Below are 72,089 nucleotides of genomic sequence, written 5' to 3'. Positions count from 1 at the left end.
AATGTCTCCACTCTCTGGACAGGAGGAGACTGTCTCCACTCCCTGCACAGAAGGTGATTGTCTCCACATCCTGTACTGAAGGAGATTGTCTCCACTCCCTGTACAGGAGGAGATTGTCTCCACTCCCTGGACAGGAGGAGATTGTCTCCACTCCCTGGAAAGGAGGAGATTGTCTCCACTCTTTGTACATGAGGAGATTGTCTCGACTCTCTGGACATGAGGAGATTGTCTCACTCTCTAGACATGAGGTGATTGTCTCCACTCCCTGTATGTGAGGAGATTGTCTCCACTCACTGCACAGGAGGAGATTGTCTCCACACCTTGTACAGAAGGAGATTGTCTCCACACACTGTACAGGAGGAGATTGTCTCCAATCTCAGTACATGAGGAGATTGTCTCCACTCCCTGTACAGGAGGAGATTGTCTCTGCTCTCTGGACATGAGGAGATTGTCTCCACTCTCTGGACATGAGGAGATTGTCTCCACTCTCGGTACATGAAGAGATTGTCTCCACTCTCGGTACCTGAGGAGATTGTCTCCACTCTCAGTACATGAGGAGATTGTCTCCACTCTCGGTATATGAGGACATTGTCTCCACTCGCTGTACAGCAGGTGATTGTCTCCACTCCCTGTACAGGAGGAGATTGTCTCCACTCCCTGTCCATGAGAATGTCTCCACTCTCTGGACAGGAGGAGACTGTCTCCACTCCCTGCACAGAAGGTGATTGTCTCCACATCCTGTACTGAAGGAGATTGTCTCCACTCCCTCTACAGGAGGAGATTGTCTCCACTCCCTGGACAGGAGGAGATTGTCTCCACTCCCTGGAAAGGAGGAGATTGTCTCCACTCTTTGTACATGAGGAGATTGTCTCGACTCTCTGGACATGAGGAGATTGTCTCACTCTCTAGACATGAGGAGATTGTCTCCACTCACTGCACAGGAGGAGATTGTCTCCACACCTTGTACAGAAGGAGATTGTCTCCACACACTGTACAGGAGGAGATTGTCTCCAATCTCAGTACATGAGGAGATTGTCTCCACTCCCTGTACAGGAGGAGATTGTCTCTGCTCTCTGGACATGAGGAGATTGTCTCCACTCTCGGTACTTGAAGAGATTGTCTCCACTCTCGGTACCTGAGGAGATTGTCTCCACTCTCGGTACATGAGGTGATTGTCTCCACTCTCGGTACATGAGGAGACTGTCTCCACTCTCGGTACATGAGGAGATTGTCTCCACTCGCTGTACAGCAGGTGATTGTCTCCACTCCCTGTACAGGAGGAAATTGTCTCCACTCCCTGTCCATGAGAATGTCTCCACTCTCTGGACAGGAGGAGACTGTCTCCACTCCCTGCACAGAAGGTGATTGTCTCCACATCCTGTACTGAAGGAGATTGTCTCCACTCCCTGTACAGGAGGAGATTGTCTCCACTCCCTGGAAAGGAGGAGATTGTCTCCACTCTTTGTACGTGAGGAGATTGTCTCCACTCTCTGGACATGAGGAGATTGTCTCCACTCTCGGCACCTGAGGAGATTGTCTCCACTCTCGGTACATGAGGAGAACGTCTCCACTCTCGGTACATGAGGAGATTGTCTCCACTCCCTGTGCAGGAGGAGATTGTCTCAACTCTCTGGACAGGAGGAGATTGTCCCCACTCCCTGGACATGAGTAGATTGGCTCAACTCTCTGGACATGAGGAGATTGTCTCCACTCCCTGTACAGGAGGAGATTGTCACCACTCTCTGAACATGAGGAGACTGTCTCCAGTCCCTGGACATGAGATTGTAGCCACTCCCTGTACAGGAGGAGATTGTCACCATTCTCTGAACATGAGGAGATAGTCTCCACTCCCTGTAGAGGAGGAGATTGTCACCACTCTCTGAACATGAGGAGACTGACTCCACTCCCTGGACATGAGATTGTATCCACTCCCTGCACAGGAGGAGATTGTCACCACTCTCTGAACATGAGGAGATTGTCTCCACTCCCTGGACATGAGGAGATTGGCTCAACTCTCTGGACATGAGGAGATTGTCTCCACTCCCTGTACAGGAGGAGATTGTTTCACCTCTCTGGACATGAGGAGATTGTCACAACTCCCTGGACATGAAGCGATTGTCTCCACTCTCAGGACATGAGGAGGTTGTCTCCTCTCCCTGTACAGGAGGAGATTGTCACCACTCTCTGAACATGTGGGATTGTCTCCACTTTGTGGACCTGAGGAGAATGCCTCCACTCCCTGGACATGAGGAGATTGTTACAACTCACAGGACATGAGGGGATTGTCTCCACTCTGTGGACATGAGGAGATTGTCTCAAACCCTGGACATGAGGAGATTGTCTCCACTGCCTGAACAGGAGGAGATTGTCTCAACTCTCTGGACATGAGGAGATTGTCTCCACTCTCGGTACATGAAGAGATTGTCTCCACTCTCGGTACCTGAGGAGATTGTCTCAACATCTCGGTACATGAGGAGATTGTCTCCACTCTCGGTACATGAGGAGACTGTCTCCACTCTCGGTACATGAGGAGATTGTCTCCACTCGCTGTACAGCAGGTGATTGTCTCCACTCCCTCTACAGGAGGAGATTGTCTCCACTCCCTGTCCATGAGATTGTCTCCACTCCCTGTACAGGAGGAGATTGTCTCTACTCCCTGTACAGGAGGAGATTGTCTCCACTCCCTGTCCATGAGATTGTCTCCACTCCCTGTACAGGGGGTGATTTTCTCCACCTCCTGTACATGAGGAGATTGTCTCCACTCCCTGTCCATGACATTGTCTCCACTCCCTGTACAGGGGCTGATTTTCTCCACTCCCTGTACAGAAGGCGATTGTCTCCACTCTCTGTACATGTGGAGATTGTCTCCACTCCCTGCACAGGACGAGATTGTCTGCACTCCCTGTCTTGGAGGAGATTGTCTCCACTTTCTGGAAATGAGGAGATTGTCTGCACTCTTGGTACATGAAGAGATTATCTCCACTCCCTGTGCAGGAGGAGATTCTCTCCACACCCTGTGCAGAAGTAGATTGTCTCCACTCCCAGTACATGAGGTGATTGTCTCCACTCCCTGTACAGGAGGAGATTGTCTCCACTCCCTGGAAAGGAGGAGATTGTCTCCACTCTTTGTACATGAGGAGATTGTCTCCACTCTCTGGACCTGAGGAGATTGTCTCAACTCCCTGTACATGAGGGGTCTCTCTCCGCTCCCTCGACGTGATGAGATAGTCTCCACTCCCTGGACTGGAGGAGGTTGTCTCCACTCTCTGTACAGGAGGACATTGTCTTCACTTTCTGGACATGAGGAGATTGTCTGCACTCCCTGTACAGGAGGAGATTGTCTCCACTGCCTGGACGTTAGGAGATTGTCTCCATTCCCTGTACATGAGGAGTTTGTCTCCGCTCCCTCGACGTGATGAAATAGTCTCCACTCTCTGGACATGAGGAGATTGTCTCCAGTCTCTGGACATGAGGAGATTGTCTCCACTAACTGTACAAGAGGAGATTGTCACCACTCTCTGGACATGAGGAGATTGTCTCCATCCCCTGGACATTCGGAGATTGTCTCCACTCTCTGGACAGGAGGAGACTGTCTCCACTTTCTGGACATGAGGAGATTGTCTCCACTCCCTGTACAGGAGGAGATTGTCACCACTCTCTGGACATGGGAAGATTGTCTCCACCCCCTGGACATTCGGAGATTGTCTCCACTCTCTGGACATGAGGAGACTGTCTCCACTGCCTGAACATGAGGAGATTGTCTCCACTCCCTGTACGTGAGGAGATTGCATCCACTCCCTGTATGTGAGGAGATTGTCTCCACTCCCTGAACAGGAGGAGATTGTCTCCACTCTCTGGACATGAGGAGATTGTCTCCACTGCCTGAACAGGAGGAGATTGCCTCTACTCTCTGGACATGAGGAGATTGTGTCCACTCCCTCGACATGAGGAGATTGTCTCCACCGCCTGAACAGGAGGAGATTGCCTCTACTCTCTGGACATGAGGAGATTGTCTCCACTCCCTCTACAGGAGGAGATTGTATCAACTACCTGGACATGAGGCGATTGTCTCCACTCTATCTACAGGAGGAGATTGTCTCAAATCTCTGGACATGAGGAGATTGTCTCCACTCTCTGGACATGAGGAGATTGTCTCCACTCTCTGGACATGAGGAGATTGTCTCCACTCCCTGGACAGGAGGTGATTGTCTCCACTCCCTGTACAGAAGGAGATTGTCTCCACTCTCTGTCCATGAGCAGATTGTCTCCACTCCCTGCACAGGAAGAGATTGTCTCCACACCCTGTACAGAAGGAGATTGTCTCCACTCTGCACAGGAGGAGATTGTCTCCACTCCCTGTACAGGAGGTGATTGTCTCCACTCTCTGCACAGAAGGAGATTGTCTCCAATCCCTGAACATGTGGAGATTCTCTGCACTCCCTGTACGAGAGGAGATTGTATCCTGTCCCTGTACGTGAGGAGTTTGTCTCCACTCCCTGAACATGAGGAGATTGTCTCCACTCCCTGTACCTGAGGAGATTGTATCCACTCCCTGTATGTGAGGAGATTGTCTCCACTCCCTGAACAGAGGGAGATTGTCTCCACTCTCTGGACATGAGGACATTGTCTCCACTGCCTGAACTGGAGGAGATTGCCTCTACTCTCTAGACATGAGGAGATTGTCTCCACTCCCTCGACATGAGTAGATTGTCTCCACTGCCTGAACAGGAGGAGATTGTCTCCACTCCCTGGACATGAGGAGATTGTCTCCACTACCTGCACTGTAGGAGATTGTCTCAACTCCCTGTACAGAAGGAGATTGTCTCCACTCCCTGTACAGAAGGAGATTGTCTCCACTCCCTGTACAGGAGGAGATTGTCTCAACTCACTGGACATGAGGAGATTGTCTGCACTCCCTGTACAGGAGGACATTGTCTCCACTGCCTGGATGTTAGGAGATTGTCTACACTCCCTGTACATGAGGGGTTTGTCTCCGCTCCCTCGATGTGATGAGATTGGCTGCACTCCCTGGACAGGAGGAGGTTGTCTCCACTCTGTGGACATGAGGAGATTGTCTCCACACTCTGAACAGGAGGAGATTGACTCCAATCTCTGGACATGAGGAGATTGTCTCCACTCTCTGTACATGAGGAGATTGTCTCCACTCTCTGGACATGATGAGATTGTCTCCACTCCCTGGACATTAGGAGATTGTCTCCACTCTCTGGACATGAGGAGACTGTCTCCACATTCTTGACATGAGGAGATTGTCTCCACTCCCTGGACATGAGGAGATTGTCTCCACAGCCTGAACAGGAGGAGATTGTCTCAACTCGCTGGACATGAGGAGATTGTCTCCACAGCCTGAACAGGAGGAGTTTGGCTCAAATCTCTGGACATGTGGAGATTGTCTTCACCTTCTGGACATTAGGAGATTGTCTCCACTTTCTGGACATGAGGAGACTGTCTCCACTTTCTGGACATGAGGAGATTGTCTCCACTCCCTGTACAGGAGGAGATTGTCACCACTCTCTGGACATGAGGAGATTGTCTCCACCCCCTGGACATTCGGAGATTGTCGCCACTCTCTGGACATAAGGAGACTGTCTCCACTTTCTGGACATGAGGAGATTGTCTCCACTCTCTGGAAAGCAGGAGGTTGTCACCACTCTCTGGATATGAGGAGTTGTCTCCACTCTCTGGACATGAGTAGATTGACTCCACTTTCTGGACATGAGGAGATTGTCTCCACTCCCTATACAGGAGGAGATTTTCTCCACTGCCTGGACGTGAGGAGATTGTCTCCAAATCCTGAACGTGAGGAGATTGTCTCCACTCCCTGTACATGAGGAGGTTGTCTTCACCTTCTGGACATGAAGAGATTGTCTCCACTCCCGATACAGGAGGAGATTTTCTCCACTGCCTGGACGTGAGGAGATTGTCTCCACTCACTGAACGTGAGGAGATTGTCTCCACTCCCTGTACATGAGGAGATTGTCTCCACTCCCTGTACAGGAGGACATTGCCACCACTTTCTGGACATGAGGAGGTTGTCTGCACTCCCTGTGCAGGAGGAGATAGTCTCCACTGCCTAGACATGAGCAGATTGTCTCCACTCCCTGGACATGAGGAGATTGTCTCCACTCCCTGGACATGAGGAGATTGTCTCCACTGCATGGACATGAGGAGATTTTCTCCACTCCCGGAACATGAGGAGATTGTCTCCGCTCCCTGGACATGAAGGGATTGTCTCCACTTCCTGTACATGAGGAGATTGTCTCCACTCTCTGAACATGAGGAGAATGTCTCAACTGTCTGGACATGTGGAGATTGTCTGCACTCCCTGGACATGAGGAGATTGGCTCAACTTTGTGGACATGAGGAGATTGTCTCCACTCCCTGTAGAGGAGGTGATTGTCTCTACTGTCTGGACATGAGGAGATTGTCTCATCTCTCTGGACATGAGGAGATTGTCTCCACTCCCTGGGCATGAGGTGATTGGCTCATCTCCCTGGACATGACGTGATTGTCTCCACTCTCTGGACAGGAGGGGATTGTCTCCACTCCCTGGACATGAGGAGATTGGCTCATCTCTCTGGACATGAGGAGATTGTCTCCACTCTCTGGACATGAGGAGATTGTCTCAACTCTCTGGACATGAGGAGATTGTCTCCACTCCCTGGACATGAGGAGATTGTCTCCACTCCCTGGGCATGAGGTGATTGGCTCAACTCCCTGGACATGACGTGATTGTCTCCACTCTCTGGACAGGAGGGGATTGTCTCCACTCCCTGGACATGAGGAGATTGGCTCATCTCTCTGGACATGAGGAGATTGTCTCCACTCTCTGTACAGGAGGAGATTGTCTCTACTGTCTGGACATGTGGAGATTGTCTGCACTCCCTGGACATGAGGAGATTGGCTCAACTTTGTGGAGATGAGGAGATTGTCTCAACTCCCTGTACAGAAGGTGATTTTCTCCACTCTCTGTGGAGGAGGAGATTGTCTCCACTCCCTGAACATGAGGAGATTGTCTCCACTCCCTGGACATGAGGAGATTGTCTCCACTCCCTGTACGTGAGGAGATTGTCTCCACTCCCGGTACATGAGGAGATTGTCTCCCATCCCTGAATATGATGGGATTGTCTCCACACCCGGTACTTGAGGAGATTGTCGCCACTCCCTGTACATGAGGAGATTGTCTCCACTCAGTGTGCCTGAGGAGATTGTCTCCATTCCCTGAACATGAGGAGATTGTCTCCACTCTATGCACATGAGGAGATTGTCTCCACTCCCTGAACATGAGGAGATTGTCTCCACTCACTTAACATGAAGAAATTGTCTCCACTCCCTGAACATGAGGAGATTGTCTCCACTCCCTGTACATGAGGAGATTGTCTCCACTCCCTGAACATGAGGAGATTGTCTCCACTCCCTGTCCATGAGGAGATTGTCTCCGCTCCCTGAACATGAGGAGATTGTCTCCACTCCCTGTACATGAGGAGATTGTCTCCACTCCCTGGACATGAGGAGATTGTCTCCACTCCCTGGACATGAGAAGATTGTCTCCACTCCCTGGACATGAGGAGATTGTCTCCACTCCCTGGACATGAGAACATTGTCTCCACACCCGGTACATGAGGAGATTGTCTCCGCTCTCTGAACATGAGTCGATTGTCTCCTCTCTCAGAACATGAGGAGATTGTACCCACTCTCTGAACTTGAGGAGATTGTCTCCACTCCCTGCAAATGAGGAGATTGTCTCCACTCCCTGAACATGAGGTGATTGTCTCCACTCCCTGGACATGAAGGGATTGTCTCCACTTCCTGTACATGAGGAAATTGTCTCCACTCTCTGTACATGAGGAAATTGTCTCCACTCTCCATACATGAGGAGATTGTCTCCACTCCCGATACATGAGGAGATTGTCTCCACTCCCTGGTCATGAGGAGATTGTCTAACTCCCTGGACATGAGGAGATTGGCAAACTCCCTGCATATGAGGAGATTGTCTCCTCTCCCTGGACATGAGGAGATTGTCTCCACTCCCTGCACTGGAGGAGATTGTCTCAACTCCCTGTACAGAAGGTGATTTTCTCCACTCCCTGTACATGAGGAGATTGTCTCCACTCCCTGAACATGAGGAGATTGTCTCCACTCCCTGTACATGAGGAGATTGTCTCCACTCCCTGAACATGAGGAGATTGTCTCCACTCCCTGTACATGAGGAGATTGTCTCCACTCCCTGTACATGAGGAGACTGTCTCCACTCCCTGTACATGAGGAGATTGTCTCCACTCCCTGGACATGAGGAGATTGTCTCCACTCCCTGTACATGAGGAGATTGTCTCCACTCCCTGTACATGAGGAGATTGTCTCCACTCCCTGAACATGAGGAGATTGTCTCCACTCCCTGTACATGAGGAGATTGTCTCCACTCCCTGGACATGATGAGATTGTCTCCACTCCCTGGACATGAGGATATTGTCTCCACTCCCTGAACATGAGGAGATTGTCTCCACTCCCTGGACATGAGAAGAATGTCTCCACTCCCTGGACATGAGGAGATTGTCTCCATTCCCTGGACATGAGGAGATTGTCTCCATTCCCTAGACATGAGCAGATTGTCTCCACTCCCTGGACATGAGGAGATTTTCTCCACTCCCGGAACATGAGGAGATTGTCTCCACTGCCTAAACATGAGGAGATTGTCTCCACTCCCTAAACATGAGGAGATTTTCTCCACTCTCTGAACATGAGGAGATTGTCTCCACTCTCTGAACATGAGGAGATGGCTTCCACTCCACTTACATGAGGGGACTATCTGCACTCTTGGACATGAGCAGAATGTCTCCACTCCCTGTACGTAAGGATATTGTCTCCACTCTCCGAACCTGAGTAGATTATCTCCACACCCTGTACGTGAATAGAATATCTCCACTCCCAGTACATGTGGAGATTGTCTACACCCCCGGTACATGAGGAGATTGTCTCCACTCTCTGAACATGAGGCACTGTCACCATTTCCTGAACATGATGGGATGGTCACCACTCCGAGAACAGGGGGAGATGTTCGCCACTCCCTGAACATGAGGAGATTGCCACCACTCCCTAAACATGAGGAGATTGTCTCCACCCCTGGTACATGAGGAGATTGTCTCCACTCTCTGAACATGAGGAGACGGTCGCCACTCTCTTAAAATGAGGAGATTGTCTCCACACCCTGAGGATCAAGAGATTATCTCCACTCCCCGAACGTGAGTAGATTGTCTCCACTCCCTGTACATGTGGAGATTGTCTCCACTCCCTCTGCATGAGGAGATTGTAACCACTCCCAGTACATGGAGTTAATGTCTCCACCAGTTCAACTTTGAGAGATAGTGCCGCCCTCCCTGAACGTGAGGAGATTGTCTCCACTCTCCGTACATGAGGGGAGATTCGTCCATTCCTGAACATGAGGGGATTGTCTCCACTCCCGGACATGAGCAGATTGTCTCCACTCCCTGTATGTGAGGAGGATGTCACCACTCCCTCAACGTTTGGAGATACTGCCTCCACTCCCTGAACATGAGGAGATTGCCTCCACTCCCTGTAGGTGAGGAGCTTGTCTCCACTCCCTGTAGGTGAGGAGATTGTCTCCACTCCCTGGACATGAGAAGATTGTCTCTACTCCCAGTACGTGAGAAGATTTTAACCACTCCCTGTAAATGAGGGGACTGTCTCCACTCCCTCAACATAAGGAGGTTGTCTCCACTGCCTGGACATGATGAGATTGTCTCCACTCTGTGGACACGAGGAGAACGTCTCTGCTCTCTGGACACAAGGAGATTGTCTTTATTCCCTTTACATGACATATATGCTCTTGAATCCTAAATCCTGTCAAGATTGACTCCCTGGATTCTTGTTCTGACAGCTCCTCACCTGACGCCTGTTTTTTCTGGTGCTGCAGGGACATAAGCTACTTGCCTCATCAGTCTTTTTCAGTTCCTTCTGCTCAGTGTTGTTCTGTGATTTTCCTCACAATATACAATAACCAAAAAAAAAGGACTCTGGTGTGTTGATAAGGTAAGCTTTTTATTTAAAAAGTTCAGTCCGTCGGATTGCTAAGCGAACAAGTTTTGACTTTTTTTTTTTCGTTTGGTTTTTCAGTAGATTTGTTGGGAATCTGGTAGTGGGAATGGAGGTAAAGGCAGTTGTATGTTCCTCCTGCAGAATGTGGGAGGTAGGGGTCGCCAAGAGTGTCCCTGTTGACTGCATCTGTGGGAAGTGCACCCAACTCCAGCTCCTCGCAGACCGCGTTAGGGAACTGGAGCTGGAGCTGGATGAACTTCGGATCATTCGGGAGGCGGAGGGGATTATTGACAGGAGTTATAGGGAGGCAGTCACACCTCAGGTAAAAGACGTAGGTAGATGGGTTACCGTCAGGGGAAGGAAAGGGAACCAGCAGGCAGTGCAGGGATCCCCTGTGGCCGTTTCCCTCAACAACAGGTATACCGTTTTGGATACTGTTGGGGGGAACGACTTACCAGGGGTAAGCAATGGGGTGCAGGTCTCTGGCACAGAGTCTGTCCCTGTTGCTCAGAAGGGAAAGGGGAAGAGGAGCAGAGCATTAGTCATTGGGGACTCCATAGTTAGGGGAACAGATAGGAGGTTCTGTGGGAACGAGAGAGACTCACGGTTGGTGTGTTGCCTCCCAGGTGCCAAGGTACATGATGTCTCTGATCGTGTTTTTGGGATCCTTAAGGGGGAGGGGGAGCACCCCCAAGTCGTGGTCCACATAGGCACCAACAACATAGGTAGGAAGAGAGATGGGGATTTAAGGCAGAAATTCAGGGAGCTAGGGTGGAAGCTTAGAGCGAGAACAACCAGAGTTGTTATCTCTGGGTTGTTGCCCGTGCCACGTGCTAGCGAAGAGAGGAATAGGGAGAGAGAGGAGTTGAACACGTGGCTGCAGGGATGGTGTAGGAGGGAGGGTTTTGGTTTCCTGGATAATTGGGGCTCTTTCTGGGGTAGGTGGGACCTCTACAAACAGGATGGTCTTCACCTGAACCAGAGGGGTACCAATATCCTGGGGGGGAGATTTGTTAGTGCTCTTCGGGGGGGTTTAAACTAAATCAGCAGGGGAATGGGAACCTAAATTGTAGTTCCAGTGTACAGGCTGTTGAGAGTAGTGAGGTAGGGGATAAGGTTACAGGGACGCAAGAGGGCACTGGCAAGCAAGAACTTGGTTTAAAGTGTGTCTACTTCAACGCCAGGAGCATCCGGAATAAGGTGGGTGAGCTTGCAGCATGGGTTGGTACCTGGGATCCTGGTGTTGTGGCCATTTCAGAGACATGGGTAGAGCAGGGGCAGGAATGGATGTTGCAGGTTCCGGGATTTAGGTGTTTCAGTAAGAACAGAGAAGCGGGTAAAAGAGGGGGGGGTGTGGCATTGTTAATCAAGGAAAGTATTACAGCGGCAGAAAGGACGTTTGAGGACTGGTCTACTGAGGTAGTATGGGCCGAGGTTAGAAACAGGAGAGGAGAGGTCACCCTGTTGGGAGTTTTCTATAGACCTCCGAATAGTTCCAGAGATGTAGAGGAAAGGATAGCGAAGATGATTCTCGACAGGAGCGAGAGTAACAGGGTAGTGGTTATGGGGGACTTTAACTTTCCAAATATTGACTGGAAATACTATAGTTCGAGTACTTTAGGTGGGTCTGTTTTTGTCCAGTGTGTGCAGGAGGGTTTTCTGACACAGTATGTGGACAGGCCAACCAGGGGCGATGCCACATTGGATTTGGTACTGGGTAATGAACCCGGCCAGGTGTTCGATTTAGATGTAGGTGAGCACTTTGGCGATAGTGATCACAATTCGGTTAGGTTTACCTTAGCGATGGGCAGGGACAGGTATATACCGCAGGGCAAGAATTATAGCTGGGGGAAAGGAAATTATGACGCGATTAGGCAAGATTTAGGATGTGTAGGATGGGGAAGGAAACTGCAGGGGATGGGCACAAACGAAATGTGGAGCTTATTGAAGGAGCAGCTAATGCGTGTCCTTCATAAGTATGTACCTGTCAGGCAGGGGTGAAGTTGTCGAGCGAGGGAGCCGTGGTTTACTCAAGAAGTTGAAGCGCTTGTCAAGAGGAAGAGGGCGGCTTATGTTAGGATGAGACATGAAGGCTCAGTTAGGGCGCTTGAGAGTTACAAGCTAGCCAGGAAGGATCTAAAGGGAGGGCTAAGAAGAGCAAGGAGAGGACACGAGAAGTCATTGGCGGATAGGATCAAAGAAAATCCTAAGGCTTTCTATAGGTATATCAGGAATAAAAGAATGATAAGAGTTAGAACAGGGCCAATCAAGGATAGTAGTGGGAAGTTGTGTGCGGAATCAGAGGAGATAGGGGAAGCATTAAATGAATATTTTTCGTCAGTATTTACAGTAGAGAAAGAAAATGTTGCCGAGGAGATTGCTGAGATACAGCCTACTAGGCTAGATGGGATTGAGATTCACAAGGAGGAGGTGTTAGCAATTTTGGAAAGAGTGAAAATAGATAAGTCCCCTGGGCCAGATGGGATTTATCCTAGGATTCTCTGGGAAGCCAGGGAGGAGATTGCAGAGCCGTTGTTGTTGATCTTTATGTCTTCATTGTCAACAGGAGCAGTGCCGGTGGACTGGAGGATAGCAAATGTTGTCCCCTTGTTCAAGAAGGGGAGTAGAGACAGCCCTGGTAATTATAGACCTGTGAGCCTTACTTCGGTTGTGGGTAAAATGTTGGAAAGGGTTATGAGATAGGATTTATAATCATCTTGAAAAGAATAAGTTCATTTGCGATAGTCAGCACGGTTTTGTGAAAGGTAGGTCGTGCCTCACAAACCTTATTGAGTTTTTCGAGAAGGTGACCAAACAGGTGGATGAGGGTAAAGCCGTGGATGTGGTGTATATGGATTTCAGTAAGGTGTTTGATAAGGTTCCCCACGGTAGGTTATTGCAGAAAATACGGAAGTATGGGGTTGAAGGTGATTTAGAGCTTTGGATCAGAAATTGGCTAGCTGAAAGAAGACAGAGGGTGGTGGTTGATGGCAAATGTTCATCCTGGAGTTTAGTTACTAGTGGTGTACCGCAAGGTTCTGTTTTGGGGCCACTGCTGTTTGTCATTTTTATAAATGACCTGGATGAGGGTGTAGAAGGGTGGGTTAGTAAATTTGCGGATGACACGAAGGTCGGTGGAGTTGTGGATAGTGTCGAAGGGTGTTGTAGGGTACAGAGGGACATAGATAGGCTGCAGAGCTGGGCTGAGAGATGGCAAATGGAGTTTAATGCGGAGAAGTGTGAGGTGATTCACTTTGGAAGGAGTAACAGCAATGCAGAGTACTGGGCTAATGGGAAGATTCTTGGTAGTGCAGATGAGCAGAGAGATCTTGGTGTCCAGGTACATAAATCCCTGAAAGTTGCTACCCAGGTTAATAGGGCTGTTAAGCAGGCATATGGTGTGTTAGCTTTTATTAGTAGGGGGATCGAGTTTCGGAGCCACGAGGTCATGATGCAGCTGTACAAAACTCTGGTGAGGCCGCACCTTGAGTATTGCGTGCAGTTCTGGTCACCGCATTATAGGAAGGATGTGGAAGCTTTGGAAAGGGTGCAGAGGAGATTTACTGGGATGTTGCCTGGTATGGAAGGAAGGTCTTATGAGGAAAGGCTGAGGGACTTGGGGTTGTTTTCGTTAGAAAGAAGGAGGAGGAGAGGTGACTTAATAGAGAAATACAAGATAATCAGAGGGTTAGTTAGGGTGGATAGTGAGAGACTTTTTCCTCGGATGATGATGGCAAACACGAAGGGACATAGCTTTAAGTTGAGGGGTGAAAGATATAGGACAGATGTCAGAGGTAGTTTCTTTACGCAGAGAGTAGTAGGGGCGTGGAACGCCCTGCCTGCAACGGTGGTAGACTCGCCAACTTTAAGGGCATTTAAGTGGTCATTGGATAGACATATGGATGAAAATGGAATAGTGTAGGTCAGATGAGCGGCGCAACATCGAGGGCCGAAGGGCCTGTACTGCGCTGTAATGTTCTAATGTTCTAATGTTCTAATGCACTAAATGTCACTTTAAACATCTTCCTTCCCAGTGTTATGACTGAGGTGGGAGTAATGCACTGTCAATTCAGTCCCATTACTCCACAGGTCACAGTTTATTCTGAAAGTTTCCCATCTGCTGGAAATTAGCCAAATTAAGCACTTTGTTAATCCCCAGAATAAAATGCACCATACCAGGTATCTTTCAACAACAACAAATTAATTATTTATTGTTAAGCTATTTCTTAAACAATCCGGAGATACATCTGTGTCTGAAAAGACTTTATAACTTATTATTCCTCCTAATCCTCATGCACGCACACTTACATTCAAAAACCAATGGTTAACTGGTTCTAAAATGATGTTTTAAATTAGAATTGTTTCTTTGGACTAATGAAACAATTGGGTTGTACGTCCTGGTTGGTTACTTTCCTGGACCAGTGCAGTGTCCCAGAGCTGAATAGTCAGATGCCACTCCAAGTCTCCAGGATAGTTTGATGAACAATTTGTAATGGATAGGCATTCACGGCACTTTGGCTGCAGCAGGCGTCACACAGATCTTTCAACAAGGAGAGTAACAACAGGTCTATTTAGATTTTGAATTAGCAGTCTATCAGTGGAAATTTTCCTGAGAATTCCAGAACTCCCAGAAACACAAAAGGCAACAAAAAGTCATTCCTGAGTTAGAAACTTCTTAGAGACGGGAGTAAAAAGGAATTTTCTACCTCCAATAATGCAAAGATTCCTTTCCAGGCGTCATTTCCTCTTTTGGCAAAACACAGTCTACAGGACAATATAGATTTTCTGCTGAGAGAGAGGCAAATCCCCCCTTCCTTCAAGGAGAGCACTCTTCGCTGCTCTGCCAGATCAAACTGGCTCTAGCCAGTCTTACACACAGTCAAATTGATACAGCAGGGCATGTGGCCATAACACTCATGCTGTTGCTTAGGAACAGGCTTGCTGCTCACACACTGTTTTCAGAAAAATACAACTCTCAATCTTCAAGGCACACAGACCCCCCCTTAGTTTTTAAACAGAGAGAAAAAAGTAACACTTCCATGACACCTCTGCCGTTGGTGAAATGAAACGCCTTTCTTGAATGCATTTCATTACAATGCAAGACAGAAACTGAAAAAACATATTTTCACATTCATGCCCCCATTCACTGTACTGATAATTGACAGAACTTTTCTTTGTCCCATCGCCATTCATGTAACTTAACAAGGTTAAAATTGTGGCAAAGCAACAGCGATAATATTGCTTTTCCCAGAAATATGTCCAAACTTCAAATGATAAGACTGTAACAATAAGCTCCATCTGAATATTCTGGCATTTTGGCTTTTAAAGTTTTCCACAAACGTTATGGTCAGTGTATATTAGTATTTCTTTATAGTCTTGGCAGACATGTACTTCGTAATGTATAAGAGGCAGTAAAAGTCCGAATGTTTCTTTTTCCACAGTGGAATACTTTTCTTGGTGGCGATTTAGTTTTCTAGAAAAATACCCCACTGGCTTCTCTATGCCCGATTCGTCATCCTGCAATAGGACTGGATTTCAGAGCTGGAGCAGCAGCTGGGGACACTGTGGAGCATCCACGAGGCAGAGAGTATTGTGGATAGCACGTATAGAGAAGTGGTCACACCACAGGCTCAGACTCCACAGGCAGCAAGGGATTGGGTGACCACCAGGCAGAGCAAGAGGACAAGGCAGGCACTTCAGGAATCTCCTGTGGCTATTCCCCTGGAAAACATATATACTGCTTTGTATACTGTTGTGGGGAATGGCCTCTCAGGGGAAAGCAGCAACAGCCCAATTCGTTGCATCACGGTTGGCTCTGCTGCACAGGAGAGGAGTAAAAAGTGTGGGAATGCAATAGTTATAGGGGATTCAATTGTAAGGGGAATAGATAGGTGTTTCTGTGGCCACAAAAGAGACTCCAGGATGGTATGTTGCCTCCCAGGTGCTCGGGTCAAGGATGTCTCAGAGCGGTTACAGGACATTCTGAAAGGGGAGGGTGAACAGCCAGTGGTCGTGGTACACATTGGTACAAACGACGTAGGTAAAAAAAGGATGAGGTCAGAAAAGCAGAATACAGGGAGTTAGGAAGTAAGTTGAAAAGTAGGACCTCAAAAGGTAGTGATCTCAGGATTACTACCAGTGCCACGTGCTAGTCAGAGTAGAAATAGCAGGATATATCGGATAATGTGAAGAGGAGATTTTAAGATACCTGGGACATTGGGCCTGGTTCTGGGGGAGGTCAGGGGGAGTATTTGCTAGAGTGGTTGGGGAGGGTTTAAACTAAAATGACAGGGAGATGGGAATCTTTGCAAGGAGTCAGAGGAGGGGGGATCAAAGACAAGAACAAAAGACAATAAGGGGAATAAGGAAAGTGATAAGCAGAGAAATCAAGGACCAGAATCAAACGGGCCACAATGAAAAATAGTGGGAAAGGGACAAGGAATATTAAAAAGACAAGCCTTAAAGCTTTGAGCCTTAACAGGCAGAGCATTCGCAATAAAGTGGATGAATTAATAGCGCAAATAGTTGTAAATGGGTCTGAGAAAGTCGGGATTGCGGAGACATGGTTGCAGGGTGACCAGGGTTGGGAAATGAAAATCCAGGGATATTCAGTATTTAGCAAGGACAGACAAAAAGCAAAAGGCGGTGGAGTTGCATTGCTGGTTAAAGAGGAAATTAACGCAATCGTGAGGAAAGATATTAGCTCTGATGATGTGGAATCTGTATGGGTAGAGCTGGGAAACACAAAGGGGCAAAAAACGTGAGTGGGGGTTATATATTGACCCCCTAACTGGAGTGGTGATGTTGGGAATGGCATTAAACAGGAAATCAGAGATGCATGCAATAAAGGAACATCTGTAATTATGAGTGACTTTAATCTGCATATTGATTGGGCAAATCTAATTAGTCACAATACCATAGAGGAGGAATTCTTAGAGTGTAAACGGAATGGTTTTCTGCACCAATACATTGAGGAACCAACGAGGGAACAGGCCATGCTAGACTGGGAATTGTGTAATGACAGAGGAATAATCGACAATCTAGTGGTGCGAGACCCCTTGGGGATGAGCAACCATAACGAACAAGGAACAGTACAGCACAGGAACAGGCCATTCGGCCCGCCAAGCCTGCGCCGATCTTGATGCCTGTCTAAACTAAAACATTCTGCAGTTCCGGGGACCGTATCCCTCTATTCCCTTCCTATTCATGTATTTGTCAAGATGCCTCTTAAACGTCTCTATGGTACCTGCTTCCACCACCTCCCCCGGCAGCAAGTTCCAGGCACTCACCACCCTCTGTGTAAAGAACTTGCCTCGCACATCCCTTCTAAACTGTGCCCCTCTCACCTTAAAACTATGTCCCCTAGTAACTGACTCTTCCACCCTGGGTAAAAGCTTCTGACTATCCACTCTGTCCATGCCACTCATAACTTTGTAAACCTCTATCATGTCACCCCTCCACCTCCGTCGTTCCAGTGAAAGCAATCAGAGTTTATCCAACCTCTCCTCATAGCTAATGCCCTCCAGACCAGGCAGCATCCTGGTAAACCTCTTCTGAACCCTCTCCAAAGCCTCCACATCCTTCTTGTAGTGTGGCGACCAGAATTGCACGCAATATTCTAAGTGTGACCTAACTAAGGTTCTGTCCAGATGCAGCATGACTTGCCAATTTTTATACTGTATGCCCCATAATGATATAATAATCAAGATGGAGAGTGACATAGTTGATTCTGAGACTAGAGTCCTGAATCTTAGTAACAGAAACTACAAAGGTATGAGGTGCGAGTTGGCTGTGATGGATTGGGAAACTTTACTTCAAGGGATGACGGCGAATGGCCAATGGCAAACATTTAAAGAGCGCATGGATGAACTGCAACAATTGCTTATCCCTGTCTGGTGCAAAAGTAAAACGGGAAAGGTAGCCAAACCATGGCTTACAAGGGAAATTAGAGATAGCATTAGATCCAAGGAAGAGGCATATAAATTTGCCAGAAAAAATAACAGACCTGAGGATTGGGAGCAGTTTAGAATTCAGAAAAGAAGGACCAAGGGATTGATTAAGAAGGGGAAAATAGAGTACGAGAGCAAGTTTGTGGGGAACATAAAAACTAACTGTAAAAATTTCTTTAGGTATGTGAAGAGAAAACAATTGGTGAAGACAAATGTAGGTCCCTTACAGTCAGAAACGGGGGAATTTATTATGGGGAACAAAGAAATGGCTGATCAAATAAATGCATACTTTGGTTCTGTCTTCACAAAGGAGGACACAAATAACATACCAGAAATGTTGGGGAACACAGGACTTCGTGAGTGAGAGAAGGAAATCAGTATGAGTAGAGAAATGGTGTTGGGGAAATTGATGGGATTGAAGGCCAATAAATCCCCAGGGCCTGATGGTATGCCTCCCAGAGTATTTAAGGAAGTGGCCCTAGAAATAGTGGATGCATTGGTGGTCATTTTCCAAGACTCTATAGACTCGGGAACAGTTCCTACAGATTGGAGACGGTTCGAAGGAGAGGGGGAGAGTCAACCTACTCAGCATCTATGCTCCAACACTCTGCTCCCCACCTGAAGTTAAAGACCAGTTCTACGAGGAACTCCATAATATCATTCCTCATACCGAACATTTGTTCCTGCTGGGGGACTTTAACACCAGGGTTGGGGCTGACCATGACTCATGGCCCTCCTGCCTTGGGCGCTATAGCATTGGAAGGATGAATGAGAATGGACAGAGACTGCTGGAGTTGTGTACCTATCACCACCTCTGCATCACCTACTCGTTCTTTCATACTAAACCCTGTCACCAGGTTTCATGGAGACACACAAGATCACATCGTTGGCACCAGCTGGACCTCATCATCGCAAGGCAAGCCTCTATAAACAGTGTCCAAATCACACACAGCTTTCACAGTGTGGACTGCGACACCGACCACTCCCTGGTGTGCAGCAAAATTAGACTCAAACCAAAGAAGTTGCATCACTCCAAGCAGAAGGGCCGCCCACGCATCAACACTAACAGAATTTCTTATCCACAGCTGTTACATAAGTTTCTAAATTCACTTGGAAAAGCCCTTCAAAACACTCATGCAGGGGATGCAGAAACGAAGTGGGCCCACATCAGAGACGCCATCTATGTCTCAGGAATGACCATCTTTGGCAAACGTGAGAAGCAGAATGCAGACTGGTTTCAATCTCACTTTGAAGAGCTGGAACCTGTCATAGCCACTAAGCGCACTGCACTGTTGAACTACAAGAAAGCCCCCAGCGAGTTAACATCTGTAGCATTTAAAGTAGCCAGAAGTGCTGCACAAAGAACAGCCAGGCTCTGTGTAAATGACTACTGGCAACTCCTATGCAGTCGTATTCAGCTGGCCTCCGACACCGGAAACATCAGAGGAATGTATGATGGCATTAAGAGAGCTTTTGGGCCAACCATCAAGAAGATCGCCCCCCCTCAAATCTAAATCAGGGGACACAATCACTGACCAACGCAAGCAAATGGACCACTGTGTGGAACACTACCTAGAACTGTACTCGAGGGAAAATGTTGTCACTGAGACCGCCCTCAGTGCAGCCCAGCCTCTGCCAGTCATGGATGAGCTGGACCAACAGCCAACAAAATCGGAACTCAGTGATGCCATTGATTCTCTAGCCAGTGGAAAAGCCCCTGGGAAGGGCGGCATTACCCTGAAATAATCAAGATTGCCAAGCCTGCTATACTCTCAGCACTCCATGAACTGCTTTGCCTGTGCTGGGACGAGGCAGCAGTACCACAGGACATGCGCGATGCCAATATCATCACCCTCTATAAGAACAAAGGTGACCGCGGTGACTGCAACAACTATGGTGGAGTCTCCCTGCTCAGCATAGTGGGAAAAGTCTTCACTCGAGTCGTTTTAAACACACTCCAGAATCTGGCTCAGCGTGTCTACCCTGAGGAGAAATGCCGCGAACAACATTGCTTTCATTGATCTCACCAAAGCCTTTGACCTCGTCAGCAGACGTGGTCGCTTCAGACTACTAGAAAAGATTGGATGTCCACCAAAGCTACTGAGTATCATCACCTCATTCCATGACAATATGAAAGGCACAATTCAGCATAACAGCGCCTCATCAGAGCCCTTTCCTATCCTGAGTGGCGTGAAACAGGGCTGTGTTCTCGCACCTACACTGTTTGGGATCATCTTCTCCCTGCTGCTCTCACATACGTTCAAGTCTTCAGAAGAAGGAATTTTCCTCCACACAAGATCAGGGGGCAGGTTGTTCAACCTTGCCCATCTTAGAGCGAAGACCAAAGTACGGAACGTCCTCATCAGGGAACTCCTCTTTGCTGACGATGCTGCATTAACATCCCATACAGAAGAGTGTGTGCAGAGACTCATCAGCAGGATTGTGACTGCCTGAAATGAATATGGCCTAGCCATCAGCCTCAAGAAAACAAACATCATGGGACAGGACATCAGAAATGCTCCATCCATCAATTTCGGCAAGCACACTCTGGAAGTGGTTCAAGAGTTCACCTACCTTGGCTCAACTATCACTGGTAATCTGTTTCTTGATGCAGAATTAAACAAGCGCATGGGAAAGGCGCCCGCTGCTATGTCCAGACTGGCCAAGAGGGTGTGGGAAAATGGCGCAGTGACACGGTACACAAAAGTCTGAGTGTTTCAAGCCTCTGTCCTCAGTACCTTGCTCTACAGCAGCGAGGCCTGGACAACATTTGTCAACCAAGAGCGACGTCTCAACTCATTCCATCTTCGCTGCCTCCGGAGAATACTTGGCATCAGGTGGCAGGACTGTATCTCCAACGCAAAAGTCCTCGAGGTGGCCAACATCCCCAGCTTATACACTCTACTGAGTCAGCGGCGCTTGTGATGGCTTGGCCATGTGAGCCGGATGAAAGATGGCAGGATCCCCAAGGACACATTGTACAGCGAGCTCGTCACTGGTATCAGACCCACCGGCCGTCCATGTCTCCGCTTTAAAGACGTCTGCAAACGCGACATGAAGTCCTGTGACATTGACCACAAGTCACGGGAGTCAGTTGCCAGTGATCGCCAGAGCTGGCGGACAGCCATAAAGGCGGGGCTAAAGAGTGGCGAGTCGAAGAGACTTAGCAGTTGGCAGGAAGAAAGACAGAAGTGCAAGGAGAGTGCCAACTGTGTAACAGCCTCGACAACGTATTTTATCTGCAGCGCCTGTGGAAGAGTCTGTCACTCTAGAATTGGCCTTTACAGCTACTCCAGGCGCTGCTCCACAAACCACTGACCACCTCTAGACAAGGAGGCCAAAAAAGAAAGAAGGCTTCACACCTATTCATTTTTGGTTTGGGTGTTGAATCCATTTGCCTCCAAAACCCTTTGTTAGTTAATTCATGTGATTAGAAGTCATCAATATGCAATAGTGCTCCTTTCAATTTCAATGGGCTTTTCCAGGAGCTATTTCAGATGAGGTTAACGAGTTCCATTGTTGCAGACAAGTTTGTTTCTTTCCAGTACAGGAGGGGTCACGTGGCCAGTACTCCATTTTGACTATGATTCAAGTGCCCAAGTTCTTGTGATTTAGTTTTAACAGTTGACTTTTTAACTTCATAATTCCTCCATTTCATTGTTTATTTCTTCACGGCTCCATCCATGCATGACACTATGACTCCTAGTTAGATCCTTAATTATTTCTGTTTACCTTTGCATGTAATTGAGGTGATTGGTAGATTTGTTTTTTATTTTGGATTGGATGTTGCTGTTTTTTCTTTGTAGTGAATTGAAGGAGGACAATTGAATGGTGATTGTAAGCACAGTGTTACAGATTGTGAAACTGTTTGTGCATTGGGAAATAGCAGGGAGAATTTGGGTGAAGTGCCCCTTGATAAGTTTGGTTGTAGGCGCTTGGGCTGATCGGGGCAGTGGTGCTGGACGTCGCAGAAATGGGGCAAGCTCCATTGAATTTGGAGGCTGGTGGAGTAGAAGGTGAGGACAAGGGGAACTCTATTATGGTTCTGGGAGAGAGGGGAAAGGGTGAGAGCAGAAGTGTGAGAAATGAACAGACACAACCTGAGTGGTCTGTCAACTATGGTGGAGGGGAATCCTGGATTTAGGAAAAAGGAAGATACATCAGAAGCATTAACATGAATGGTGGCAGCATCAGAACAAATGTAATGGAGATGGAGGAACTGGGAGAACGGAATAGAGTCCTTCTAGGAAATTGGGTGGGAGGAAGTTTACTTACAGTAGCTATGCGGGTGAGTGGGCTTAAAATAGATATTGATCAATAACCTATCCGCAGAAAGGAGACAGAGAAGTTGAGGAAGAGAAGGAAAGGGCTGTACATTGACCAAGTGAAGGCAGGGAAGGGTGGAAATTGGAAGCAAAGTTGATGAAATTTTCCAGTTCAGGCCGAGAGCTAGACACTCACATTAGTACCGTCTACAACGTACGGGAAAAATATATATATAGTTCTGATGAAGGGTCACTAACGTGAAACATTAACTTTGCTTTGCTCTCCACAGATGCTGCCAGACCTGCTGAGTATTTCCAGCATTTCTTGTTTTTATTTCAGATTTCCAGCATCTGCAGTATTTTGCTTTTATACATATATAGTTGTGGTTTTTCAGAGACACACCAAAAGCACAGAAAGAGGAAGTGTGTGACAAACGAATTCATGTTTCTCTACTTGTCACATATTGTTCAAAGAAGATCTTCCAGCTGAAACATGGAGCTAAATATTTATGAAAATGCCGCTAGGTTTCATCCTGTTCAACTCAGAGGAGGCAGAATAAAACACAAAGAGTCGAAGCCAGGTACACATCAGTGATCTGATCATTACTGTGCAGATTATTCAGTTTGAGTTAATTAACTAGAATTCATTAACCTCCAGAACAATTCGTAGCAGTGAAAGGATCATATCTCACTGGTTGAGAGCATGTGCTGATGGATTTTAGAGCAGAACAGTGAAATAATGCATTGGAGTCAAGAAGACACGATGGCCATCACTTGAACTGATGGTGTTAACGACTCTCACTGAGGTCTGTGAGAAACAGAGTTAGTTCTGGATGAGAGATGGTGAAATGTTGAAGAATTCATGAGGGCAGAGACTTTTTTTTTCCTGCAGATTACCGGAGTAAATGATATTTTGTGTCCGTTGTTTGTAACTGTGCATAACTTGCAGTCATTTCAATTTCCTGCTCAGTTTATATCTTCAACCTGCTGTTAATGAATAATCTTGAATTGAGGAAATGTGTCTTTGTTTGGCCCAACTGTGCAAAGTTTAAAATAGTCCAGTGCTGACAACAACACTCGGCTCCTCTGCCTCTTCTCCAGGACCGAATGAGAAAGGGTTTGCAGTCTTTTTCACAAAACGCTTTCCTCTAATCCTTTCATTGATGATTTTCTCTAACACTTTACAGAACCTGGAGTCCAATCAGCAGAGCCTGTCCATGGAAAATGGTCACCTCTGGTCATTTACATTATCCTGGCTCTCTCCATTCTGCTGTCTGTAGTGGGGCTCGGCACTGCATTTATACTGTGTAAGTTTAGTGACATTTTAAACTATTTTTATTGTTCTGACACAAGAGCACAATACTGTGAATACTGGAAATCTAAAATACAAACAGAAAATTCTGGAAATCCTCAGCATCTGTGGAGAGAGAAACAGAGTTAACGTTTCTGGGTGATGATCGTTCTTCAGAACTGCTAGTACTTCAAGATGGAACAGTTTTTAAGCAAGGCAGGGAAAGGAGGGAATGGGAGGAAAGAACAAAAGGGAAGGGCGTGATAGAGTGGAAGGCATGAAAGATTAAATTACGAAAGGGGTGATGGTGAAAGGAAAAAAGAGATGTTAATGGGACAAGTAATGAAAAAAAAATGGGTCGAGAGGAGGTGTAAATGGGAAAGGAAATATAACACCAAAAAAATGGGGGCGAGGTTACAGACTGTTGAACTCAATGTTGAGTCCAGAAGGTTGTAAAGTGCCTAATCTAAAGATGAGGTGCTGTTCCTCAAGCTTACACTGAGCTTCATTAGAACAGTATAAGAGGCTGACGCTGTTGTAAAATCAGCATTGATAATGAACAAAGCTATTACAGAAATGTCACTATGTTAGCATATATTAATAATGCAGGCAATTGCTGAAAATAGACATGTTTTTGAAGCTTTTCGTCTTATACTCATCAGGACAATCCACAAGAATAACCAATGAAAGGGAAAATAAATTATACTGCATGAGAAGAGAGTGCTGATTGGTTGGCAAGTGAACTCTGATTGGTAGATTCCTTGCCATGGAGAATGCACTAGTTTACGGTGACTGACAGTTAACTGTCAAGCTTTGTTTGAAATTTAAACCAGGTAGCTTGACTCTGATTGGTTAAGGCATTACCTGAGGAATGAACCAGCGAATTGTTGTCACTTATTTTGTTCAGCTGAAACAGGTGCAATGTTTGTACATATTATTTCTGTCTGCAAAGAACAGGGCCCTGTGTATTAATATATGTATCTTCCAGTCCGTGCAAATGCATTGCGAGCCTTACAGACAATCTTAAATTGTATGTCAGGGTAATTCCTAGCACACTGAGGATTATTTAGTAAATGTTGTCCAATCACACAATCACATCTAATGTTGGACACTGTGTTTTGAGTTTTGCAACCACGGGCTGGTTGGGTACGGCCTGTACCTTGCCTGTTGCAAACAGCAGAAGGGACATGTTGTTTGATATGGTCCACCATTCTTTGGGACGTATGGTCTATTTGCCTAGCATCACACCGGCATTGAAATTCATATATCACATTACTCATTTGTGTGATAGGCAGGACGTCTTTTTGGCTTGATGGCAGCATCCTGTTAGTGGTGAACACTACACGTGTTGCGACTGCACAGTAGCAGCGTGAAACAGCTAGCTTTACTCGTTGCCCAAATTAATAAATAGGGCCCGAGCCATTTGCTCACCATGCAAGTTTGATGCTGAAATAGGGCGAATCAAAGACATCCTGTGTGACAATGGCTACCCTGATCAGATCATTTCTCGCTGTGTATCGCACAAAATTATGAATGTCTTTCTCGGCCCTGGACAGTGCCCAGTCTACCTCCAATTACCCTTTAATGGGTAATGTATACCAAAAGTTTGAGTAACAGGTAACGTTAGCTGTTTTACGCTGCTACTATTTGAGCTGTCATTTGATCCATTTTGTTCTGAATGAATTCAGATACAGAACCTTTAATTCTGTCTTTTTACCACTTTTGCAAATTCTGACCTTATCTGCTGATGCACTCTTAAGTTTGTACATTCTGTGTCTTCCTGTCACACTCTGGTTATCATTACCCATGTCTCTACCTTTTACTATTGCCTTGTTCTTTCCCTTTAATTTATCACATCTCTCATCACTTGATCCTTTGCCCCTCACTATTTAGTTGAAGGCTCTCTCTACTGTCCTAGTTATACGACTCGCTAGAACACTGGTCCCAGCACAGTTCAGGTGAAGACTATCCCTATAATACAGCTCTCACTTTCCCCAGTATTGGTACCAGTGCCTCATGAATAAAAACCCATTTATCCCATTCCAGTCTTTGAACCAAGTGTTTAACTTTTTAACTTTATTTACACGACACCAATTTGCTTGTGGCTCAGGTAGTAATCTGGAGATTATTACCTTTGTGGTTCTGCTTTAGAACATAGAACATAGAACAGTACAGCACAGTACAGGCCCTTCGGCCCACGATGTTGTGCCAAACCTTTAACCTACTCTAGGATCAAACTACCTGCGTACCCTTCATACTACTATCATCCATGCACCTATCCAAGAGTCGCTTAAATGTCCCTAATGTATCTGCTTCTACTACCACCGCTGGCAGTGCATTCCACGCACCCACCACTCTCTCTGACATCTCCCCAAAACCTTCCTCCTAGGGCGGCACAGTGGCGCAGTGGTTAGCACCGCAGCCTCACAGCTGCAGGGACCCGGGTTCGATTCCGGGTACTGCCTGTGTGGAGTTTGCAAGTTCTCCCTGTGTCTGCGTGGGTTTTCTCCGGGTGCTCCGGTTTCCTCCCACAAGCCAAAAGACTTGCAGGTTGATAGGTAAATTGGCCATTATAAATTGTCACCAGTATAGGTAGGTGGTAGGGAAATATAGGGACAGGTGGGGATGTTTGTTGGGAATGTAGGATTAGTATAAATGGGTGGTTAATGTTCGGCACAGACTCGGTGGGCCGAAGGGCCTGTTTCAGTGCTGTATCTCTAATCTAATCTAATCACCTTAAAATTATGCCCCCTGGTGATAGCCCTTTCAACCCTGGGAAAAAGTCTCTGGCTATCCACTCTATCTATGCCTCTCATCATCTTGTACCCCTCTATCAAGTCACCTCTCATCCTGTATAGGGACAGGTGGGGATGTTTGGTAGGAATATGGGATTAGTGTAGGATTAGTATAAATGGGTGGTTGATGGTCGGCACAGACTCGGTGGGCCGAAGGGCCTGTTTCAGTGCTGTATCTCTAATCTCTAATCTCTAATCTCTTCTTCGCTCTAATGAGAAAAGCCCTAGCTCCCTCAACCTTTCTTCCTAAGACATGCCCTCCAGTCCAGGCAGCATCCTGATAAATCTCCTCTGCACCCTCTCTAAAGCTTCCACATCCTTCCGATAATGAGGCGACCAGAACTGAACACAATATTCCAAGTGTGGTCTAACCAGGGCTTTATAGAGCTGCAGCATAACCTCGTGGCTCTTAAACTCAATCCCCCTGTTAATGAAAGCCAACACCCCATACGCCTTCTTAACAACCCTATCAACTTTGGTGGCAACTTTGAGCGATCTATGGACGTGGACCCCAAGATCCCTCTGTTCCTCCACACTACCAAGAATCCTGTCTTTAAGCCTGTATTCTGCATTCAAATTCGACCTTCCAAAATGAATCACTTCACACTTTTCCAGGTTGAACTCCATCTGCCACTTCTCAGCCCAGCTCTGCATCCTGCCAATGGCCCGTTGCAACCTACAACAGCCTTCCACACTATCGACAACTCCAGCAACCTTCGTGTCATCGGCAAACTTGCTAACCCAGCCTTCCACTTCCTCATCCAAGTCATTTATAAGAATCCCAAAGAGCAGAGGTCCCAGAACAGATCCCTGCGGAACACCACTGGTCACCGAGCTCCAGGCTGAATACTTTCCATCTACTACCACCCTCTGTCTTCTATGGGCCAGACAATTCTGTATCCAGACAGCCAACTTTCCCTGCATCCCATGCCTCCTTACTTTCTGAATGAGCCTACCATGGGGAACCTTATCAAACGCCTTGCTAAAATCAATATACACCACATCCACTGCTCTTCCTTCATCAACGTGTTTTGTCACATCTTCAAAGAATTCAATAAGGCTTGTGAGGCATGACCTGCCCCTCACAAAGCCATGCTGACTGTCTCTAATCAAACTATGCTTTTCCAAATAACCATAAATCCTGTCTATCAGAATCCTCTCCAACAATTTGCCCACTGCCGACGTAAGACTGACTGGTCTAAAATTCCCACGGTTATCCCTATTCCCTTTCTTGAACAAGGGAATAATATTTGCCACCCTCCAATCATCTGGTACTACTCCTGTGACAGTGGGGACGCAAAGATCATCGCCAAAGGAGCGGCAATCTCTTCCCTCACTTCCCGTAATATCCTTGGGTATATCCCGTCTGGCCCCGGGGACTTATCTGTCCTCATGTCTTTCAAAATTTCCAGCACATCCTCCCTCTTAACATCAACCTGTTCGAGCATATCAGCCTGTTTCTCGCTGTCCTCACAAACGACAAGGTCCCTCTCACTAGTGAATACTGAAGCAAAGTATGCATTTAGGACCTCCCCTACCTCCTCCGACTCAAGGCACAAGTTCCCTCCACTATCCCTGATCGGCCCTACCCTCACTCTGGCCATCCTCTTGTTCCTCACATATTTAGTTCTTATTTAGTTCCTAGCTGCTCATAATCCCGAAGCAGAACCTCTCTCTTAGTTCTGCCTATGTCATTGGTGCCCATGTGGGCATCGACAACTGGATCCTCCCCCTCCCACTGCAAGTTCCTCTCTAGCCCCGAGCAGAATTCCTGAACCCTGGCACTGGGCAGGCAACACAGCCTTCTGGACTCTCACTCTCAGCTGCAGAGAACAGTGTCAATCCCCATGACTATACTCTCTCTTACTACCATTAAATTTCTATTTACTCCCCCTGCTTGAATGGGTTCCTGTACTACAGTGCCATGGTCAGGTAGCTCACCTACCCTGCAGATCCCACTCTCATCCATACAAGCTGCAAGAACTTCGAACCTTTTGGACAATTGCAAGGGCTGAGACTCCTCCAATTCTGCCTTCTCTATCCCCTTACCTGCCTCACTTGGAGAGAATGCAAGTGGAGAGGCATAGAGGTTTAAGGAGAGAGTTCCAGACCTTAGGGCCTTGGTAGCTGAAAGCACGGCCACCAATGGTGGAGCAATTAAAAGCAGGGATGCTCTGGAGGCCAGAATTAGAGGAGCGCTGGTATCTCACAGGATTGTATGGCTGGAGGTGAATACAGCGATAGGGAGTGTAAACTCAATAGAAAGACAAAGGAAATGGAAGGAGACCATTCAGCTCATGTTGGTTCTATTCAGAACTAATCCACTGTTCTCCTCTTCCTCTATAGCCCTGCGTACCCCTCATTTTGAATGAGTATCCATTTTTCTCTTAGCCTCTGCCTGAACTACTCCCTGTGCCAAATCATCCCCTGCTGTAACACTCTATAAAGAAACCTCTCCTACCCTCCATCCTCCCCTTTTTGTTCACTCTCTCCTCATTCCTCAGACTCTACGTACCAATTTTAAGTTGATGATAGCTCTTCACTCAGTCCCCTGACAGAGGAAATGTTCTTTCACTATTCAACTTCTGAATTCTAAAGGCCTCCATTGCATTTCATCTTTTCTTTCTTTGCTCCACTGGAAATAGTCTCAGTATCTCACACTTCTCCTGATAATTATAGCTTCCTATCTCTAACATCATCCTCATGAATTTACACCGAACACTCTCATTACTTTATGTTCTTTGATTAATGGGATGGTCAAAGAGTAAACAGATCTTCAACTATGGCCTAACCATTGCCTTGTATGAAATTATTGTTTAGTGATTTCCCTTGTACTCCTCTCAGTCTACATCTTCAGAAGTTATTGACCATCAAGGAATTATGTTGAACCCCGAAGTCTCTTTCCTCATTCACATCCCTTCACTGTCAATTCCACGAGCTTTAATTTTAGCTCACAGTCTCTTATGTGGAACCTTATTGAATGCCTTCTGGAATTCCATATAAATTACATCCATACATCTTTCTCTGCTGACTACTTCATTTACTTCCTTAAATAATTCGATTAGTTTGATTAGATGTGGGGCTGGATTTTACCAGCCCCTCAATGTTGTGGATTGCGGCGGGGAGGCCCGTCATGACCCATGATGCCGAGAAGGCCTCGCCACATATTGCCAGTGACGGTGAGGTCTCAGTGCGGCCTTAATTTAAATATTGAAATCAGAGTAATAATTATGGAAATGAATCTACCTGGTCTCAGCGGCCGCCCCACGCCGATTCTACGGCCGCTGGCGGCAACTAGCACGTCTTCGGAACTCTGTGCAGAGACACTGGTGAGGAGGGGGGAGGACTGGATTTATCAGGGTGGGAGGGGGGAATAGGAAAACCTTTTTCATTGGCTATGGTGATGGTGGGAGGGGGTTGAAGGGCAATGTTGGCCAAGTTCAGGGGGAAAAGTTCGGATTGTCAATAAAGTTTTTTCTGGTGGGAAAAGACCAGAAATGTGATCATTGTTGCGGGCGGGGGGGGGCAGGGGGTAAAGGGCTTCCAGATTTTATTGAATTTATTACAATCAACATTACATTAATGTCACTTTAAAACTGTACATTCCATTGAAGGGCTTGAAGTTCTTTAAAAATGGTGCCGGACGCCATTTACGTCCCCTCTACGTCATCGGGGGTGGCCTTTCCACCCCCTCCATTTAAATCAGTCCCCATGCGTAATATCGCGGGGGATCTGCAGTGGCGCTTGCGTCTCGGAAGGCCGCCATGTTCAAAGTGCGCTGCCGCTAAGTGTGACGCAATGATTAAATTCAGCACATGGTCTCGACTTTACAAATCGTTGGCTCACTTTAATCATCTCAAATTACTCTAATTACTCAGTCATTGTCCTTAATTATAGATTCCAGTAACTTCCCTTCAACAGACATTCGATCCCTGTGCTCCTCCAATTTCTAAAGTGCGACAGTCAAATCCTTCTTTCCATTTCAGTTACACAGATGCTCAGTGAAATGAAGACGTCGGATGCTGATTTGAAAATGGAACTTTCCCAGTTGAAGAATAATGGTGAGTGTGAAATCCCAATCTGACAAATTATTGAGTCTCCAATTCAGAGAGTTCTCCAGTTTTTCACAAGGTCTGATCAATTTCTGAACACTCACCCTGACACCATCTTGTTCTGCTTTCAAGTCTGGAGGGTTCGAGCTCCTCCTGTGGAAGTTACCACTGAGGAGGATGGTCCTATTTGGGTGAAAGTCACTGCAACACAATGATGTATTTTGTTCCGAGTTTAGGTTTGTGGCTGGAACTAAAACTTAGTACCATTCTGCACTGAGATGATGGTATGTAGTTTGCTGTTATTCTCTATCTCAGGGGAGTGAAACATACGTGGGATAGTTCCATCCAACCCACAGTGTCCTTTGAGATTTTGACTCCTCTGATATGGATTATAAATCTCCTGGGCCCTCTTTCAGCAGCCCAGGAGAGCTGGGCCTTTGAAATTTGATGATACCTCTCTTGCTGTGTTACATCATCTTGCCTCCCCAATGGTGCAAAACCAGCCTCCCACCCCCCACTGTCTGACATCACTCCCTCACATTCTCCCTTTGTTAAGCAATGCCTCGATTTAATAATTCTAATCTTTATTTTCAAATTCCCCTACAGCCCCGCCCTTTATTATGCCTGTAATCTCGTCCGGCCGACAACCTTCCAATCCCGGCCTCTTGTTTGATAACATTCCTGTGATGTGCCTTGAGACATTTTACCACATTAAAGGCGATACAGAAATACAAGTTGTTGTCATTGTTGACATCACATCCCCGCAATATGACATCACAATCCCAGCTGCATGATGTCACACTCCCGCCGTCACAGGGAGACGAATGCGGTTCAAGGTGTCGGAGGAAATGGGAACAGCTGGAGTCTGGGAGAGAAAGATGGAGTGCGGGATTTGCGGGATTGGAATGGATTGGACTGGGAAAGGGTGAACAGAGAGTCTAGATGGCAGACTGGGATTCCAGGGTGAGGCTGGGTGGGAGATGGGGTTTTGGGATTGGGGGTGTTGGGAGATTGGGAATTGGGGAGGTTCTGTATTGTGACCTGAGGGGTGTACATATTAAATATGGAAATTAAAGGCTGTACCATGTTGAAGGTCCCTATCTTGAAATTTGTCAACAAATCGTAGGGCAGTGAAATCTTTCCCTGCTTGCTCTGGTATTGTTTTCAAGATCTTATTTCATATTCTCTTTTTGCACTTCTTATTACTTTCTTTGTATTCACTTCTTGCTCTTTCCAGCTCTCCCAGTCTGCTGGATTTCCATTTTTCCTTCCATTTGTGTAAATTTTTTTTTAAAGAGATACAGCACTGAAACAGGCCCTTCGGCCCACCGAGTCTGTGCCGACCATTACCCACCCATTTATACTAATCCTACACTAATCCCATATTCCTACCACATCCCCACCTGTCCTTATATTTCCCTATCACTTACCTATACTAGGGGCAATTTATAATGGCCAATTTACCTATCAACCTGCAAGTCTTTTTGGCATGTGGGAGGAAACCGGAGCACCCGGAGGAAACCCACGCAGACACAGGGAGAACTTGCAAACTCCACACAGGCAGTACCCAGAATTGAACCCGGGTCGCTGGAGCTGTGAGGCTGCGGTGCTAACCACTGCGCCACTGTGCCGCCCTAAATGATTTCATTTAGCTCATTACTGTCCCTTATCTCAATTCTTTGACAACAGTTGCTTTAATACCTGAGTGGAGTCTGTCTTTTAGAGCTGTGTTTCCTATTGGCTGTCTGTAGGTTTTAACATTAACTATTCAGGCCAATTTACTGTGGCGAATTCAATTCTCATCCCTTTGAAATTTGCTTCACTTACGTTTCAAATGCAGGTTTGTGACTCTCCCTTTCAAACCTCATATCAAATTCAATTATAATTAAATTAATTTTAATTTATGACATATTGCTGACTGCCTGTGTTGATTGTGGATCCTTGAGGAATAAAAATTCAAGATATGGTGAGCTTTGCTGACACTGGTAGCACTATATCAGTTCGACAGTGCAGTTAGACATCACAAAGATCTGGGCTATCTCCCTGCTGAACCAAAGCCTGTGAACAGACAGCTCCTCTGTAAGGTGTAAAAAACATTATCATAACTTATATATTCTGACAATAGGGTTACGGAATAAAGATACCTGACACCTTTGGTGATGCCTCACTGCCCTTGCATCCAAGAGGCCGTTCTGTTCATCCAGTTCCTCTTCCCTTAAATAGCGTAGATATTGAGAGAGATCAAAAAGGAGCCCCAGGTGTTTCCATAAGCAACCAGATTTTTACAAATTCATTCTCAGAATGTGAGCATCGCTCTCATGTATTGTCCATCCCTAGAAGGTCTTGAGAAGGTGGTGATGGCCATATTCTTAAACTGCTGTGGTGTGTGGTGAAGGTGCTCCCACAGTGCTGTTAGGTCGCGATTCCCAAGATTTAAATTTAGCAACAATGAAGGAATGGTGATATATGTCCAAGTTGGGATGATGTGTAACTTGGAGAGGAATTTCAAGGTGATGATGTTCCCATGTACCTGCAGCCCTTGTCCTTGACCTTGTTTGATTGGTGGAGCTTGTGGATATGGGAGGTAAACCCGAAGAAGACTTGGTGAATTGCTGCAGTGCATCTTCTAGATAATGCAGACAGCAGCCACCGGGCACTGGTGGGGGATGGGTTGATGTTTATCATCTCTCTTCATTATTGAAGCCTTGGTTACATTGTGGTGAATCTGCACTGCACTCAATACATCCTTTCAAAGGTAATACATCCTTTCTAAGGTGTGATGCTCAGAACCATACACAGTATTGCACGTGTGGTCTTGCCAATGCTTTGTATTGCTGTAGGAGAACTTTCTGCCCTTTATATTCTAGCCCTCCAGTTATAAAGTATAATGTTCCATTCCACTCCCCTGCCCTTTGATTAATTTTTGTACCTGACTATTATTTATTGGTGATCTGTGTAAGTGGACCCCTAAATCACATTGGAATTCCACTGTTCCGACCTTTTCACCATTTAGAAAATACTCAAATCTATCCTTTTTTGTCCAAAATGGTTGATCTTAAGCTGACCTGCATTGAAATCCATCTGCCATAGTTTTAATCTATCAACGTTTCCTTGTAAATTTATGCTCCTGCCTACAATAGAATTAGAACATTACAGCGCAGTACAGGCCCTTCGGCCCTCGATGTTGCGCCGACCATCTGACCTACACTATTCCATTTTCATCCATATGTCTATCCAATGACCACTTAAATGCCCTTAAAGTTGGCGAGTCTACATACATACAGACAGCATATCTGGCTTTCTGTCTATTTCATTAATGAGTATGGTTCCTGCTTGAGTCCCCAGCACAAATCCTTGTGGGAGACCACGGGGGGAATTTTATGCTCTCTCCCACCACGGGCTTGGAGGCTGGGATCGCATAAAATCAGGTGGGATGGTGGTGGCAGGGGCGGGGGTCCCAGCCATTAGCCGGCCTCCGACAAAATTTAGTCAAGGCTGGGAAGGCTTTGGAAAGTCTGTGAACGGCCTTTCCACCCCACTGCCAATTGAGATTCTTAACTGGGTAATTGATCCCTAAATAAGGGCTCCTTCATGCCACAGCCACAAGTACCCATGCGGCGGGTGGCCTTGTCACCACACGGGAAACACGGCACGAAAGACCGTGCGGGCTGCTTCCCAGCTGCTGGGCTGGGGAATTTCACGCAAAGGCACTTCGTGCCTGAACAATGGGCACAGCATCAGGAAAGGGGATCCCACTGAGAGCCACTCCCCTTCCCTTGCTCCCGACCCCATCCCTTCCCTGACCCCCACCCGTGAGACCCCTCTCGCCCAGACCTACGTGAGACCTGGTTCCAGTGATGCTCCTCGGCCTCTGGTCAGTGCTTCTCCAGCAGCAACCACCGCCTCCATGATGGCACTACTGCTGCCGACCTCTGATTGGCTGGCAGCTCTCCAAGGGTGAGATTTCAGCTGATGAGGTCCTTGATCCCATGGAAGGCCCACTGCTGTCCACTTCAGTGCCTGATTGGCACCAGATTTGGTTGGCCTTTTGGAGAAATAGGAACGTGGGGATCATGGCGTCATTCTTCCTGGACGCCGAGATTCCCACCACCAAGATCAAAGTCCCCCCAAAAGTCTCTTCCTTCCAATTTGAGTACAAGCCCACAATCTTTATACTTTGTGTTCTACCATCTGACCAATTTCCTAACCATGTCAATAAACTAAAAGGGGGTGAGGGATCAGGTGAAGGGAGATTTAGAATCTAAGAGAAAAGTCGAGGCAACAGAGCAGTGCAGTGATTTGGGTAAAGACAATCGGAATGGGAAAGGAAGGTTCAGAAAGTTTCATGGTAATTGTGTTACGACCCAGGTGGGAGTAATGCACTGTCAATTCATGTCCCATCACTCCACAGGTCACAGCATATTATTAAAGTTTTCCAATCTAACCGGAAAACAATCAAATTAAACACTTCATTAACTCCCAGAATAAAATACACCAAACCAAGTATCTTTAGACAACAACAAATTAACTTTTTTTTTTATTCATTCATGGGATGTGGGCGTCACTGGCCAGGCCAGCATCTATTGCCCATCCCTAATTGTCCTTGAGAAGGTGGTGGTGAGCTGCCTTCTTGAACCGCTGCAGTCCATGTGAGGTAGGTACTCCCACAGTGCTGTTAGGAAGGGAGTTGCAGGATTTTGACCCAGCGACAGTGAAGGAACGGCGATATCGTTCCAAGTCAGGATGGTGTGTGACTTGGACGGGAACTTGCAGGTGGTGGTGTTCCCATGCATCTGCTGCTCTTGTCCTTCGAGGTGGTAGAGGTCGCGGGTTTGGAAGGTGCTGTCGAAGGAGCCTTGGTGCATTGCTTCAGTGCATCTTGTAGATGGTACACACTGCTGCCAATGTGCATCGGTGGTGGAGGGAGTGAATGTTTGTAGATGGGGTGCCAATCAAGCGGGCTGCTTTGTCCTGGATGGTGTCAAGTTTCTTGAGTGTTGTTGGAGCCTAACCCATCCAGGCAAGGGGAGAGTATTCCATCACACTCCTGACTTGTGCCTTGTAGATGGTGGACAGGCTTTGGGGAGTCAGGAGGTGAGTTACTTGCCGAAGAATTCCGAGCCTCTGACCTGCTCTTGTCGCCATGGTATTTATATGGCTACTCTAGTTCAGTTTCTGGTCAATGGTAGCCCCTAGGATGTTGATAGTGGGGGATTCAGCGATGGTAATGCCGTTGAATGTCAAGGGGTGATGGTTAGATTCTCTCTTGTTGGAGATGGTCATTGCCTGGCACTTGTGTGGCGCGAATGTTACTTGCCACTTATCAGCCCAAGCCTGGATATTGTCCAGGTCTTGCTGCATTTCTAAACGGACTGCTTCAGTATTTGAGGAGTCGTGAATGGCGCTGAACATTGTGCAATCATCAGCGAACATCCCCACTTCTGACCTTATGATTGAAGGAAGGTCATTGATGAAGCAGCTGAAGATGGTTGGGCCTAGGACACTACCCTGAGGAACTCCTGCAGTGATGTCCTGGAGCTCAGATGATTGACCTCCAACAACCACAACCATCCTCCTTTGCGCTAGGTATGACTCCAATCAGCAGAGACTGTTCCCCCTGATTCCCATTGACTCCAGTTTTGCTAGGGCTCCTTGATGCCATATTCGGTCAAATGCTGCCTTGATGTCAAGGGCAGTCACTCTCACCTCACCTCTGGAGTTCAGCTCTTTTGTCCATGTTTGAACCAAGGCTGTAATGAGGTCAGGAGCTGAGTGACCCTGGCGGAGCCCAAACTGAGCGTCACTGAGCAGGTTATTGCTAAGCAAGTGCCGCTTGGTGGCACTGTTGATGACACCTTCCATCACTTTACAGATGATTGAGAGTAGGCTGATGGGGTGGTAATTGGCCGGGTTGGACTTGTCCTGCTTTTTGTGTACAGGACATACCTGGGCAATTTTCCACATTGCAGGGTAGATGCCAGTGCTGTAGCAATACAGGAACAGCTTGGCTCTGGGTGCAGCAAGTTCGGGAGCACAGGTCTTCAGTACTATTGCTGTAATATTGTCAGGACCCATAGCCTTTGCAGTATCCAGTGCCTTCAATCGTTTCTTGATATCACGCAGAGTGAATCGAATTGGCTGAAGTCTGGCATCTGTACTGCTGGGACTTCAGGAGGGAGCCAAGATGGATCATCAACTCGGCACTTCTGGCTGCAGATTGTTGCAAATGCTTCTGTCTTATCTTTTGCACTGATGTGCTGGGCTCCCCCATCATTGAGGATGGGGATATTTGTGGAGCCACCTCCTCCAGTTAGTTGTTTAATTGTCCACCACCACTCATGACTGGATTGACAGGACTGCAGAGCTGAGATCTGATCCGGTGGTTATGGGATCACTTAGCTCTGTCTATTGCATGCTGCTTATGCAGTTTGGCATACAAGTAGTCCTATTTTGTAGTTTCACCAGGTTGACACCTCATTTTGAGGTATGCCTGGTGCTGCTCCTGGCATGCCCTCCTGCACTCTTCATTGAACCAGGGTTGGTCTCCTGGCTTGATGGTAATGGTAGAGTGGGGGATATGCCAGGCCATGAGGTTACAGATTGTGGTTGAGTACAATTCTGCTGCTGCTGATGGCCCACAGCACCTCATGGCTGCCCAGTTTTGCATTGCTAGATCTGTTCGAAATCTATCCCATTTATCACGGTGATGGTGCCACACAACAAGATGGAGGGTATCCTCAATGTGAAGGCTGGACTTCATCTCCACAAGTACTGTGTGGTGGTCACTCCTCGCAATACAGTCAATGACAGAAGCATCTGCGGCAGGCAGATTGGTGAGGACAAGGTCAAGTATGTTTTTCCCTCGTGTTGGTTCCCCTCCCACCTGCCGCAGACCCTGTCTAGCAGCTATGTCCTTTAGGACTCGGCCAGTTCGGTCAGTAGTGGTGCTACCGAACCACTCTTGGTGATGGACATTGAAGTCCCCCACCCAGAGTACATTTTGCGCCCTTGCCACCCTCAGTGCTTCCTCCAAGTGGTGTTCAACATGGAGGAGTACTGAGTCATCAGTTGAGGGAGGGCGGTGGTAATCAGTAGGAGGTTACCTTGCCCATGTTTGACCTGAGACTTCATGGGGTCCTGAGTCGATGTTGAGGACTCCTTCCCTACTGTAGACCACTGTCCCGCCACCTCTACAGGGATAGTGATTGCAGTGTCTGGGACATTGTCTGTAAGGTATGATTCCTTGAGTATGACTATGTCAGGCTGTTGCTTGACTAGTCTGTGGAACAGCTCTCCCAACATTGGCACAAGCCCCCAGATGTTAGTAAGGAGGACTTTACAGGGTCAACAGGGCTGGGTTTGCCGTTGTCGTCTCCGGTGCCTTGGTCGATGCCAGGTGGTCCGTCCGGTTTCATTCCTTTTTATTCACTTCGTAGCCATTAGGTACAACTGAGTGGCTTGCTAGGCCATTACAGAAGGCATGTTAGAGTTAACCACATTGCTGTGGGTCTGGAGCCACATGTAGGCCAGACCAGTTAAGGACAGCAGATTTCCTTCCCTAAAGGACATTAGTGAACCGGGTGGGTTTTTACAACAATCGACAATGTTTTCATGGCCATCATTAGACTAGTTTTTTTTTAAATTCCAGATTTATTAATTAAATACAAATTCCACCTTCTGCTGTGGTGGGATTCGAACACATGTCTCCAGAGAAATACCCTGGGTCTCTGGGTTATTAGTCCAGTGATAATACCACTAGGCCACTGCCTCCCCTATTTATTAATAAACTAAATCTTAAACATTATTAAGATAAACCTATGTCTAAAGATCTTATAACTTCTTATTTAACCTAAGCCTCCCCATTCACACACACATACATTCAAAAACTTATAATGGTTAACCAGTTTTTAAAAAAGTGTTTCTTAAAAATAAAATAAGTAGCTGGGTTCTAAGTCCTGGTAAGTTATGTTCCTGGTTGATGAGGTATCCCAGATTAGAACAATCAAATGCCACTCTAAGTCTCCAGGTGAATTTGACAGTCCGTACCGGATAGGCATTCAAAGCACTTCGGTTGAAGCAGGTGTCACACAGTTCTTTCAACATGGAGTATAATGACAGGTCTATATTTGGATTTTAAAATTGGTAGTCTTTTAGCTTTACTGTAAATTCCAGAAAACACAATGAGTCAAGAGAGGGTCAGTCTTGAAGCAAAGACTTCTTGAATTGGAAGTAAAGAAAAGGAATTTTGCTACCTCCAACAATACAAATCTTCTCTTCCAAGGGGTTTTTTTTCTCCTTGGACAAGTAACACAGACTGTAGCTCATTGTAGAATTTCTGCTGAGAGAATTCTCTTCTTTCCAGGCAAGCACACTTCGCCGATCTTCCAGTTCAAACCGGTTTAACCTTTTTTTCCACACAGATAAAAGTTACAGTACACCATGTGACCTTTCTCCTGCTGTGGCTTAGGAAACAGGTGCAGCTGCTGGCACACTGTGCTCATTCTTAAAGGCACACTGTTTTTAAACAGTGTCTCAAAGGCATACTGTTTTAAACAACAGAAAAAAATCAGTTCCGTCAAAATAGTGCATCAACGAATAAGTTCCATGCATTGGAGGTAGTGCAGCTAAGGTTCACTTGATTGGTTCCTGGGATGAGAGGTTGTCCCATGATGATAGGCTGAGTAAATTGGGCCTATAATCTCTGGAGTTTAGAAGAATGTGAGATCATCTCATTAAAACATATAAGTTTCTGAAAGGGCATGGAAGGGCAGACTGTCAGAGTTTGTTTCCCCTGGCTGGGGAATCTTGAACATGGGGGCAAAGTCTCAGGATAAGGGGCTGATCTTTTAGGACTGAGATGAGGAGAAATTTCTTCACTCAAAGAGTTGTGAATCTTTGGTATTGCCTATCCCAGAGGGTTGTGGATGCTCCAACTTTGAGAATATTTCAGGCTGAGATAGATTTTTGGCCTCCCAGGTAATTGAGGGATATGGAGATCAGGCAGGAAAGTGGAGTTGAGGCAGAAGATCAACCATGGAGCAGGCTCACAAGGCCATATAGTCTGTTTACTCCTGCTCCTATCTCTTAAGTTCTAACGTTCTTATGATCAATCTGTTCTAGATACTGTTGAAGTGCAAGAAATATCTAGCACTGCACAGGTAAATGAGTCTGCAACTGACACATTGATCACAGGACTAAAAGTCCTTGTGACCAGTATAAATGGTTCAGATTCATCACTATCTTCATCCTCTTCCACAGAATTCTCTTCAACATGTGCCTCTCTGCTTTGAGCAGTTCACTGCCTGAAGCTACTTTCAGCCAAAGCTGATATACCTATTAACTGTTTCTTAGACATTCCTGGGATGGAATCCAACTGGAATTCATTTCTCTCATATTGCTGTTCCAATTCTGTCTTCTGCTATAATGGCCGATCTGCAAAAAAGTATTTTCATCCCCCTTCTGCCTGTCTTTAACTCTTCCATTGTCTTGATGCCTGTGTCCAGTTTCGAGACCATTTTGAAATCTGGCAATCATTGAGTCCTCTATTCTTTTGCCATCATGGAATGTCCCATTTGTTCCACAAAGGATGAAGGAAATGATTGTTTCCCCAGGAATTCATTCAAAGCAGCAGACATCTGATCCCTCTCTGAGAACCAAACACCAGTTATAACCAGTACCCTGTACATTAGACACCTCAGCACAATCCAGCAATTTAAATGCTAGTACTGAAGCATAAGATGATAAGAAATAGGAGGCGGAGTAGTCCATTCAGCCACTCGAGCCTGCCCTGCCATTCAGTAAGATAATGGCTGATCTGATTGTGGCCTTAACATCACTTTCCTTCCCCAGAAACCTTGGTTCCCTTGTTGATCAAAAATCTGTCTCGCTCAGCTTTGAATATATTCAATGACTCAGCCTTGACTGTTCTCCGGGGAAGAGAATTCCAAAGATGACTCTCTGAGGGAAAAAATCCTCATCATCTCCATCTCAAATGGGAGACCTCTTATTCTTAAACTGTGCGCCCTAATTCTAGATTCCCCCACAAGAGGAAACATCCTCTCAGTATCTATCCTGTCCAGCCCCCTCAGAATCTGATATGATTCAATAAGATCACCTCTCTTTCTTCGAAACTCCAATGAGTATCGGCCCAATTTGCTCAATCCTCCCTCATAAGGCACCTCTTCATCCCAGGAATCAGCCCAGTGAACCTGCTCTGAACTGCTTCCAATGCAAGTATATGCCTCTCTAAGTATGGAGACCAAAACTGCAGGCATCCTGAAATTGAATTTCATCAATCAGTTCAAGTCCATGATATATTTCTCCATGAAATGACCATCTGTTTTTGGAAATCCATCAAATTCTGACCGTGCTTCATAGATATTTAACAAATCATCTTTCTTGTAAATTTTGCCCAAGCACTCGAATAGAAGGTCCAAACCTTCATCACTATCCAGTTGATGGGCATCCAGCTCACAAAATACTTTATTTCTGATTTTACTTCTGGCAGGAAGCGACAATGCCAAAGCCATTCCTTGTTTCCTCTTTGGTAGGGAGGTCACCTGTGTCAATATATCCACTTCATTCTTCACCAGTCACACTGTTCAGCCTCAGAGAACATCCGAGTGTCATGATAGCCCAACAATTTATACTTGCTTTCTGCAATTTTTCACAATGATTACTGGCATTGTAATTTTCTGTCTGATTTTTTTCTTTTTTTTCCAACCTTCACCTTTAAGCAACCATCTTATGTTACTATATTCTAACACCAGAAAGTCAGTTAGTGAAGGATAGAACTGGAGCCAATCTTTGCACACTTTTATATTCATTTACAGAGTTACACATTATAAGCATACACCTCCTAACCCAGCCACTGCAGATTCAGTCTGTATCTATTTATAGGGGCTCTAGGATTTGTGTATATGGACACCAGGATCTCTCTGCTTATCCGAGGAACACATTCTCAGATTTCTCTGGTGCTGCTACTGACAGATGTTTCCAGATTCCTTACTGAAATAGGATTGGCTGATGGTGGTAGAGGAGTGAGGGATAAGCTGGATGCTGAGTTTACAGATTGTGATGGAAAACACATCCACTACTGCTGATGACCCAAATAGTCACATGGATGCCCAGATGTGAGCTTCTAGCTCTGTTATACATCTACTCTACTGAGCAAGGTGGCATTGCACATGACACAATGGAGAGTACCCGCAGTGTGAAGACTGGAATTAACCTCCACAAGGCCCGTGCGAGGGTCACTCCTACCAATGCTGTTATGGACAGATGCATCTGCAACAGAATGCCGACAAGGTCAAGTGGAGAACATTGGCATTTTGCTGGACAATAATCCTGAGGCCTGGACTAATATTCACAGAGTGTGAGGTGAAATCCTTGTGTGACAGTTCAAAAATTTAACTTCAGTTTAGAAAGTCAGGAAAAACAATTCTGGAATCTGTAAATGTGGCCATGAAGTTGTTAGATTGTCAAAAAATCCCAATTGGTTCTTCATCGTTCGAAAAGGACGGAAACCTGCTGTCTTTACCCAGTCTGGTCTATATGTGAGTCGAGTCCCATAACAACATGGTTGACTCTGAACGTCCCTCTCAGAGGCTGAGCAAGCACTCTTATTGACCATCACTAGCTGAGATGGTGACAGTGGACTTCCTCCTTGAACTGTGCAATTCCCATGGCAATGGTTTTCCCACTATGGGTTTCATTAGGGAATTCAAGGATATTGACCACCAACTTGGGAACCATGACGTATGTCCAAGTCAGGTCAGTTTGATGAAATGACTGAAGATGGATGCTCCCGTGAGGAACTCCTGCAGCGATATCCTGGGGCTGAGATGTCATGAAACAGTGAAGTAAGTGGAGAGCGGGAAAACTATTTGATTTCCCAAAAAACAATCAGATGTTTGTGCTTGCTGCACATGTAGTGTGCTGTGCTTCATGTGAGACATTTAATACATTATTAGCTGACCCCCTGTAGTAGTACTCATGGGAGGCTGGATCATATTCTGTATATAACCACAGGAACCTATATTGCAGAATGTAGTATTCTGTTGCAAAGATGGCTCTGTGTTTCAATGCCCTGTCTCTTTAAGGCTACAGTCTAATTCCTGTCAATAGGGACATCCTGAAGTCCATGAGCAGATCATTCCTCCTGTTGAGAAAGCATGTAGATTGTCAGATGCTTGTAAATGTCTGCTTCCAGGTTAGAAAAGATCAGCATAAAGTGACTGTCTTTCTCTCTTTGCCTATTCTGATTGTTTGAAGTGTGATGTACATGTGCTGAACACAAGGTTTTTATACTTTTATATAAAGATTGATAATGTGTTGAGGAGTATCACTGCCCTTTCAAAGTAAGCCGAGAGAGGTGATAATGATCTCTGGGGAAACAGTATCACATGATCTAAAGTGTTTTCCTCTTTCAGTTACAGGAATGTCTGAGGAGACAAGAAACTCACTCACTGAACTTAGGACTAAAATTTCACAGCTTCAGGAAAGTAAGTTAAATAATCATCAGAGAAGACATAGAAATATAGAAAATAGGAGCAGGAGAAGGCCATTCGGCCCTTCGAGCCTGCTCCGCCATTCATTATGATCATGGCTGATTATCCAACTCATTAACCTGTTCCCACTTTCTCCCCATACGTTTTGATCCCTTTCGCCCCAAGAGCTATATCTAACTCCTTTTTGAAAACATACAATGTTTTGGCCTCAACTGCTTTCTGTGGTTCTAGCTCACCACTCTCTGGGTGAAGTAATTTCTCCTCATCTCAGTCCTGAAAGGTTTACCCCATATCCTTAGACTATGACCCCTGGTTCTGGACTCCCCCACCATCGGGAACATGCTTCCTGCATCGACCCTGTCAAGTCCTTTAATCTCCAATTATTCATACTGGAAACTATCTGAATGTTGACACTGGAATCAGCTGATTGATAATACTGTACAGCTACTCATCACTGACTCCAGTTACTATATACATTTGTATCTGGTGTGATCACATCAGCAAGCAATTTCCCTCCTCTCTCTGCTCCTGGAGATGCTCAATTCCCCAACTGACTGGAGGGGAAAGATTACCCCAGGGCTTCCAGCTACCCCGGGAGGGGAATGGGGTGGGGCAGAGCTCCTGTGTCTATAACAGGTGCAGGCATTGCAATCGTGTGGATCTGAAGGGAGGGGTCACCAGCACCTGGAGTCTGAGTTTTCTCTGTGAATACAAGTTGCGTGCGTGCGGGGTGTTTAAAGATAATGTGGCCTGTCCTTGGGCCTGGGGCTCTCAGAGGACAGGCCACAGTGCCCTGTGGTCAGTGGATTTCATCCTCCACAGGGACCCAGCAGATCCTTTGGCTCTTTTTGGACACGAGGCCTCACAGCCAGATACATGACTGTGCTGTTTGCCTACATCAGCTCTCTGACTCCACTGCTGGGTGCCCACCGCTGCCTGGGGCCAGGCCTGTGTTAGGTTCAGGGCCTTGTTAATGACCAGAACCCAGAACTCCAGAAAGGAGTGGGACTTTGTCAAAAGCCTTCTGAAAGTCTAAATAAACCACATCCACTGGCTCCCCCTCATCAACTCTACTAGTTACATCCTTGAAGAATTCTAGTAGTTATAGTGATACAGCACTGAAACAGGCCCTTCGGCCCACCAAGTCTGTGCCGACCAACAACCACCCTACAGTAATCCCAAATTCTCTACCATTCTCCTACCACCTACCTACACTAGGGGCAATTTACAGCAGCCAATTTACCTATCAACCTACAAGTTTTTGGCTGTGGGAGGAAACCAGATCACCCGGCGAAAGCCCACACAGTCACAGGGGGAAATTGCAAACTCCGCACAGGCAGTACCCAGAATCAAACCCAGGTCCCTGGAGCTGTGAGGCTGCGGTGCTAACCACTGTGCCGCCAACTAGTAGATTTGTCGAGCATGATTTCCCTTTCAGAAATCCATTTTGACTCTGTCCGATTCTACCACTTTTCTCCAAGTGCTCTGCTATAAAATCTTTGAATACGGACTCTAGAATTTTCCCCACTACCGATGTCAGGCTGACTGGTCTATAATTCTCTGCTTTCTCTCGACCTCCCTTTTTAAATAGTGGGGTTACATTAGCTAACCTCCAATCTGTAGGAACTGTTCCAGAGTCGATAGAATCTTGAAAGATGACCACCAATGCATCCACTATTTCTAGAGCCACTTCCTTACGTACTCTGGGATGTAGACTATCAGGCCCTGGGGATTTATCGGCCTTCAATCCCATCAATTTCCCCAACACCATTTCTGTCTTTCCTTCCTCTCACTAAACCCTGTGTTCGCCAACATTTCTGGTGTTATTTGTGTCCTCCTTTGTGAAGACATTTAGTTTAGCCATTTCTTTGTTCCCCATAATAAATTCCCCTGTTTCTGACTGTAAGGGACCTACATTTGTCTTCACCAATCTTTTTCTCTTCACATACCTATAGAATCTTTTACAGTCAGTTTTTATGTTCCCCACAAGCTTACTCTCGTATTCTATTTTCCCCTTCTTAATCAATCCCTTGGTCCTCCTTTGCTGAATTCTAAACTGCTCCCAATCCTCAGGTCTGTTGTTTTTTTCTGGCGAATTTGTATGCCTCTTCCTTGGATCTAACGCTATCTCTAATTTCCCTTTTGTGCCAGACAGAAATAAACAATTGTTGCAGTTCATCCATGCGCTCTTTGAATGTTTGCCATTGCCAATCCACCGTCATCCCTTTAAGTAATGTTTCCCAGTCCATCATAGCCAACTCGCACCTCATACCTTTGTAGTTTCCTTTATTAAGATTCAGGACCCTAGTCTCAGAATCAACTACGTCACTCTCCATCTTGATGGAGAATTCTATCATATTATGGTCACTCATCTGTGTGGAAGGCAACAGCAAACACCTCAGTTATTCATTGCTGGGGAGTGACTCAAGAAATGTTGGCCTAGAAATTGAATTGCGCTCAGCCTGTTGTGCAGGTGCCGAAGGATCCAATATGGTGGGTGGTGAGTTCATTAATTCTGTGCTGGAAGTGCGGCGCTTCCCAGATTGTGAAAGGACATGCAGCTGAAACATACATTTGACACTTTGCAGATGCAAATAGAAAGTCTGGCAACTTTGCACAATCCACCTCTCGTCCTCCATCCAACTGCTTCCCCTTCCCAGACTGTATCCCTTCCACCTTCCCCCAACACCTCTACTTCATCACTGACTACTTTCCCTGCCAACTACCTCCCCTTCCCCGCTCCCTGCACCACCCCCACCCCCCCCCCCCCCCCATGTCTGTTGCCCTGACTTTCTCCCCTCACTGGATTCTCTGAAAGGCCTCTGCTGGGCCAGATGATCTTGCTGGCTCCTGGGTCCATTGAGCTGTCTCTGGAGTTTGGCACCTGGGTCTGTGGAGCTGCCTCTGGGATTATGACTGGGGTCTGAAGTCTACTGGTAATAAATCATTAGGCCCAGCAGACTGATTTCCCATGGTCCTTTTTATCCACATGCAGTTTGCCACATTGGAATTATGTCTGGTTCAGGCCAGATCCAATTACTAGACCCTGGAGTGTGAGATTCTGAGTTGGATCACGCCTGGGGTCAGACACTTGATGATCTGTAACCAGCAGCTTTACAATGCTGGGTAAAAACTCGGTGAATAAGGAAGTTTGTGAGTGTCCCAGCTGCCTCTAACATTTATTCAAATGTCTTTCCAGATCTGCCTCATTTCCAGTGTCCTGACCAATGGATCTGGTTCTGGCAAAACTGTTATTACTTTTCACCAAACAAAAAAGACTGGGCAGATGCCCAGAAATCCTGTGCATCAATGGACGCCAATCTGGTTGTCATCAACAGTGCTGTGGAACAGGTAGGAGATCATTATAATTTCCAATTCACCAATGGCTGATCATTTGTCAGCATGTTCAGTGGTGATATAAAAGCTGAAGGACAGAGACAAAGGCCATTCAGCTCTCATTCCTCCGCTGATACTATCCCTTCAACTCGATCTACTCCAAACAAATACCCTGCCCTTTCATCAAATGCTTTTCTATTCCTGTTCAAATATTTTTCTAATTGCTTTTTAATTGTTGTTATAATCTCTGACCACACAGCATCTCTGGGGTTCCAAACCATGATTCTTCCTTCTGCTGCCTTAGAATGAAAACATTGTACTTCATTCCCCTGACAGCGTACATTCAGCTGCTCGATGCCCTCTGATCCCCGACATAGATAGGACTAGGAAAGAGGTTCTGCATACGAGCAGTTAGGGGCTGAATTAAAAAGTAGAATCTCTGGATTATTACCTGAGCCACGAGCAAATTGACATAGGGTAAATAAGATTAGACAGTTAAATGCATGCCTCAAAGATTGATGTGGGAGAAATGGGTTTCATGGGGCACTGGTACCAGTACTGGGGAAAATGGGAGCTGTACCGTTGGGATAGTCTTCACCTGAATCGTGCCGGGACCAGTGTTCTGGCGAGTTGTATAACTAGGATGGTCGAGAGGGCTTTAGTTTAGTTTAGTTTAGAGATACAGCACTGAAACAGGCCCTTTGGCCCACCGAGTCTGTGCCGACCATCAACCACCCATTTTATACTACTCCTACACTAATTCTATATTCCTACCACTTCCCCACCTGTCCCTATATTTCCCTACCACCTACCTATACTAGGGGCAATTGCTAATGGCCAATTTACCTATCAACTTGCAAGTCTTTGGCTTGTGGGACGAAACCGGAGCACCCGGAGGAAACCCACACAGACACAGGGAGAACTTGCAAACTCCACACAGGCAGTACCCAGAATTGAACCCGGGTCGCTGGAGCTGTGAGGCTGCGGTGCTAACCACTGCGCCACTTTAAACTAAATAGTGGAGGTGAGGGATCAAGTGAAAGAAGATGTGATCATTTAGAGAGAGAGGAGAAGGCAGGAGAGCAATATAGAAATAAGGGAATTGATAATCTGAGAGTGGTAAGAAGCGAAGCTCGGAAGAAAGCAAAATTGGTAACAGGATATAGAAAAATAGTGAGCAAAATTAGAACTCAGACGAACTGAAGGAAAACATCAAACAGGATTAGAATAAGGAATAATGTTAAAAAGAGAAAGTTAAGGGCACTCTATCTGAATGCACATAGCATTTGCAAGAAGGTAGTTGATTTGAAGGCTAAAATAGAGATAAATGGGTATGATTGAACTGCCATTACAGAGACGTGGTTGCAGGGTGACCAAGACTGGGACTGAATATTCAATGATATTCATCATTTAGGAATGATAGTCAAAAAGGAAAAGGAGGTGGGTTAGCACTCTTAATAAGGGACAAGATCAGTTCATTAGTGAGAGAGGTTCTTAGATCGAAGGATCAAGATGTACAATCAATTTGGGTGGAGCTAAGAAACTGCAATGGGCAGCAAACATTGGTGGGAGTTGTTTACAGACCACCAAATGGTATAAATCAGGAAATTAGAGGTGCATTTAACATGGGTAATACAGTAATAATGGGCAAATTAAATTTATCTATAGACTGGGTAAATCTAATCAGCAGGAATGCCGTGGAGGATGAATTCCTGGAATGTGTGCGAGATGGGTTTCTGGCGCAGTACATTTGACATTGATCACAAGTCGTGGGAGTCAGTTGCCAGCGTTCGCCAGAGCTGGCGGGCAGCCATAAAGGCGGGGCTAAAGTGTGGCAAGTCGAAGAGACTTAGCAGTTGGCAGGAAAAAAGACAGTGGCGCAAGGAGAGAGCCAACTGTGTAACAGCCCCGACAAACAAATTTTTCTGCAGCACCTGTGGAAGAGCCTGTCACTCTAGAATTGGCCTTTATAGCCACTCCAGGCGCTGTTCCACACACCACTGACCACCTCCAGGCGCTTACCCATTGTCTCTCGAGACAAGGAGGCCAAAGAAGTAAAAAAACACATTTAAGAACCCACTAGGAATCGGGCTATTTTAGATTTAGTATTATGTAATGAGAAAAGGCTAATTAATAACCTTTCTGTAAAGGAGCCTTTGGGAAATAGTGACCATAATATGATAGATTTTTACATTAACTTTGAAAGTGAAATCTGAACAAAGGAAACTACAAAGGTAAGAGGGGCAAGTTGGCTATGGTGGATTTGGAAAATACACGAAAAGATTTGACAGTAGACAGGCAATGGCTAGTATTTAAATAAATATTGCATGGTCTGCAACAAATATGCATTCCTGTAAGACACAAAAACCCAACATAAATCAACCATGGCTAAAGTAGTTAAACATTGCATTTGATCAAAGGAAGTGGGTTATATGATTGTCAGGAAAAGTAGTAAGTCCGAGGATTGGGAGCAATTTAGAATCCAGCAACAGATAATGAAGAAACTAAAAAAGGGAAAAGGGAATATGAATGCAAGCTAGCAAGAAACATAACGGTGGACGGTAAAAGCTTCTTTAGGTATGTGAAAAAGAAAAGATTAGCAAGGACAAATATGGCTCCATTACTGGCGGAGACAGGAGAATTTATAATGGAGAACAGGGAAATGGCAGAGAAACTAAAAATTACCTTGTGTCTCTCTTCACGGAGGAAGATACAGAAAATGTCCCAGAAATACGAGTGAACCAAGGAACTTGTGAAAATGAGGAACTGAACGAAATTAGTATTAATAAAGAGGTAGCACTCGAAAAGTTAACTGGGTTGAAGGTTGACAAATGCCCTGGACCAGATGACCTGCATCCCAGAGTGTTGAAAGAGGTGGCTAGAGAGATAGTGGATGCGTTGGTGGTTATCTTTCAAAATTCTATTGATTCTGGAATGATTTCTGTTGACTGGAAAGTGGCAAATGTAACCCCAGCATTTAAGAAAGGAGGGAGAGAGAAAGCAGGCAACTACAGAACTGTTAATTTGACATCATAGTAGGGAAAATCTATTCTAAAGGATGTGATAACTAACCCTAAACCTATAACATCCGACAATTTCATAATCACTTTTACTGATGCTAATGTTTTATTTCAAGATCTTTTAAACTGAATTCCAATTCTCAAACTACTATAGAGGGATTTGATCTCAAAATCTCTGGATTACGAATACAGTAACAACTACAATAATGTCTCATCCAAAAGGCAGCACGTTCTCACTGTCGAATTGAAGTCTCATCTTACAACATGCACTAAAGTCCTGGCGGGGGTTTGAACTCTTGATCTTCTGACTCAGTCAAAAGTGCAACTGAGTCAAACTGAAACTGCAATCATCACACATTCCTCTGTCCAATATTCATTTGGGAGGGAAGCTGGTTTAAAATAAATGGGTAAAGGCCTCAGACAGAAGATTGTCAACTGGAGAGTTTGTCACTAATATTGTGAAAATCTATATTGCTCCATATACAGTCGTGACACTTTATTTACATGACAGGCATTTATTGGAACATTGATTGCAAAACGTTCCTGGATTGGCCTCAGTGATTCGATCTCTGAAGGTGACTGGCGCTGGGTGGATGGAACGGATTATACTTCCTCTGTAAAGTGAGTTCTCTTTTCAGTTGCACATTCTGGACAATATCAGTGACACTGAACATTAAACAGGAAGCTGGATTTGTTTTCAAGCTGCCTTCTTGAACCACTGCAGTCCATGTGGGGTAGGTACACCCACAGTGCGGTTAGGAAGGTAGTTCCTGGATTTTGACCCAGTGACAGTGAAGGAACGGCAAAATAGTTCCATGTCAGGATGGTGTGTGGCTTGGAGGGGAACGTGCAGTTGGTGGTGTTCCCATGTATCTGCTGGCCTTGTCCTTCTAGGTGGGAGAGGTTGTGAGTTTGGAAGGTGCTGGCAGAGTAGCCTTGGTGAGTTGCTCCAGTCCATCTTGTAGATGGTACACACAGCTGCCACTGTGTGTCGGTGGTGGAAGGAGTGAATGTTGGTGACTGGGGTGCCAATCAAGTGGGCTGCTTTGTTCTGGATGGTGTTGAACTTCTTGAGTGTTGTTGGAGCTGCACACATGCAGGCGAGTGGAGAGTATTCCATCACACTCCTGACCTGTGCCTTGTTGATGGTGGACAGGCTTTGGGGAGTCAGGAGGTGAGTTACTGGCTGCAGGATTCCGAGCCTCTGACCTCCTCTTGTAGCCACGGTATTGATATGGCTACTCCAGTTCAGTTTCTGGTCAATGGTAACCCCCAGGATGTTGATACTTCACGTGACATCAAGGAATGGCTGAAGGCACTGGATACTTGCAAATGGCTATGGGTCCTGACAATATCCCGCGTTTGCACAATTGTCCATTTTACACTATCACCATTATGCTTGTGTCAGCTGTGTAAGAGCAATTCCACTGTCCTGCTGTCTTCCCATAAACCCCTTCAAATGACCCAAAATCTCAAAATGTTGTGATTTCAAAGGGTGATGTCAGTATAATTGACAAAGTTTAATGATGTTGGCAGTTTACGTGTGTCAAATTAATGCTGCAGATGTGGTAAAGAAATATCATGTGATCAATCACACACAACTCTAAGGTGACCCAACTTTGGGACACAACTTCTCTCCTTTCTATTGCATCCCCTATCCTGTCGATGACCCCTTCCACGCCCCCTCCCCCCATCACTTATCCCTTTCCATATGCACTCTCTCTCTCTCCGTCGCCCTTTGCACTCGATCCATATTTCTCCCTCCCTCTCCATCATTCCTCACACTCCACTGGCCATTCCAATTCATTGCCTCCTCCCTCGCCATCATCCCCACCTCTATTGCCCCTCCCTGTCTATTATCACCTCCCGCATTGCCTCCTCAATTTCCCCTTCTCCATTGCCCCCTCCCACTCTCACACCCTCCTCCACCATCGCCTTCCCTCCCCCTCACAGAGTGTGGTGACTATTCCATGTATTGTACCAGTTCTGGGAAAGCATAATGCTGCCCTGGGCAGACTGCCTTTTTCTGTCAGCTGAGTCTGTGGTTGGTCACATGGGACACTCCGCCAAGCTGACAATGTCACAAAGTCTAATGTTTTGCCCCTGAATCAGTGCCAGTCTGTCCCATTCCGGCATGTTCTATGTGGAGGAATAGAACTCACCCTCCGTCCGTCAATTCTTCAGCTTCCACACATCTGGCAAAGCAATATTTCAAATTAAAAATCACTGCTTGATATCTAACAGTGGAGTAGGATTTAAGGAGCAGTTTACAGGAGCATGTTATTGCTGAGATTCTTTGTTATCAGTGCTGCTTATCAGCACATTAATGGAACATTACAGACTCTGTGCCCATTTTCTGATGTGCACAGCTTCCAGCAAACACTGCCAGCAAAACGTGCAATTTTAAAATGAACCCTTTATTCGCAAGAAAAATACAAGTTTACTGAGCGACCATGGATCTGTCAATTCTAACAGGTTTCTCTCAAACAGGTGCTGAATGATCTCTGGTTACATTACTACACTGCAGTTAAACAGCTCCACCTGACTCTCACTGGGACATCATGACCTGGTTAATTGTTGAGTTTCAACTTGAAGTGGGAATTCTTATAAAGAATTTTATTCTCATCATGTTTTTGTGTTTAGGTTTTGGAATCAGGGGGAGCCCAATAATTCCAACAATGAAGACTGTGCAGTGGTGCTCGGTTCTGGAAAGTGGAATGATATGCCGTGTGGTAATCAGCTACACTGGATCTGTGAAAAGTCAGCACAATGATTATTTTCCTGAATGTTACAGTCAGTGCAAAGTAGAAAGTGAAACTATTTTTCAACATTTTGTCCATGTACACTGGGCAATCAGCCCTGAGCTGATATTGGTATGGTGGGTGTGTGGCTGGGGCTCTCCCTCCCACCCTCTCTCTCCTGTCTGCAACTGTCCTAAAGCCGACTCGACACACTTTGTTCTGCCATTTTATATTAGCCAGTAATGTGAAGACCCACAAGGTAGAATATCCCTATTGTCCTGTACCATGGTGAACCATATCCAATTTTTCAGAATGTTGAAAGTTTTTAGTGCAGCTTTGTACTCCTGTGTGTCTTGCTTCCTCATATCCCTCCTGGCCAGGCCCATTGGAAGCTGCTCTGGGAATGTCAAACTTGCAGTGCTGTTTGGAAACCGTGATGTGTGTCCTCTTCCTTTAAGATATGGAATGAGTTTTCAACAGTTCCCATTCCCTTCAGTATTCAGAGGCTGGGATTTTACTGGGCCCCAGGGAGCATGCTGGGAGGCGGGAGGGCATATAATTGGGTCAGATGGCAGGGGGTGGTGTGCCTGTTGCCTTCCTGCCACCCCCAGCATTTTACCAGCTGCGGGGTAGGTGGTGGACCACCCTCCCTCCCTCAGGCCAATTGAGGCCCTTAAGTGGCCATTGTCCACTTAAGGGCCTCTTCCCGCCGCTGCTGATATTTTAGCAGCAGCAGGTGGGAACTTCGCCACGTGGTGAGGCTGCCAGGCACCTTGTGGGCTCATTGGGAGGGCTCTCCTGATCAGGTACCCTGTGGCCCTCAGAGGGCCCTCGTGCTGGCAGGTTCCACCCCACTGAAAGACAATCAATCCCACACTCCCTTCCAACAACCACCCACACCCCACACCCTCACCAGGGCCTGCCTGATTGGCCCCAGCAAGCCTGACCCAACTTACCTTAATTCCGGGGCCTCCTGCATTGTGGCTGTTCCTGCCCTGCTCATTATTATCTGAATGACCATCGCTCCTGGTGGCACTGCTGGGACTGAAAAGCTGGCAGCCATCCGATTGGCCAGGAGCTCTTGGAGGGGAGGGGGGTGCGGGCCCTCCTACCTTAACAGGTGAACTGAAGCCCTGAGCCATCTCCCTCCTGCTCTGCCCTCCACCTCCCAGCTCCATACTCAAATGCCACACCTCATCCTCTGCATCTCACCACCAACCCCTCCATCCCTACCTCACCTGGGAAACCATCTGGTGCCTTGGATACCTAATTAGATTGATGGGTCTGTAACTACAAGATTGTTTTGCAGAACTTTTCTGTATTATAGTCTAGTGATATCTGCTGTCGCTTTTTCGCTTTAATCTTCGATTCAATTTCTTAATAAAGATGGTATGTATTACTGATTTCTCATGGTCTGTTCGTGTGTTATCTGCGGTTTGAGATATTGGGAGGGTACAGTGTGATTTCTGCTATCCCTGACCTCAGAGGGGTGACCTCTGAGGCAGGAGCCTCGTCGACAGCTCACTGAGGCACTGCTGCATAGAGCTCACTGACTCTGCGTACCTCCGGCAGGCTTTGGATGGCCTCCAGGATCGGGCCCTCCACTGCAGCTGTCAATCTGTTAATGGAGGAGGCCATTCGCACAGATGACACAAAACTAGGTGGGAGGGTGAGTTGTGAGGAGGATGCAGAGAGGCTTCAGGGTGATTTGGACAAGTTGAGTGAGTGGTCAAATGCATGGCAGATGCAGTATAATGTGGATAAATGTGAGGTTATCCACTTTGGTAGCAAAAACAGGAAGGCAGATTATTATCTGAACGGCTATCAACTGAGAGAGGGGAATATGCAGCGAGACCTGGGTGTTCTCGTACACCAGTCGCTGAAGGTAGGCATGCAGGTGCAACAGGCGGTAAAAAAAGGCAAATGGTATGTTGGCCTTCATAGCGAGAGGATTCAAGTACAGGAGCAGGGATGTCTTGCTGCAATTATACAGGGCCTTGGTGAGGCCACACCTGGAATATTGTGTGCAATTTTGGTCTCCTTATCTGAGGAAGGATGTTCTTGCTATAGAGGGAGTGCAGCGAAGGTTTACCAGACTGATTCCTGGGATGGCAGGACTGACACATGAGGAGAGATTGAGTCGGTTAGCATTATATTTGCTGGAGTTCAGAAGAGTGAGGGGGGATCTCATAGAAACCTATAAAATTCTAACAGGACTTGACAGGGTAGATGCAAGAAGAATGTTCCCGATGGTGGGGGAGTCCAGAGCCAGGGGTCATAGTCTAAGGACACAGGGTAAACCTTTCAGGACTGAGATGAGGAGAAATTTCTTCACCCAGAGAGTGGTGAGCCTGTGGAATTCGCTACCACAGAAAGCAGTTGAGGCCAAAACATCGTATGTTTTCAAGAAGGAGTTAGATATAGCTCTTGGGTCGAAAGGGATCAAAGGGTATAGGGCGAAAGCGGGAACATGTTACTGAGTTAGATGATCAGTCATGATCATAATGAATGGCGGAGCAGGCTCGAAGGGCCGAATGGCCTACTCCTGCTCCTATTTTCTATGTTTCTATGACTGTGTTACTCATGGTCTGGATGGAGATCTGCAAATTCCGAGCCAGAGCACACAATGTCTCCGGTAACTCCGCCAGATCTCCACGCACCTCACACTGCACCTGCAGCATCTCTCGCTGAACGGAGATCCTCAGAGGCTCATCATTAGCATGGGGCTCAGCACCGGTCTGGTCTCCCACAGTCCTCCCAGTGTCACAGGCATCGGCCAATACTGCCTCTGGCAGCTGCTCCGGCACTCGTGTGGTGCTGGCACCAGGTTGTGAGCACGAATCCGAAAATGCAACCAGCCCAATCGAGGTGACTGTCTCTGAGCTGGTGCTCGGTGCAGAGCGAGGATGTGACACTGCACCCTCTGAGGTCCCCTCCTCCTCCTCAGAGGTGGATGGATGATACCCGGAGACGCTGCCTGGCCACTGCTGTGTTTCACCTGCAGGGGGAAACAATGATCAGGTGTGAGTGACACTCCGGACTGAAGGACTTGTCATTGGCTGCATTGTGGCCACAGGTGTGTGAGTTTGAACTCGCGAGTAACCTTCATTGTTTGAGCCACTACCCCGGCCCCCACCCCGATCACACTCCGGGGAACTCACCCCCCTGGCCAGGTGCACCGACCTCACCATCGGCTACTGACCATCCTCCGTCCTCCCCTGCAAGCAGCAATGCCTCCTCCTCCACACTGGTGAGAACTGTGAGGTTGGCGACACCACCACTGGTCCGGGTTCTCTCTCGGGCATTCTGTGCCCTCTTCACCTGTGACTTGAAGGAGCACCAACTCATCCCTTGTGCTGAATGTTGCATCTGTAACCAATGACATTGAAGTGTACGGTTGATACATTTCTGGACCATTGTGCTTATCAGATGTGTCCAGCACCCGGCTGGTGACAGGGCTGCAGTCAATCACTCCTGGTGGATGGCTTTGACTTTGTAGCATCAACACCCAGTGAACCTCCCGTATTAGTTCAAAGCTGTGATGACTGCGACATGATCTTTACCCGGGCAGAGTGCAGAAGGTCATTGACCAGCTTGTGGCACTGGAGCCAGTTCTCCTCACAACCCTACAGTTGCTGACCTTCTCCGCAACCTCCAACCATGTCTTCTCGGTGACCTGGGGAGGCCTCCTCCTTCTGTCTGCTGGGAAGAGGACATCCCACCTTGCCTCAGCCACCACAAGGAGGACATGCAGGGAGTCATCTGAGAACCTTGGAGCCATGCAGTTGTCTCTTTCTGCCATTGCTGCAAGCGGGTTCTGGTCCTCCAAGGTCTCTGGTAGATTTATGGTGATTGAATGGGTCGTCCCGTTAATTGCAATGATACTCCTTTCTCTCTCAGCCAGGAATATTCCTTATGCTCAGCTCCAGTTCCTCCCACCCTCCTCCTTGATGTAAGTAGCCCTCTCAGAGCCACTGAGGGTGCTGAAAGCCCTTCTAAACGGCTTTTGGCACCTCCTTCCGGGTCTAGCCCCTCCCCGGCTGTGCTCACCCTCCCACCTCAACGCGCTCTTTTCAACCATTAATCCGCCACTGAGACCCTAATTGGACACTTAGCACTCGATCAGAGTGGCAGCTGTGTGCGGAGTGGGAGCGTCTTCAGCATCTGCTTCCATCTCCCGGACCACGGACCCACGGGAGAGGTAAAATTCTGGCCCTAGTTTCTCTTTTTTTTGGACAGAGGTGTTACATTGACAACACTCCAGTCCTCTGGCACATTTTCCATATCCAAGAATGTTATAGAGTCATAGAGTTATACAACACAGAAACCCTTCGGCCCATCGTGTCTGTGCTGGCCATACAGCACCCAACTATTCTAATCCCATATTCCTGCATTTGGCCCGTAGCCCTGTATGTTATGGCATTTTAAGTGGTCATCTAAATACTTCTTAAATGTTGTGAGGGTTCCTGCCTCCACCACCTCTTCAGGCAGTGTGTTCCAGATTCCAACCACCCTCTGGGTGAAAAAATGTTTCCGCAAATCTCCCCTAAATCTATGCCCCCTGGTTCTTGACCCCTCCGCTAAGGGATAAAGTTTCCTCCTATCTAACCTATCAATGCCCCTCATACTTTTGTACACCTCAATCACGTCCCCCCTCAGCCTTCTCTGCTCTAAGGAAAACAACCCTAGCCTTTTCAGTCTCTCTTCATAGCTGAAATGCTCCAGCCCAGACAACATCCTGGTGAATTAAAAGCAAAATACTGCAGATGCTGGAAATCTGAAATAAAAACAAGAAATGCTGGAACCACTCAGCAGGTCTGGCAGCATCTGTGGAAAGCGAAGCAGAGTTAACGTTTCGGGTCAGCAACGTTTTCGGGTTCCGAAGAAGGGTCGCTGACCCGAAATGTTAACTCTGCTTTTCTTTCCACAGATGCTGCCAGACCTGCTGAGTGGTTCCAGCATTTCTTGTTTTTAACATCCTGGTGAATCTCCTCTGCGCCCTCTCCAGTGAAATCACATCCTTCCTATAGTGTGGTGACCAGAACTGTACACAGTACTCCAGCTGTGGCCTAACTAGCATTTTATACAGCTCCATCATAACCTCCCTGCTCTTATATTCAATGCCTCGGCTAATAAAGGCAAGTATCCCATATGCCTTCCTAACCACCTTATCTACCTGTGCTGCTGCCTTCAGTGATCTATGGACAAGTGCACCAAGGTCCCTCTGACCTTCTGTACTTCCTAGGGTCCTACAATCCATTGTGCATTCCCTTGCCTTGTTAGTCCTCCCAAAATGCATGACTTCACACTTTTCAGGATTAAATTCCATTTGCCACTGCCCATCTTACCAGCTCCTCTATATCTCCCTGTAATCTAAGGCTTTCCTCCCCACTATTTACATCACCACCAATTTTCGTGTCATCTGTGAACTTACTGATCATACCCCCTATATTCACGTCTAAGTCATTAATGTACACTACAAACAGCAAGGGTCCCAGCACCGATCCCTGTGGTACACCACTGGTCACAGGCTTCCAATCGCAAAACAGCCCTCGACCATCACCCTCTGTCTCCTGCCACTGAGCCAATTTTGGATCCAATTTACCAAATTGCCCTGGATCCCATGGGCTCTTACCTTCTTAACCAATCTCCCACGGGGCGGCGCAGTGGTTAGTACCGCAGCCTCACAGCTCCAGCGACCCGGGTTCAGCTCTGGGTACTTAGAATATTGCGTGCAATTCTGGTTGCCACACTACCAGAAGGACGTGGAGGGTTTGGAGAGGGTACAGAGGAGGTTTACCAGGATGTTGCCTGGTCTGGAGGGCATTAGCTATGAGGAGAGGTTGGAAAAACACGGATTGTTTTCACTGGAACGACGGAGGTGGAGGGGCGACATGATAGAGGTTTACAAAGTTATGAGCGGCATGGACAGAGTGGATAGTCAGAAGCTTTTTCCCAGGGTGGAAGAGTCAGTTACTAGGGGACATAGGTTTAAGGTGTGAGGGGCAAAGTTTAGAGGGGATGTGCGAGGCAAGTTCTTTACACAGAGGGTGGTGATGCCTGGAACTTGCTGCCAGGGGAGGTGGTGGAAGCAGATACGATAGCGACGTTTAAGAGACATCTTGACAAATACATGAATAGGATGGGAATAGAGGGATACGGACCCCGGAAGTGCAGAAGGTGTTAGTTTAGGCAGGCATCAAGATCGGTGCAGGCTTGGAGGGCCGAATGGCCTGTTCCTGTGCTGTACTGTTCTTTGTTCTTTGTTCTTTGTTTGTACTGCCTGTGCGGAGTTTACAAGTTCTCCCTGTGACCACGTGTGTTTCCGCCGGGTGCTCCGGTTTCCTCCCACAGCCAAAGACTTGCAGGTTGATAGATAAATTGGCCATTGTAAATTGCCCCTAGTGTGGGTAGGTGGTAGGAGAATGGTGGGGATGTGGTAGGGAATATGGGATCAATGTAGGGTTAGTATAAATGGGTGGTTGTTGGTCGGCACAGACTCAGTGGGCCGAAGGGCCTGTTTCAGTGCTGTATCTCTAAATAAACAATAAATAAATAAAGCCTTAATGAAATCCAAGTATACTACATCTACGGCTTTACCCTCATCTACACATCTAGTCACCTCCTCGAAAAATTCAATCAAGTTAGTTAGACACGATCTCCCCCTAACAAAGCCATGCTGATTAATCCCTGCCTCGCCAAGTGGAGATTAATCCTGTCCCTCAGAATTTTTTCCAATAGTTTCCCAACCACTGATGTTAGACTCACCGGCCTGTAATTACCTGGTCTCCCTGCTACCCTTCTTGAATAATGATACCACATTCGCTGTCCTCCAGTCCTCTGGCACCTCTCCTGTGGCCAGAGAGGATTTGAAAATTTGTGTCAGAACCCCTGCTATCTCCTCCCTTGCCTCACATAACAGCCTGGGATACATCTCATCTGGGCCTGAGGATTTATCCACTTTTAAGCCCACTAAAACAGCTAATATTTCCTCCCTTTCAATGCTTATATGTTCAAGTATATCACAATCCCCCTCCCTGATCTCGACACCTACATTGTCCTTCTCCATAGTGAACACAGATGAAAAGTAATCATTTAAAACCTCACCTATGTCCTCCAGCTCCACACAAAGATTGCCACGTTGGTCCCTAATGGGTCCTAGTCTTTCCCTGGTTATCCTCTTACCCTTAATATACTTATAAAATGCCTTGGGATTTTCCTTTATCTTGCCCGCCAGTGTTTTTTCATGCCCCCTCTTCACTCTCCTAATTACTTTTTTAAGTGCCACCCTACACTTTCTATACTCCTCTCGTGCCGCCGCTGTTTTCAGTGCTTGGGATCTGCCATAAGCCTCCTTTTTTTTCCTGATCCAATGTTCTATATCCCTTGACATCCAGGGTTCCCTGGACCTGTTAGTCCTAACCTTCACCTGAATGGGTACATGTTGGCTCTGGACTCTCACTATTTCCTCTTTGAATGACTCACACTGATATGATGTAGACTTTCCTAAGATTCTAGTCAAAGCCTCTGCTAATTCCTCTCTGACTCCTCAGTATCCTAAGATACAAACCATCAACGTCTGAAGCCTTTTCCACTTTGAGTTCTACCAACTTTTCCGTATTCCTTCCTTATTTATATTTATCCAATCTATTCCTCCTGTACCTTTCAATCCCATTATCCGTGGAATTGAAACAAAGTCCTCCTTTAATAGCTCCACCATTCCTTAAGATGACTTTGTTTCATTTATGTACCTTTTCTTTGACTTGTTTTACCTTTTCTGTTTTAATGAAATCCTTTACCTTGCGCACTTCCGAATTTCTTGCTTCATCTGCATATTTCCTATATTTGGCTTGATCTCCTTCAGTGTTACTGGCTCTGGATTTCTCATCTGCCTCTTTTTAAGCCTTGTTTTATTTCTAATATCTGTGCTTATCCAAGAAATCCCAGGAGGTCAAGACGATCGATGCATGTTTCATGTCAATTAAAACTCATTGAAAAACGAAGTTAAGCGATCGTTCTGCTACAATACTTCCCTCATCTGAGGATGAACTGATCAAAATTAAGAACACAGGAATGAGACTGGGTCATTTTATTCCGCCATTCATTTAGATTGTGGCTAATTTATATCTCAATGCCATTTGCCCACCTTAACTCCGTATCACTTGATCCCATTCACCAACAAAAATCTACCAATCTCAGTCTTGAAAACTCCGGTAGTCCCATCATCCACAGCCTTTTGGGGGAAAATGATTCCTGATTTCCCTCCTATAATGGCCTAGCTCTATGTTTAACAGCATGTTCCCTCGTTCTTGATACATCCACCAGAGGAAATAGTTTCTTCGTATCTACCCTATTCAATTCTTTTAACTGTTATGACCCGGTGAGCAATGTGTCTAGGGGGGTCTCTTGCTGTCTTTACCAGGTCTTATTGTAACAGGGTTTAGTTTTAAACACACTGGGCTGAATTTTATTGGGGTGCTGCGCTCTGCGGCGTCGCACTTTCAAATCGGCGGCACGCCCGCATTTACCAGCCGCTGCCGAGCCCCCGCGAGATAAATCGGGGGGGCTCATTTCCATAGAGGCTGCGTGCCGCCCCCACCCCCACCCCCCCCCCCCACCCCCCCCCATATTACGTGGGGAGAGGCGGGACATTCGGCGCAGTGAGAGAGTTTTTGACAGTTATGCTGCAGGTGCTGGGACCCTATTTTAATCGCCCCAGAACCTGCTTCCTGCCAGTTGTCCAAGAAATACTTACCTGACTGCTGAAGAGTGGGGCTGTTGTCAATCTGGCAGCAAAACAGAAAGTGCTGCAGAAATCCAGCAGGTCAGGCAGCATCTGTGGAGACAGAAGCAGAGTTAACTTGTCCAAGTTCACAGACCTGAAAGTTAATTCTGCTTCTCTCTCCACAGATGCTGCCTGACCTGCTGAGTGACCCCAACACTTTCCACTTTGCTGCCGCATACTTACCCTGCTGTGTCCTGTGAAGTTGCGATCCTCTTCTCCCACTCAAGTGTAACATTCCTTCTTGTAGGCGTGCCGCACCTGGGTGAATAATTGTATATTTGCATGTTCCAGGATGTGAGACTTAAATAGACCATAAAAGGTATTACAGAGGTTTACAGAGAACATACTGACACAAATGGGAATGCACGGGTGTCACAGCAATGTAAATATGTCTTTCACTAAATGTTCCTCACCAACATGTGTGTCCTTTTCTCTGTGTGAATGATGTGTGCCAGCATGGAGCGCCAATGTCACATCGCTTTGCACCGTTGGCCTTTCAGGAGAGCCAACGTATGCAATAACATCATCAACATGCCACCATTACTCATGAGCGCCTCCACAGATTCAGTGACATGGACATTGGCTCAGTCAGCTGCTGCCTCTAATGGTTTACAGAGGGATGCTGCAGATGGGGACTGGTGCACAGCAGGTGAGCGAGGGTGATGTGCGGCTTGCAGAGCTCATGTCGGTTCCTATGGAGCAGACAGCTTTTGTCTGATAAGCCACTTCCGTACATCACTAGCTCACTGCTAGCCCTGCGTGCAGAGCCTGGGTGCCATCTGCCCTCCCATACGTCTTTCATGCTGTAGGTCCTCAGCATCCTCATAGTCCGAGGAGGAATCCTGTTGACATCTCTCCTCATCATGCCAGGCCTGACCCCTATTGGTTGCGTAGTTGTGCAGAGCAGCAAAGAAATGAGCTGGCCTTTTCGGCCCGTAGTACAGGGCATCACCCTATCCATCCAGGCATTGGAGACGCTCTTTCAGCATGCTGATCTCCTGCTCAATGGTGCCTCATGTAGCTGAGTGGCTGGCGTTGTATCTCTCCTCTGCAGCAATGATGAGGTCTCTCACTTGTGTCGGGAGCCATGTCTGCAAAGGATAGCCCTTATCTCCAAGAAGCCACCCCTCCAAATGAGCCAGTTCAGTGAACAGTGGTGGCAGCTGGGACTGGCCTAAGACCCAGGTGTCATGGCAGCTGCCTGAGAAGCAATCACACATTTACAACAAGCATCTGCGGTGATCACAAACCAGCTTCACCTAGATTGAGAGGGCTCCTTTAATGGTGATGTCTGTAGGTGGGAGCCTGGCGGGAGGCCTGATGGCCACATGAGTGCAGTCTATGAACATAACAACCTATGGTTCTCTGGCAATGGTGCCAGAACAATGACCCTCTGAGCCTGGCTGTGAGAGTCCATCCTGAAGCAGACATCCTGACTGGCCCTCCGGTGCAGGGCATTGGTGACCTCCCTGATGCAGTGGTGCACTGCTGACTGTGTGACCTCACAAAGGTCTCTGGTAGGCCCCTAAAAAGCTGCAGAGGCGTCAGGTTTGAGAACCGCTGCCACTATGAGGAACAAAGGCATGGGATGTTCACCGGAGCCCATGAGCTGCAGGTTATCCTTGAGCAGGGCACAGAGACGTGTCACCACCCTCTCCACATGCGCAATCGCCTCTAACACTGGTGTTCTGACATCCGACGGCATGTCATGTGGGGCCTGTAGATTCACAGCAAACGTAATGGCGACCTCCCCATGGGGGCTGCTGCTCACGACCGGGGGCCTCTACGTGGATCACACCTGCCTGTTGATTTTACCTCTGGCGCATACGGATCCTCACGTGCAGAAGATCACACAATGTAGGATGAGCCACACCTATTTCCATGTGATAAATAAAGTTGAACCCTTCATGTATTCGAAGGTTCCAAACAGAGCAGGGATTGGTGTTGACGAGTACATCAGCCGCTTTCATGGATCAACTATGTGGCATGCCATGGCATTGCCCATCTTGGCCAACACTCAGAGTGGCACAACATGACCACATTAAGATCCTACCAGCTAAATCGATTGCCCCCATCATCCACATCACCTTAATGCTCCTGCCCTTTCTGGCACCCTTCCCACACACAGGGTGTGCAGTGTGCCATTGCCCCCTCACAAACACAGAGCATACACTGTTAACGGAGGGATGGTACAGGGTACCTCCCTTCATGCCAGCACAGCTTTCCCTCCAGTAATCCCAGACCCCCTCTCTTTAAGAATGCAAAGTCAGACCCCTGAATATCCCCTCCCTTCCATAATGCAGAGTGAAACTCCTGAATAACAGAACTTACCTTCGCTGGCGACAACTTCTGCCTCTGAGAACCCGCCGGCTTTTCAATTCGTGAACGGGACAGCACATGACAGCCGCCCGTTCAGCGAAAAATCCGGAAGTGTCAGTGGAGAGGCAGTGGTCTGCATAATCAGCAAAGGTAAGTACTCTTTATCATTGGCTAATTGTGGTGCCGCCACCATGCGGCAGGGGGGACACACCGAAGTCCCATCGCCACCAGTAATATGCGGCGGGCCTTTCTCAACGTCGCGGGTCTCTCTCCATAGCATTTTACCAGCCCACGTGCCACGATCCGCAGCATCAAATGGTTAGTAAAATTCAGCCCACTGTGTTTTGACCTCCCCTTTTTTGTGAATCCTTGTTCACAGTTTCCAATTATAACTGAGCACAAACGGGCTTTCTCTGGTTTAAAGCTGAAAGACGAAATTTATTGAACCTTAAACTTAAACTCTCATACGGTTCACGCCTATGGATATATGACATGCTCACACTAGCATGCACACGTAATATAAACATACAGATAGGAACAGAAAAGAACAGAAGAAAAGATAAGTAGAACAGTTTGAGGCAATATCTTGTTCCTGTTCCTCGAGCTCACTGTAGTCCTTGATTGAAGGTATGGTCTTGCATTGCATTGGGGCCCAGTATTAGTCTTAAACCTTTTTCACGTAGGAAATCTTTCTCTCTTTTAGTTTCATGTGTTTTCACAAGGTTCAGTTCCATGGGAAGAGATGAAGGCAGACAGGAGAGGCTGTAATTCTTGCTTCAGTTCCAGGAGAAATCTTTACTCCATCAGCACACGGCTTTGTCTCCCTGGCAATTCCTTTGTTGGGAGTTCAAAAACTCTGCAACAGCCAGTCAGTCATGTGACCAAAACTGGTCTGACCACTTCTGTGTATTGGAGGAACAGGGACTGGCTCCCTTTGTTTCCACATTGTCTGGTACTATGCAAATGTCCTTCCAGTCAGAGATTGCAATTTTCAAAGTTTTAACGTTCATGTGACGAAATAATGTGTGCCTCAGTCTTGGCTGGTGGGGTTTGCCTGACATAACATTTCAAACAACTCAGTCTGATCACCCCTCAGATCTTCTAAACACAAGCGAATACAGGTCAAGTCTATGGAAGCTCAGCGCTTCCTCCAAGGCAACTATATCCTTCCTCAGGTGCAATGCCCAGGACTAAATGTAATATCCAGATGGGGTCTGACCAAGTTTCCATACAACTGCAGCATGAACTCATCCCTTTTGTCATCCAGCCCCCTGAGATAGCTTTTTTTTTATTGCTACCTTTACCTGGCTACCAGCTTTTAATGATTTGTGTACTTGGCCCCTCAAATCTCTTTGCTCCCCTATAGTTCCTAGTTTCTCATCATTTGGAAAACATTATAATTTATCTTTTTTAGATCCAAAATGGATGACCTCACACTTGTCCACATTCAACTCCATCTGCTCACTTACTTAATCAATCAATGCCCCTTTACCATTTACTGCTTCCAAATGAACTGTTTACTGCCCTCCCAATTTGGTGCCGCATAAAAGCATGAATATACAACTCTATTCCTTGAGCCAACTCATTCATAAATATGGTGGAAATTGAGCCCCAGACCAGATTATTGTGAAACTCCACTTGTCACATCCTGCCAATCTGAGTATATACATTATATCCCCAATCTCTGCTTCCTTCTTCCCACCCAATTTCCAACCCACCTCAAAAGGCTACCCCCAATTCCATGCGCTCTCATTTTTGCCAATAATCTTTTGTGTTCCCTCTGGAAATCCAGATAGCTAACATCCATGTACATCCCTTTGTCCATCTTACTGCAGACCTCCTCAAAAAATTCAGATTAGTCAGCCATGACTTGCCTTATATTAATTGGCTGGCTCGCTCAAACAACCGGCAAAGGCAAAATGAGCCAAATGCCCTGCTCCTGTGTTTTCTGATTCTATGATTCAATACAATATGTTTCTCCCCCTTGAATTATTTCAATTTCCCTTCTATCACTGCTTTTTTATCCTCTTTCTTTACTGTGAAAACAAACTATTTATGAAATAAATCTGTCATTACCTTGTTATCTGGTACTGTATAAATTGCATGTGTCTTTAACAGGACCACATCTCATTTAGTCACTCTTATTCCTAATATATTTATAAAATGTTTTACTATCAGTCTTTATGATACTTTCATTTTATATATATATATATATATTCTCTTTTTGCAGCTTAATATTTTCCTTGCGTCCCTCTGTTGTTTTCTCGATTTCTCCCAGTCCTCCAGATTAACACTTGCATTTATGTAAGTGACTTCAATTAGCACTAGACAGCATCTTACTTCACGGGCAGGATTTTCGCCCCCATATGGGAGCGAGTCTAGAGGCCACCGCCGGCTGACATGCCATTTTTCTGGCATCATCCTGCCCCCGGGCCATTGTACCAGAGGCCGAATCGGTGAAGTTAAGGGGAGTTAATGGCCATTTGAGGCCGATTATCAGATTGCAATTGGCATTTTCAGTCGGCCTCCCAGCCCCCCGAGGTTTCTGGAAATAGGCCAGCTTCCTGGAGGCAGCCTATCAGCAGCAGACCTGGCAGGCTGGTGTTCCAGGTAGGCTTTGAGGCCCTCCCTGTCTACTTGGTTACAGCTATGACCACAGGTTGCCCTATAGAGGGGGTTCCCTCCCCCACCTCACACTTCAACAATGATGGCCGGGCTGTGGAGACCATTTTTAAAATTTAGAACTTTTAAAAGTTTCAGAGAGGGTATCTCAAGGTAGAGACACCCTCTCTCGTTCTCTTACCTTCACTGGCAGGCCATTGGATGGCCTCCTATTGGCCATCCAGCTTCAAGAGCATGCCTGCCAACATTAATTGGATGGCGAGCCCACCCTCTGGCCACTAATCGGCCAATTCGAGGAAAATCACTGCCAGGTGACTGTTTCCCCACACAGTGTGGGGTCATAAACCCCATTTGACCCCAAGGTCGGAGTCCCAACCTGTAGTGTTTGACTATAATAAAAACAGAAAGTGCTTGAAATACTCATCAGGTCTGGCAGCATCTGTGGAGAGAGAAGCAGAGTTAACATTTCAGGTCTGTGACCTTTCATCAGAACTGGCAAAGGTTAGAAAAGAATAAGGTTTTAAGCAAATGAAGAGCGTGGTGGGCGGTGGAGATGGTGGGGAAGAGAACTTTTGAACAAGTAAATTGCTGCTTCGCCAGGAAGGAATGGTTGGGGCCTGGGATAGTGAGGAGAGAGGAGGTAAAAGGGCAGGTATTACACCTCCTGTGATTGCATGGGAAGGTGACGTGGGAAAGGGATTAGGTTTTGGGGGTGATGGAGGACAACTGACAGGGGAGGGGAAGGGAAGATGTGCTTGGTGGTGACTTCACGCTGGAGGTGGCGGAAATGGCGGAGGGTGATCCTTTGGATGTGGAGGCTGGTGGGGTGGAAAGTGAGGACAAGGGGAACCCTGTTGCAGTTCTAGGAGGGAGGGGAAGGTTTGAGGGCAGAAGTGTGGGAAATGGGTCGGACACGGTTGAGGGCCCTGTCAACCACAGTTGCTGCCTGGCCTACTGAGTATTTCCAGCACTTTCTGTTTTTATTTCAGATTTACAGCATCTGCAGTATTTTGCTTTTATTGTAGTGTTTGACTGATCAGATTTGATTGCTTGAGCTTCCAGGTGGAGCTGCTGAGCAAGAGTGGAATTGTGGGAGTTTCCTGGATGCTTCCGGGAGTCATTTTGAATCGGTCTCACTGAACACAGGCTGTCAAGACATGTGCCGAAATCTGTAAGCCCTTTTGTTATTGCTAATGTGCTTTAAATAAACCAATTGGTTATTTAACACAAGTATATCTGCATTGCTCGGAGTTACATTGATATTGAAATTAAACCCAATAACCCAGTGTAAACATATCACAGCCCAAAAGGCAAAATCCTGCCCCACATGTTGGCCATGGCTGCTTAATTGTACAAGTGGCAGTTTTGCTTTCTTAGGGTATGTATTTGTCTTCTATTATATTAAATATGTGTTTGAAAACCTCCCACTGCTTTTCTGTTCGGAGCTCATCCCGGTTTAACATGCTTAATTTACATGTTATTCCTTTTAAGTCAGCCTTACTTAAGTTTAGAACCTTGGTTAGTGCGTAATCTTTCTCCTTCTCAAATGTAATGTCAAATTCTATCATATTTTCATCACTGTTAGAATAGATTGGTGCTTGATGGCCAGCACAGACATGATGGGCCGAAGGGTCTGTCTCTGTGCTGTATAACTCTATGACTCCATGACTGTACACAAGATGCTCCCTTACTGTCAGATTATTAGGTATTTGTGGCTCATTACTACTCTAATATTTCCTGTCAGTTCTAAAACATATTATTGTTTCAGAAAACTGTCCTGGAAACACTCTAGAAATGTATTGCCTTTACGACTCGAGCTATTTTGATTCTCCCAGGCTTTGTGAAAATTCAGATCTCCCATTGCTTATCTGATCTCTGTATTTAGGCAGAATGCTACTGCATCACTGCAATCAGAAGGTCTGTAGATAACTGCCACCAGAGTCTTGTATCCTCTGCTGTTTTTTAATTCTACTCAATTTCAGCTGCGTGCTCATCCTTATTCAGCAGTTATGTCGTTGATGAAGATCTGAAATGAGCTAAACGGTTCATGAAACTTCCCGTTGGAAGAGTTTGTAAGAGTGACAGCTGTATATGCTTGGATGAAAATGGTCAAATATTATTTTTAAGCTTTGAAGTCTTTTCTCATTTGTTACTGAGTGACCTCAACAATAAAACTAATGCACGCAGATTCATATCGAGGGATCGCAGAGTGGGAGCAAAGCCCTTCTGCCCAACCTTTGGTGGGAGCAACAGAGGAGGCTTTCTTCTACTGGGAAAACCTGAGTGTCTCAGATGGACTCTGACTAGGGAAAGAAGTGTTTACTCTCTAAAAAATACAGTATTAAAAAAATCATTACATGCGTAAAGTGCTAAAATGAATGGACAGAAGATCACGAGTATCTCACCTGATTTCATAGAGCAATGCTGGCCACAATAGAGTTGGTCCTGGGAAATTCTAATGTATTCTGGTCAATTCAATCTGTTCTATTCAGGAGCATTTCTTCCTGTAGTACTGATGCTCCACCACTGGGTGGTGGTGTAGTCCTACGTCTCTAATCCAATCACTGCGACTGGGTCTGACGAGCAAATTCCTGTTCCTGTAAATATAGGGGATTGTGCTGCAAATTATCTATTCACATCACACTTAGAGTTGCTGCAAACTCACCACAAACACTTTAATAAAATAACCTGAGCAATTTAAACATAAAAAACATTTGGCAATGAACCATAATGGTGGAGGTGAGAGTTGAAAGTATAGGTGGAGGTCAGAATAAAGTTGGAGATGAGAATAAAGAAGGATTGATGACTTTCCAAAGTTTTTTTTTAATTCTTTCATTGGATATGGGCGTCACTGGCAAGGCCAGCATTTGTTGTCCATCCATAATTGTTATGGATGTTATTTACTATTCTGCAATTATAGGCACATTGTCGAAACAACTCTCAAGACTCCCAGTAACACATTCTCTTCTCCAGTGCTGGAGAAAGCCACACACAACGACAGGCAGGAGGTTTGAGCCCAACTGCACACCTTCTGCCACCTCTAAGAAAGTACCATAGCCATTCTGGGCAGAGGAAGAGTCATCGCCATGGGAACTGCCAACGCTGGAAGAGATGCCATGTAGGGTTTCTTCATAGAATCATAGTTTGATGCAGCACTGGAGACCATTCAGTTGATGGTGCTTGTGCTGGCTTTTTTAGTACAACTGCCCTGCCCATTCCCATAGCAAATATTTCCCCATTATGTCTTTATCCAATCCCCTTTTGAAAGCTATTATTGTATCTGCTCCCACAACCCTTTCAGGCAATCCATTCCAGATCATCATAACTCACTGCATAAAAAGATTTCCCCTCCTCTCACCTCTGGTTCTTTTGCCAATGACCTTAAATCTGTGTCTTTTGGTTACCAACCCTTCTGACAACTAGGAACTATTTTCGTTATTTACTCTATCAAAACCATTCATGATACGACAAAACTTCCAAGCCCTTCGACCTCTACCACCGAGAAGGACAAGGGCAGCTGATGCACGGGAACAGCAACACCTGCAAGTTCCCCTCCCAAACCACACACCATCCTGACTTGGAACTATATCGCCGTTCCTTCACCGTCAAAATCCTGGAACTCCCTTCCTAGCAGCACTGTGGGTGTATCTATACCCCAAGGAATGCAGCGATTCAAGAAGGCAGCTCACCACCACCGTCTCAAGGGAAATTAGGGATGGGCAATAAAAGCGATGCCCACATCCCATGGACAAATGAAAAAAATTATTTTGAGCAGCTCGATTAAAACTCCCCTTAAGATTCTCTGGTCTGAAGAGAAAAAACTGAGTTTTTCCAGTCTTTCTACATAATTGAAATCCCAGATTCCTGGTATAATTCCAGTAAATCTACTCTGCACCTTCCAAGGATTTGCCATCCATCCTAAAGTATGGTGGCCAAAACTGGACACAATACTTGAACTGGGGCCTAACCAGTGATTTATAAAGATTTAGCATAACTTCCTTGCTTTTGTATTCCACGCCTCTCTTAATTAAGCCAGTATCTGCATTTTTTAACAGCCTTCTCAACCTGTGCTGCCACTTTCAAAGATTCGTGTACATCTACTCCCAGGTCTCTCTCTTCCTGCATATCCTTTAAAACAGTATCATGTGTTCTAATACAGAAAGTCAGTTGGTGAAGGATGATACTGGAGCCAATCATTACTCAGTCTTACATTTATTTACATAGTTAAACATTACAAGCATACACCTCCCAACTCAACCACATCACAGTTTCAATAAGTGCTTTTTCATATAGAGTCATACAGCACTGAAACAGGCCCTTCAGCCCATTGAGTCTGCACCAACCATCAACCACCCATTTATACTAATTCTACATTAATCCCATTTTTTTCCCCTCTCACATCACCACTTTTCCCTCAATTCTCCTGCCACCTACTAGGGGCAATTTTTTTTATTTATTTTTACAATGGCCAATTTACCTATCAACCCACAAATCATTGGCACATGGGAGGAAAGTGGAGCACTCAGAGGAAACCCACACAGTCACAGGGAGAACTTGCAAAGCCTGCATAGGCAGTATCCAGAACCGAACCCGGGTCACTGGAGCGCTGAGGCTGTGGTGTAAACCACTACGCCACCCTAATATGTGCTAAAGTGAAACCCTAGTTAACGCCCACTACCTGCATACAATTAAACACATTTAATATACGATTAGCAGATTCCCTTCTATCTCTTTAAATAAAATAGAGTTAATATGCACAACCAAAATTTCAAAACAAATCAAATCAAAAACCTTTACATTCTATATTAAGCATTACATTGCAAGATGGTCCTCCTCTAGGAACCCTAACAATTTCTTCGTATAAGCATTTCTTTTTTTAAAACAATAAGACAGTTGATGACTTGCATCCAACCATTTAATTTTAGAGATTTTCTTTCTCTCCAGCATTTGTTTCAAGCCAGCAAGGTTGTGGCGTGTACATTATCCCACAAGGAATGATTATTTATGTAACATTCAATGAGTCTACTCTCTTCAGTACACCCATTGTACAGAATCTCACTTAAAACATTTGACAAATAGAATCCCATATCTACTGTCTCCACAAGAGCCAGTGTTTCAGCAGCTAAAGCACTTTTAACAACACTTTTTATATTCTTGGCTTCCCAAGATAAAGGACAGCATTTCCCTTTTCACCCATCAGAAATATCATGAAACCAGCTGCACTAGAATACCCATTGGGAAGATTAGCATGTGAAGTGTTACAACCAAGGCAGGAGGATTGCACTGTTTATTCTAGTCCCACTTCTCCACAGGTCACAACATAAATTTAAAATTTCCCACTTACTGATACTATCAATCATATACTCTATTTTTCCCAGAATAAAACACACCAACCAGGTTCCTTTAATAAACAACAAAATTATCAGTTTATTATAAAACAAGTCTTAACCAGTAATGAAGTAAAGCATAAACACACAGATTGAAAATATAAAAGTTCCCTTTTCACTTAGCCACACACACACACAGTTAACTGGAAAAATAAAAGGGAATGTTGCTTTAGAGCTCTGTTACAAAAAAAACCCTTAGGCTGAATACTTGCTCATTCTTGAAGAAAAACGAGAAGATATGGAAAGATGACCTGTGTTTTGGTTTGGCGACCCAAATGCATATAGACGGCTGTCACTGGGATCTTCCAAGAACAGTTCTTTCGAGGCGACGTAAAAGTTCAGTTTGGGTAGGCTTTCTAAGAAATGCAGCAACAGAGGTTTCAGATAGGGCTTACAGCAGAAATGCGGCAACAGGAGTTACAGTTCCCATACATTCGATACGCAGGATTTCTTCAAATACAGGAGTAAAGGGGATATGCAGGGTTTCTTTCCAAGAGAGAGAAAGAGATGAGCTGGGTTTCCTTGGCAGGCAAAAATCAACTGTCATCCAAGCAGTTTACACTCCTACTCACTGTCCAAAGTGAAACCAAATCCATGTCACAAGGATCAAGCCTCCTGACCCCTATAAATCTTGACCTGTCACTTCGATGTAAACATTTTCTCCAAATCAAAACAACAAGCTCCCTGCTGGTATTTTATTTGAAAACAGGTGCCTTCCAGTAAGGGCTTGTTTACAAGCCTAGTCCAGGAAACCTTCTGGTGACTTCTTTAAAAAAAACACAAAGTTCAGTATCTCTTCAAGATTCCAGATGAATCAAGGTCCATAATTCAACTATAAGCCCTTAAACCATATTTTACAAAAATAGAAACACTCTCGTAGCAGAAGCATCACTAAAAATGGCTAGTTTCATGTTCATTGGGTCACCTAAAGGAGGGAACTTAAGTAT

At 46.2% G+C, this 72,089-nt stretch overlaps 1 protein-coding gene across 3 annotated transcripts; it reads left to right on the top strand.

The window, feature by feature from the left end:
• The first annotated feature begins 22,680 nt into the window (after positions 1 to 22,680).
• Positions 22,681 to 53,432, top strand: LOC137355584 (CD209 antigen-like protein C). Of its 3 annotated transcripts, XM_068020860.1 has the most exons (7): positions 22,681 to 22,866; positions 23,473 to 23,592; positions 30,358 to 30,432; positions 42,855 to 42,926; positions 46,132 to 46,283; positions 49,800 to 49,909; positions 51,932 to 53,432. In XM_068020860.1, exons 1-7 carry the CDS (start codon positions 22,779 to 22,781, stop codon positions 52,059 to 52,061), a joined length of 747 nt encoding a protein of 248 aa, XP_067876961.1. In that variant the 5' UTR covers positions 22,681 to 22,778; the 3' UTR covers positions 52,062 to 53,432. The 3 variants fall into 3 exon arrangements, with proteins under 3 accessions (XP_067876961.1, XP_067876962.1, XP_067876963.1); XM_068020861.1 differs by lacking the exon at positions 23,473 to 23,592; XM_068020862.1 differs by lacking the exon at positions 49,800 to 49,909 and having other exon boundaries at positions 51,932 to 52,055.
• Positions 53,433 to 72,089: the final 18,657 nt, after the last annotated feature.

Source organism: Heterodontus francisci, chromosome 43 (genome assembly GCF_036365525.1).
Source record: "Heterodontus francisci isolate sHetFra1 chromosome 43, sHetFra1.hap1, whole genome shotgun sequence".
Classification (NCBI taxonomy): Eukaryota; Metazoa; Chordata; class Chondrichthyes; order Heterodontiformes; family Heterodontidae; genus Heterodontus; species Heterodontus francisci.
This window is presented reverse-complemented; position numbering and strand designations above follow the sequence as displayed.

Bases quoted from the DNA above. Each gene is read 5' to 3' on its own strand.
- LOC137355584 (XM_068020860.1), top strand. From the start codon at position 22,779: ATGGAGCTAAATATTTATGAAAATGCCGCTAGGTTTCATCCTGTTCAA. The intron at 22,867-23,472 runs GTACACATCAGT...AACACTTTACAG, and splicing joins ACACAAAGAGTCGAAGCCAG to AACCTGGAGTCCAATCAGCA. The intron at 49,910-51,931 runs GTGAGTTCTCTT...TTTTGTGTTTAG, and splicing joins GATTATACTTCCTCTGTAAA to GTTTTGGAATCAGGGGGAGC.